The sequence below is a fragment of the Coregonus clupeaformis genome, chromosome 2 (assembly GCF_020615455.1).
Source record: "Coregonus clupeaformis isolate EN_2021a chromosome 2, ASM2061545v1, whole genome shotgun sequence".
Lineage (NCBI taxonomy): Eukaryota > Metazoa > Chordata > Actinopteri > Salmoniformes > Salmonidae > Coregonus > Coregonus clupeaformis.
The window spans coordinates 26,633,193-26,702,027 of record NC_059193.1 but is presented as its reverse complement, the minus strand read 5'-3'; the positions used below and the strand labels follow the sequence as shown (position 1 = coordinate 26,702,027).

At 44.2% G+C, this 68,835-nt stretch overlaps 1 protein-coding gene and 2 long non-coding RNA genes across 3 annotated transcripts in view; 2 read left to right on the top strand and 1 right to left on the bottom strand.

Annotated features, from left to right (window-relative positions):
- The window catches only part of LOC121532344 (tetraspanin-7-like), an 11,091-nt gene extending 6,619 nt beyond the window's left edge, over nucleotides 1–4,472 (top strand). Inside the window, exons 5-8 of the mRNA XM_041838270.2 lie at nucleotides 2,671–2,826; nucleotides 3,016–3,099; nucleotides 3,308–3,392; nucleotides 3,829–4,472. Of these exons, the coding sequence (XP_041694204.2) occupies nucleotides 2,671–2,826; nucleotides 3,016–3,099; nucleotides 3,308–3,376 (309 nt within the window). The 3' untranslated portion in view covers nucleotides 3,377–3,392; nucleotides 3,829–4,472. The remainder of the gene's footprint in view (nucleotides 1–2,670; nucleotides 2,827–3,015; nucleotides 3,100–3,307; nucleotides 3,393–3,828) is intronic.
- Nucleotides 4,473–39,145: 34,673 nt separating this feature from the next.
- On the bottom strand, nucleotides 39,146–39,808 carry LOC121536641. Its single transcript, XR_005994892.1, has 3 exons — nucleotides 39,786–39,808; nucleotides 39,487–39,555; nucleotides 39,146–39,339 (listed from the first exon to the last, which is right to left on the bottom strand). It is a non-coding gene; the product is annotated as an uncharacterized LOC121536641 (long non-coding RNA).
- A 1,724-nt stretch (nucleotides 39,809–41,532) lies between these two features.
- On the top strand, nucleotides 41,533–53,692 carry LOC121532341. Its single transcript, XR_006661994.1, has 5 exons — nucleotides 41,533–41,629; nucleotides 52,406–52,489; nucleotides 52,616–52,724; nucleotides 52,812–52,859; nucleotides 52,976–53,692. It is a non-coding gene; the product is annotated as an uncharacterized LOC121532341 (long non-coding RNA).
- The last annotated feature ends 15,143 nt before the right edge of the window (nucleotides 53,693–68,835 follow it).

Sequence of the window (68,835 nt, the reverse complement as noted above, 5' to 3'; positions counted from 1 at the left end):
AACTCTCCTGCCATTGTTGGGCTCAAGGGCTTTGACACCGCTCACTTCACACCTCAGTGCTAATTGATCTGATCTGTTCTGTCCTAGCAAGCTTGGTAGCCTTAACTTAGCATTCAGTCCTTTATAAAGTAAAATATATCATTGTAATTTATTTTTCTTCTTGGCTTTAAAGTAGCTTGTTATGTGATTTATTTAACAAACTATTTCAGTGTCTCTGTACGTCTCCCAAAAGGTTGTAAGTCTTTTGGGATTTAAGTAACGAACAGAGTCCCGGTCTGCATAGTCAGAGATTTATTCATTGGAAATTCTGCCATCACAATTTCAGAGTCCATCTTTTATACTCATACGTCATACAAAAAAATCCCTCCCCTCTGTAGGCGGGCTGTAGTTTTCCACTCTAAAACTGCTCTCCTGACCATCAGTTCACACACATATACTCACATGCATACATACACACACACTTTCTTATCATAGCCTACTCCCTGCATTCCTCAGTTATTGCCGTTCTCACAATATTCTGCACCATACTCATTAAAAAGCCTATCAGTTGCCTGTAGGCAGTTCTCCTTGTCCTTTGTTGTCTGGCCTAACTCTTACTCACATTGCTAAATAGTGGCTCAATGCCATAGCCTTTACTGGTCCTACACTCACACATTTCTAACACATTATACACAGTTTCAAGGCGTAATAATTAGTCATTAATAATTAATCTATCATAGCTTCAGACTAAACATTACTCACTCAGTTCCAGGTTGGATGGTGTTTTAAGGTTTATTGTGCTTCTTTTGCTGGTTGTTGGTTTGCCAGAGCATATTGCTGTATAGACCTTGGAAATAATAATATTTGGTAGTAGGAATCCTTCCAGGTAATTTTGTCCAAAATCAGGTTGTAGTTTGGAGTTTTGATTTGGAGTGAAGGTTATGTTGTGGAGGGTAGTATATAGCTACTGACCCTGGAACTGAGCCTGTATATAGCTACTGACCATGTAAATACAGTTGAAGTCAGAAGTTTACATACACTTAGGTTGGAGTCATTAAAACTCGTTTTTCAACCACTCCACAAATTTCTTGTTAACAAACTATAGTTTCAGTGCCTCTTTGCTTGACATCATGGGAAAATCAAAAGAAATCAGCCAAGACCTCAGAAAGAAAATGGTAGACCTCCACAAGTCTGGTTCATCCTTGGGAGCAATTTCCAAACGCCTCAAGGTACCACGTTTATCTGTACAAATAATAGAACGCAAGTATTAACACCATGGGACCACGCAGCCGTCATACCGCTCAGGAAGGAGACGCGTTCTGTCTCCTAGAGATGAACGTACTTTGGTGCGAAAAGTGTAAATCAATCCCAGAACAACAGCAAATAACCTTGTGAAGATGCTGGAGGAAACGGGTACAAAAGTATCTATCTCCACAGTAAAACGAGTCCTATATCGACATAACCTAAAAGGCCGCTCAGCAAGGAAGAAGCCACTGCTCCAAAACCGCCATAAAAAAGCCAGACTACGGTTTGCAACTGCACATTGGGACAAAGATTGTACTTTTTGGAGAAATGTCCTCTGGTCTGATGAAACAAATAAAGAACTGTTTGGCCATAATGACCGTTGTTATGTTTGGAGGAAAAAGGGGGATGCTTGCAAGCCGAAGAACACCATCCCAACCGTGAAGCACGGGGGTGGCAGCATCGTGCTTTGCTGCAGGAGGGACTGGTGCACTTCACAAAATAGATGGCATCATGAGGAAGGAAAATTATGTGGATATGTTGAAGCAACATCTCAAGACATCAGTCAGGAAGTTAAAGCTTGGTCGCAAATGGGTCTTCCAAATGGACAATGACCCCAAGCATACTTCCAAAGTTGTGGCAAAATGCCTTAAGGACAATAAAGTCAAGGTATTGGAGTGGCCATCACAAAGCCCTGACCTCAATCCTATAGAAAATGTGTGGGCAGAACTGAAAAAGCATGTGCGAGCAAGGAGGCCTACAAATCTGACTCAGTTACACCAGCGCTGTCAGGAGGAATGGGCCAAAATTCACCCAACGTATTGTGGGAAGCTTGTGGAAGGCTACCTGAAACAACATTTGACACAAGTAAAATAATTTAAAGGCAATGCTACCAAATACTAATTCAGTGTATGTAAACTTCTGACCCACTGGGAATGTGATGAAAGAAATAAAAGCAGAAATAAATCATTCTCTCTACTATTATTCTGACATTTCACATTCTTAAAATAAAGTGATGATCCTAACTGACCTAAAATGGAATTTGTACTAGGATTAAATGTCAGAAATTGTGAAAAACTGAGTTGAAATGGATTTGGCTAAGATATGTAAACTTCAGACTTCAACTGTAGCTACTGACCCTGAATATAGCTACTGACCCTGGAACTGAGTCTGTATAAAGCTACTAACCCTGGAGCTGACCCTGTATATAGCTTACTTACTTTCTCGTGTTCTTCTACTTTACTTTTTTATTTGAAAAAATATATAGTACTACTGATATTGATTACTGCATTGTTGGGAAAGAGCAAGCAAGAAAGTAATTTCATTGTACTTGTGCATGTGACATTGAAACTTGATTTGCCTACATGGCTAAGTCAACCATAGAATTAGGAATTAGAAGTCAACATTGTTATTTCCTCTTGATAATGAGTTAATGTGTGTTTTGTGCAGTTGCACTGCTGTGGAATGGAAAGTTACAAGGACTGGAACACGACACAGTACTTCAAAGACAATGGTATCCCTGCCAGCTGTTGCAAAGAGAATGATGTCTGCCCTGATGAGAAACTCAAGGACCTTGACAAGGCTCGCGACATAGTGTATGACACGGTAAGAGCACTGCCACATCATTATCAATCATATCACACAGAATTATGTCAGAGCTGTGTGTCTCTGGGTAGGTAAGTTCAGACCCTGCTTTGATTCATAGTTAGATGAATTGTTTGCAAGTCAGTATGCGTAATGAACAGTTATAACCTCTGTAATACGTTTATTTTTCTTCTGCTTAACATGTTTTAGGGCTGCTTCTCACTGGTGACCGATTTGATGGAGTCTAACCTGGGAATCATTGCAGGGATATCTTTTGGAATTGCATTCTTCCAGGTACATCCATTGAAGAGCCTTGATTTGACATTGGCCTGTAGGCATAATAATCTCTAGGGAAAAAATATACAATGTTATTACCATTAAAATGGATCTTGAAATGTTGTGAGATCAAGAAAATGCTAGATTTCACTTTTTTATACATGATGTGAATACATGTCAATTTTGTCTTCACATCCTAATTGAAACTGTTTAACTTTCTGCCTAGCTCATTGGGGTATTCTTGTCCTGCTGCTTGTCTCGATACATCACCAACAACCAGTACGAGATGGTCTAGCAGTGTCCTTCCTCAGGTAGTACCCGACATGGACTAGTACTGTGGGATCCCATGACTCATATTGCTGTTACATAGAAAGTAATGTCTTTAGAGTGCCCAAAATGTTAGTTATTGTCATACAGTACATGATACCCCTGTACTTGGTTTGGTCACTTAAGTTGCTGTGTTCCAGCTTCTTGATTCTCCCTCTACTGACAAGCATTTTCATGAAAGGAAATGCCCACCTCGGCACATCAGATATGGTATTCATTACCTAGGAAGGTGAACATGTAAATTCAAAACATGTTGAAATGTAGTACAGTGTATCAATATTATGCTCAACAGTTGAGTAAGACCAGTGGCTGAAATCCCCAACCTGATGTAACATTGATTATTGATGCACCAATAAAACTCATGGGAATGTTAGACTACAACGCATCTAACATGTCATTGGTCTTTTTTCTTCTTTGTAGGTCACTGACGGGAAGCTCATGACGCAAACTGACTCAAAGGGAACGCCCATAGTTTTAATCCTTCGTATATGCATAATGGTTCTGTCATTTCAGAATACACTCTCGCTGACACTCACTTTTCAATGGCAACCAGTCTGAAGGGAAAATGTTGTTGGACACCATAAGGGATCTATTTCTACCATTCTCCATCATCAATTTGATTAAGCTTTGTCTTGCTAAGACTAGTGGAATACAGTTTGTGCTTAAATGTTCATTTGGGATTCACAGACTTTATAAATGTAATATTTATCTTTTCATTCATGTCCGTTTGATGTTATTATACATGACATATGTATTTGGTGTGCTAAGCCAAAATATTCCTGTTTATGTTATCCTTGTCCATATTCATCATTCTCCATCATAAATGCTGCCCTCATTCTAGTTACATGGCATCTTGTGGTTAAAGTTATCTTACTGTAGCCTATTTTATTTCCATGATTGGCATTACAATATTAGAAGCTGGTAACTGATTAGTCCATCTGTAACACCACAGTAACTTGCACTGTAAAACCTCCAGCAATCCATCCATCTTTAGTCATTTAGCAGACGCTCTTATCCAGAGCGACTTACAGGAGCAATTAGGGTTAAGTGCCTTGCTCAAGGGCACATCGACAGATTTTTCACCTAGTCGGCTCGGGGATTAGAACCAGCGACCTTTCGGTTACTGGCACAACGCTCTTAACCACTAAGCTACCTTCCGCCCCTCTTTTGTGGAGACTGGGAGAAAAGTATTGGAAGTAGTCCTTGTGAAGTAGCATTTGAGGGTAGAGGGATGGATTGAATGCTGTGGACACTTAGTTAATAGAGAAGAGAAATTATACACCCCCATGATTCTCGTGGGAACGTAAAGGCGTTTTATAAGCCTTTCATGTGATTTACTGTAACTTTTGTGTGCAAGTGTTGTGTTCACGTTTTTTTTTTCAGATTAAAATAATTGTCAGTGTTAATGGTTGTTGATTTGTTGAAACTGCATGTAAAATACTTGAAAAAAATAAAGGTACCTAAACTCATCTTTATAGCAACTGGGTCGCATTGGAATTATACTGTTTTACAGGCCTACCTTGTTGTTTTTTTAAGGAAAAAGCGTTAACTGAATATACCCGGGGTGTATTCACTAGGAACCATACGGGTAGGGGCCTACCTGACCTTGTGAAATAGAAAGTCGTTTGCATTGCAAAATGTTTTCTGTTGTGACATTTTTGCTACATTGCACTAATTAATACACCCCTGTCCGCTGTGAACGCGCAGCTGCAATCTAATCTATTTGCCACGAGGGGCGAGATTCTCACCCAGAATTCACACCACAGAAAACGTAAAAAAATCTTCCTTCTGTCTTTGGCATGCGTGATGTGAAATGGGATCCAGTGACTATCCAATATGGACACAGTTACTGCATGAGCTGTGTTACATACTGCTGGAATGGAGAGGATCAAAACGGTATCTACAGCTGCCCTCAGTGTAGAAATACATTCACCCCAGGCCTGTGCTGATGAAAGATGTTATGATGGTGGGGGCTATTGAGAAACTAATGACCAGTCTCCCAAGTTTCTTCTCAAGTCGACTGTCACGAGGAGTGGGATTTCTGCGTTGGTAAAAACCAAAAAGTTGTATAGTCCTGCCTACCTTGTGTTGCCTCGTTTCGTGAAACTCATCTCAAGCACCACCATCAAGTTCCCATCCTTGATGAAGCATAGGTCTACCCTTGTCGACACCGGTCAAATTAAGAATAAAATCTGCCCTCATTACAATAAAGTACTTCAAATGTACTGTCAATGGGATCACTGCATCTGTTTTGTGAACCATGGGATCAACACCACGGACATACGGTTGGTTTAGCAGCAGCAGAGGGCTGAGCAACAGGTAACGATAGAACCAATTTGAGAAATGCTGAATCTTTAAATCATGACTTCCCTGTTATCTTGTTTTAAATGTTCCATTTTCTTCCAGTTTATTTTGTATTCAATGCCTTTTTGGGGGGTGAATATATGGCTACCGTAAAATGTGGTATGCTGACTTAGTGTTTGTCATGCAGAAAATGTTGAGGGAGATACAGAATACATGCCAATAGAGGGCACAGGAGAGAATGAAGTAAAATAACTGAGACCTGCCTTGGAGTGTCTCAAGGTGAGTATTCTGACCTGGGCCTGTATTCACAATTGTGTCTCAGAGTTGGAGTACTGCTCTAGGATCAGGTTCCCCCTGTTCACATAATCTTAGTCATTATGATCTTTAAGGGAAACCTGATCCTTATTTAGCACTCATTCTCTGAGACGCTTTGTGAATATGGGCCCTGCAGGAAACAGAATTTCAGAGCTCTGCAAGGCCCTTCTCTAGTCAGTCACTGAGAAGGTCGACGTTGGGTTTCCAGTCTAAATCAGTAAAAGCTTTGAGAACTGAAACCCTCTAACTCGATCTGTCTCGCCTACAATACAGTGCATATGTGGCAGCGAAGGATAGTGAGAAGATATTCACTGAGATGATCAGCTTTATAGAGAAAAGGTTAGCCAATGTGAAGAGAAACATCAGAGTGCAGGAGAAGGCTGAGTTGGGGATGGCTGAGGGATTCCTTGTGCAAATGGAGAAGGAGATATCTGAGCTGAGGAGAAATAATGCTGAGCTATCTTTTAGTGTGTTCTTATAAAACAGTCTATGGAACTGTGCTCCACTGCTCTCTCAAAAATCTTTGTTTTGTTTTGTAAACGTCACTCTTTTGTCCATCTTCAGTCTCCTTCATCCCTCTGTAGATTTCTTATATCTTTGTGCCTCTTCAGGATCTCAAGAGCTACCCATAAACATCCCAGTCAATCCACACATCTCCCTTGACAATGTGAAAAAATCTCTCTCAGAACTTGGGAATCGTCTCAAAGTCATCACTAATTGAGGAATTGGATAAGATGGCTAAAGATGGTAAATGTTTTTTCCGCCCCATTTCTTGAACCATCTTGCATCAATATTGTACTTTGGTATACAACTAGACTAAATCTGATTGATGCTTTTTAGTTTTTGTAACCCCTGGTCCTCTGTAACTCAGTTGGTAGAGCGTGGTGCTTGCAACGCCAGGATAGTAGGTTCGATTTCTAGGAACCCCCATACTTAAAATGGATGCATGCATGACTAAGTCGCTTGCTCAATAGCATATAAAACAGATCTTTGTTATGAGGTGTGCAGTTATAGTTGACTCTCCTTCTCCACGGTGACTAAGATTTTTTGGCACACACACCCAGTCTCCCTCAGATTAACTTTGTGCAATATTACACACCGATGAACTAACACACCTATAGGCACCAAGCTCTCCTTTAGTGACAGGTACACACATTGGCTAAACCAGCCAAGTCACCTGTGATATAAGTCAGTATTCCACGTCCATCCATGTCTGAGGACGTCAGGAGATGACGTGGAAACTGGTGACTAGGGACAACAGTGAGTGCTGTTACCTTCAAGTAGGTTTTGGTTTTGTGAGGGCGGGGATGGTGGATGGTGTGAGCATCTTCCCCTGATTCCAAAGGTTGCAAGTTCAAATCCAGTGATACCTTTATTTTTATTTTGGGGTTTTAAGCCTATCCCAAACCTTCACCCTTACCTTAAACTTAAACTTAACCTTAAACACTTCTAAATTTGACGTTAGGAACAACTTGGCCTTGCACGACTCCAACACCATCATTAAGTTTGCCGACAACACAACAGTGGTAGGCCTGATCACCGACAACGATGAGACGGCCTATAGGGAGGAGGTCAGAGATAACAACCTCTCCCTCAACGTGATCAAGACAAAGGAGATGATTGTGGACTACAGGAAAACAAGAGGACCGAGCACGCCCCCATTGTCATCGACAGGGCTGTAGTGGAGCAGGTTGAGAGCTTCAAGTTCCTTTGTGTTTTATTGGAATGCCAAGACGTTATCTTTCTCCCCGAACAGATTTCATCCAGCTGACACTGGATGCCGACACAGCAAATAGGCATCTCATTCTGTCTGGGGACAAGAAGGAAGTGTCATTCAGCTCATATGGTTCACCAAAGCCTTCCAGAGAGCTTTTCATCTCCTAAATCTCTGTGCAGAGAGGGTGTCCAAGGATGTTGTTACTGGGAGGCTAACTGGGAAGGCAGACATGGTTCTGTGGCTGTGTCGTACAAAGGCATTAATAGGGAGCATTGCTTGACTTCTGAAGCAATGCTCAGTCTTGGAGTTTGGAATACTTCAGGTCCAGCTACGAGTACTACAATGCAAATAGTCCGGGTAGCCATTTGATTAGCTGTTCAGGAATCTTATGGCTTGGGGGTAAAAGCCGTTAAGAAGCCTTTTGGACCTAGACTTGGCGCTCCGGTATTGCTTGCCATACGGTAGCAGAGAGAACAGTCTATGACTAGGGTGGCTGGAGACTTTGACCATTTTTAGGGCCTTCCTCTGACACCGCCTGGTAAAGTGGTCCTGATGGCAGGAAGCTTGGCCCCGGTGATGTCCTGGGCTGTGCGCACTACCCTCTGTAGTGCCTTGCGGTCGGAGGCCGAGCAGTTGCCATACCAGGCAGTGATGCAACCAGTCCAGGAAGCTCTCGATGGTGAAGCTGTAGAACTTTTTGAGGATCTGAGGACCCATGCCAAATCTTTTCAGTCTCCTGAGGGGGAATAGACTTTGTCGTGCCCTCTTCACGACTGCCTTAGTGTGTTTGGACCATGATAGTTTGTTGGTGATGTGGACACAAAGGAACTTGAAGCTCTCAACCTGCTCCACTACAGCCCCGTCGATGACAATGGGGGCGTGCTCGGTCCTCTTGTTTTCCTGTAGTCCACAATCATCTCCTTTGTCTTGATCACGTTGAGGGAGAGGTTGTTATCTCTGACCTCCTCCCTATAGGCCGTCTCATCGTTGTCGGTGATCAGGCCTACCACTGTTGTGTTGTCGGCAAACTTAATGATGGTGTTGGAGTCGTGCCTGGCCATGCAGTCATGGGTGAACAGGGAGTACAGGAGGGGACTGAGCATGCACCCCTGAGGGGCCCCCGTGTTGAAGATCAGCGTAGCAGATGTGTTGTTACCTACCCATACCACCTGGGGGCGGCCTGTCAGGAAGTCCAGGGTCTAATTGCAGAGGGAGGTGTTTATTCCTTGGGTCCTTAGCTTAGTGATGTGCTTTGAGGGCACTATGGTGTTGAACGCTGAGCTGTAGTCAATGAATAGCATTCTCACGTAGTGTTCCTCTTGTCCAGGTGGGAAAGGGCAGTGTGGAGTGCAATAGAGATTGCATCATCTGTGGATCTGTTGGGGCGGTATGCAAATTGGGGTGGGTCTAGGGTTTCTGGGATAATGGTGTTGATGTGAGCCATGACCAGCCTTTCAAAGCACTTCATGGCTACAGACGTCAGTGCTACAGGTCGGTGGTCATTTAGGCAGGTTATCTTAGTGTCCTTGGACACGGGGACTATGGTGGTCTGCTTGAAACATGTTGGTATTACAGACTCAGTCAGGGACATGTTGAAAATGTCAGTGAAGACACTTGCCAGGTGGTCTGCACATGCTCAGAGTACACGTCTTGGTAATCCGTAATCAGTGAAGACACTTGCCAGTTTTTTTCTCCTCTGGTTGCACATTTAACATGCTGGTAGAAATGAGGTAAAACGGATTTAAGTTCCTAGTCCCCGGCCACTAGGAGCGCCGCCTCTGGATGAGCGTTTTCCTGTTTGCTTATGGCATTATAAAGCACATTGAGTGCAGTCTTAGTGCCAGCATCGGTTTGTGGTGGTAAGTAGACAGCTACGAAAAATATAGATGAAAACTCTCTTGGTAAATAGTGTGGTCTACAGCTTATCATGAGATACTCTACCTCAGGTGAGCAAAACCTAGAGACTTCCATAATATTAGATTTCGTGACCAGCTGATGTTTACAAATATACACAGACCGCCACCCCTTGTCTTACCGGAGGCAGCTGTTCTATCTTGCCGATGCAGCGTATATCCCGCCAGCTGTATGTTATCCATGTCGTCGTTCAGCCACGACTCGGTGAAACATAAGATATTACCGTGTTTAATGTCCCGTTGGTAGGATATCCGTGATCTTAGTTAGTCTATTTTGTTGTCCAACGATTGTACGTTGGCTAGTAGGACTGATGGTAGAGGCAGATTACGCACTCGCCGTTGGATCCTTACAAGTCACCCCGACCTACGTCCCCGATATCTCCGTCTCTTTCTCATGTGAATGACGGGGATTTGGGCCTTGTCGTGTGTCTGAAGAAAATCGTTTGTGTCCGACTCGTCAAAGAAAAAAGTTTGTCCAGTACGAGTTGAGTAATAGCTGTCCTGATATCCAGAAGCTCTTTTTGGTCATAAGAGATGGTGGCAGAAACATCATGTACAAAATAAGTTACAAATAACGCGAAAAAACACAACCAATAGCACAACTGGTTAGGAGCCCGTAAAACGACAGCCATCTCCTCTGGCGCCAGTCGGTCGTTCATGGTGAGTGCAAGAACAAATGGGTGTATATAATTCATTCATAAGTCCAAAAATGTACACTGAGTGTACAAAACATTAAGGACACAATCCTAATTATCGCTGTGAAAAAACAAGGAGAAAATGGAACGTAGATGTAACATTGTAAAGTAGTTCCTGTGCTGAATGAAAAATACTATCTATGTCCTGTTTCCCAGAGAGACTGAAGGCTCGTGCTGTGTAAGAGTTATGTTAATGAAGGAAGAAGCACACAGCAAAGATGGAGTGTGAAAGGTACAGTATATTTGACTGTTTTGGGAAGGTAACCAGTGCAAATATTGCTTACACCAAAAATATATAGCAGATATTATGTTATTTTTTCATTTGGTTTTGTGTTGGGCATGTATCCTCATTTGTCACATTTTTTAAATAAATAAAGGTTGATTAATACACTACTATTGTATATTAATACGCTACTACTGTATATTAATACGTTACTACTATATATTAGTACGCTATTACTGTATATTAATACGCTAACACTGTATATTAATACGATAGTACTGTATATTAATACGCTACTACTGTATATTAATACGCTAATACTGTATATTGGTCACGACTTCCTCCGAGGCTGCCTCCTCTCCTTGTTCGGGCAGGCTTCTGCGTTCGTCGTCACCGGCCTTCTAGCCACTGCCGCTCCTCATCTCATCATTCCATTTGTTTTGTCTTGTTTATTACACACACCTGGTTCATATCCCCTCATCAGTACCTGTATAAATGTTCCCTCTGCGCCCTTGTCTTTGTGTGTGATTGTTTATTGTGAGGATAATGAAGCTTGGTGGAGCTCCTTGTATTTTGTATCGCCGGGTTAATTTTCCCCGTGTGCCTTGTTGGTTCCAGTGTGCCTGTTTTGCACACTGGACTGTTTTTACGCTTTACTGCGTAAACTCTGTATTCCGGAATAAATCCTGTTATTCTGCGATTTACCCTCCTGCGCCTGGAGTCGTGGCACGGGTCTGGGAGCATTCGACGATGCTAGCCAGCTTGGGAGAAGCGATGGATTGGGTTCTCCAGGTTGTCCAACGCCTGGAGAGGAGAGGAACCGATCTGTAGGGACCAGCTGGGCGACCGGATCCAACCACCCACACCCCGCACCCAGAGGGATCCATATATCCCGACCACAGGATTTCAACGGGAAAGCTGCTCTCTGCCAGGGATTCCTCCTACAACTGGAGCTATATTATTCGAACATCAGCCAGGCTCCATTGGAGCAGGAGAAGGTGTCCACCCTCGTCTCCTGTCTCTCAGGGAAAGCCCTGGAGTGGGCCAACGCGGCTCCGCCTTCACTCCAAACCGCGTTGGACAACTACGGGGAGTTCGCTCTTCGACCACCCGCCCGAAGGTAGAAAGGCGGGCAAGCCTTTTTTTCGGACTCTAGCGGCTGGATCCGGGTGGAACGAGCAAGGCCTCATCAACAACTTCTGGTGCCATCTACGAGATGATGTCCGAAGGGAGCTAGCCTGCCGGGACACCATGTTGTCCTTCAATCAACTGGTGGACATGGCCATCCGGTTGGACAACCTGCTGGCTGCTGGAGGATGTCCTGGAAGGGGCCTGCCCGTTCCATCCCCCCCAACCCGGATCATGAGATGATGGAGCTGGGTGGAGCGGCGATCCGGGAGAGTGGAGGACGACAGCGCCAGTGTCACTCTCGTGGCGCGAGAGGACATTCTCCTGCACACTGTCTTCGGCGTTCTTTTGGGTCTGGAGGCGGCAGGCAGGGCACTCTCGCGTCAACCCAGGTATCGAACATCCACACTCGTTCAGAGCCCTCTGCTACCCTACACATCCACTTTCCTGATTACACAGTAGTTCCCCAGAGTAAGGCACTGGTCGATTCAGGCGCAGCTGGGAACTTTATGGACAGGTCATTTGCACATAGTCTAGGCATTACATTGGTTCCCCTATCCATTCCACTCCCCATCAGAGCACTTGACAGTTGACCATTAGGGTCCGGGTTCGTTAGGGAAGTTACAGCATCAGTCACTATGGTTATGCACAAGACTCAACGAGGGCAAGTCACTTTTTTTTATTATTGAGTCTCCTGATTTCCATGTTGTGTTTGGTCTTCCCTGGTTAGCACTACACAACCCCACCTTTTCATGGCCGCAGAGGGTTCTCACAGGGTGGTCGTGAGAGTGTCAGGGTAGGTGTCTAGGTGTTTCCTTTGGTGCAACCACGGTGGAAAGTCCAGACACTACCTCCACCGTGCGCATTCCCCCCGAGTACCTCGATTTGGCGCACACGTTTTCCAAAACGCAGGCGACCAAATTACCATCTCATCGGGCGGGGGATTGTGCGATAAACCTCTGGGTAGACGCTGTGCCTCCCAAGAGTCATGTGTATCCCCTGTCGCAGGCTGAAACGGAGGCAATGGAGACATACAACTCCAAGTCCCTGCGCCAGGGGGTTCACACGTCCCTCCACTTCGCCCACCACCTCGAGTTGATTTTTTGTGAAGAAGAAAGACGGAGGTCTGCGCCCTTCCATTGATTACCGAGCACTGAACAAGTGGACAATACGTTATAGTTATCCTCTACCCCTCATTCCATCTGTGATTGAGTCAATGCATGGGGCGCGCTTCTTCACAAAATTAGATCTCCGGAGTACGTACAATCTGGTGCGTGTCCAAGAGGGGGACGAGTGGAAGACAGAATTCAGCACACCCTCGGGGCATTATGAATACCTGGTGATGCCTTATGGTTTCATGAATGCTCCAGCCGTCTTCCAGTCCTTTGTGAACAAGGTGTTTTGGGACATGCTTGGTCGCGGTGTAGTGGTCTACATCGAAGACATTCTGGTATATTCCACTACGCATGCCGAGCATGTGTCCCTGGTTCGCAAAATGCTCCCCTGACTGTTGGAACATTACCTTTATTCCAAGGCAGAAAAGTGTCTGTTTTTCCAACAGTCCGTCTCCTTCCTCGGATACCGCATTACCCCCTCAGGTGTGGAGATGGAGGGAGATCGCATTTCAGCCGTGCGTAATTGGCAAACTCCAACAACGGTTAAGGAGGTACGACGCTTTATTGGCTTTGCCAACTACTATCGGAGGTTTATCCGGGGCTTTGGCAAGGTCACAGCTCCCATCACATCTCTGTTGAAGGGTGGGCCGTCCCGGCTCCACTGGTCTGCTGAGGCTGACAGGGCCTTCAGTAACCTGAGGGTTCTGTTCACCTCAACCCCGGTACTGGCCCATCCTGATCCATCACTACCGTTTGTAGTGGAGGTGGATGCGGTCCGAGGTAGGGATAGGCGGTGTCCTATCTCAACGCTCGGGCACGCCACCCAAGCTCTGCCCCTGTGCCTTCTTCTCCAAGAAGCTCAGCCCAGCGGAGCAGAACTACGACGTTGGTGATCGGGAGCTGTTGGCTGTTGTCCGAGCCCTGACCGTGTGGTGGCACTGGCTTGAGAGGGCGAAACACCTTTTCCTCGTCTGGACGGACCACCGTAACCTGGAGTACATGCGGGCAGCAAGGAGGCTGAATCCTCGCCAGGCCAGGTGGGCCCTATTCTTCACCCAATTTGATTTTACACTATCTTACATCCCAGGTACGAAGAACGTGAAGGCAGATGCACTGTCACGGCTGTACGACACTGAGGAGAGGCCCATAGACAACACCCCCATAATCCCGGCATCCCGAATTGTGGAGCCGGTGGTATGGGTGATGGACGCGGACATAGAGCGGGCGTTAAGCACAGAGCCATCTCCACCTCAGTGTCCAGCTGGGCTGCAGTACGTGCCTTCTCTTGTCCGTGACCATCTGATCTATTGGGCACACACGTCCCCCTCCTCTGGTTACCCAGGTATCGGTCGTACAGTGTGCTGCCTGACCGGAAAGTACTGGTGGCCTACCTTGGCTAAGGACGTGAATGTGTATGTCTCCTCCTGCTCGGTGTGCGCCAGAGTAAGGCACCTAGGCACCTCCCAGCGGGTAAGTTACAGCCCTTACCAGTTCCACAACGGCCATGGTCCCACTTGTGTATTGACTTCCTTACTGATCTTCCCCTCTCTCAAGGTAACACCACCATCCTGGTCGTTGTGGACCACTTTTCCAAAGCCTGCCACCTCCTTCCTCTGCCTGGTCTCCCCACAGCCCTGCAGACTGCGGAGGCCCTGTTTACACACGTCTTCCGGCACTACAGGGTGCCAGAGGACATAGTGTCTGACCGGTCCCCAGTTCACATCCAGGGTCTGGAAGGCGTTCATGGAACGTCTGGGGGTCTCAGTCAGCCTGACCTCTGGCTTTCACCCCGAGTCTAATAGGCAGGTGGAATGGGTGAATCAGGATGTGGGTAGGTTCCTGCGGTCCTCCTGCCAGGACTGCCATTTCAATGTGTTTTAGGTTATCAGCCGGTTCTGGCACCGAGGCTCCTGCGGTGGAGGACTGGTTTCGGCATGCGGAGGAGACGTGGAATGCTGCTCACATCCACCTCCAACACGCCGTGCGTCGCCAGAAGGCCAATGCTGACCACCACCGCAGTGAGACCCGGTCTTTGTACCGGGTGATCGGGTCTGGCTCTCGACCCGGAATCTGCCCTTCTTCCTGCCCTGCCGGAAGCTGAGCCCGCAGTTTGTGGGGCCATTCAAAGTCCTGAGGAGAATAAACGAGGTTACTTATAGGTTATTACTCCCTCCAGATTACCGTATTAACCCCTCGTTCCATGTGTCTCTCCTCAGGCTGGTGGTGGCTGGTCCGCTCCTTGTTCAGGCAGGCTTCGGCGTTCGTCGTCACTGGCCTTCTAGCCACTGCCGCTCCTCATCTCATCATTCCATTTATTTTGTCTTGTTTATTACACACATCTTGTTCATATCCCCTCATCAGTACCTGTATAAGTGTACCCTCTGCCTCCTTGTCTTTGTGTGTGATAGTGAAGGATAGTGAAGCTCGGTGGAGCTCCTTGTATTTTGTGTCGCCAGGTTAATTTTCCCCGTGTGCCTTGTTGGTTCCAGTGTGCCTGTTTAGCGCACTGGACTGTTTTGACGCTTTACTGTGTCAAAACAGTCCAGTGCGCAAAACAGGCACACTGTATTCCGGAATAAATCCTGTTATTCTGTGATTTACCCTCCTGCGCCTGACTCCTTCAAATCACCCATCACAATATTAATACGCTACTACTGTATATTAATACACTACTACTGTATATTTATACACTACTACTGTATATTAATACACTAATACTGTATATGAATAAAGTAATACTGTATATTAATATGCTACTACTGTATATTAATAAGCTACTATGTTTTCTTTGTCCATAAACGCAAGACACCCTAGATCTATACTGAACAAAAATATAAATGCAACATGCAACAATTTCAAAGATTTTACTGAGTTACAGTTCATATCAGGAAATCAGTCAATTGAAATAAATAAATTAGGCCCTAATCTATGGATTTCACATGACTGGGAGTACAGATATGCATCTGTTGGTCACAGATACCTTAAAAAGTATTAGGGGTATGGAACAGAAAACCAGTCAGTATCTGGTGTGATCACAATTTGCCTCATGCAGCTCGATACCTCTCCTTTGCATAGAGTTGATCAGGCTGTCGATTGTGGCCTGTGGAATGTTGTCCCACTCCTCTTCAATGGCTGTGTGAAGTTGCTGGATATTGGCGGGAACTGGAATACGCTGTCGTACACGTCAAACCAGAGTATCCCAAACGTGCTCAATGGGTGACGTCTGATGAGTATGCAGGCCATGGAAGAACTGGGACATTTTCAGCTTCCAGGAATTGTGTACGGATCCTTATGACATGGGGCCAAGCATTTTCATGCTGAAACATGAGGTGATGGCAGCGGATGAATGGCACGACAATGGGCCTCAGGATCTCGTTACAGTATACAGTGAGGGAAAAAGTATTTGATCCCCTGCTGATTTTGTACGTTTGCCCACTGACAAAGACATGATCAGTCTATAATTTTAATAGTAGGTTTATTTGAACAGTGAGAGACAGAATAACAACAAAAAAATCCACTGTTCAAAAATGTTATAAATTGATTTGCATTTTAATGAGGGAAATAAGTATTTGACCCCTCTGCAAAACATGACTTAGTACTTGGTAGCAAAACCCTTGTTGGCAATCACAGAGGTCAGACGTTTCTTGTAGTTGGCCACCAGGTTTTCACACATCTCAGGAGGGATCTTGTCCCACTCCTCTTTGCAGATCTTCTCCAAGTAATTAAGGTTTCGAGGCTGACGTTTGGCAACTTGAACATTCAGCTCCCTCCACAGATTTTCTATGGGATTAAGGTCTGGAGACTGGCTAGGCCACTCCAAGACCTTAATGTGCTTCTTCTTGAGCCACTCCTTTGTTGCCTTGGCCGTGTGTTTTGGGTCATTGTCATGCTGGAATACCCATCCACGACCCATTTTCAATGCCCTGGCTGAGGGAAGGAGGTTCTCACCCAAGATTTGACGGTACATGTCCCCGTCCATCGTCTCTTTGATGCGGTGAAGTTGTCCTGTCCCCTTAGCAGAAAAACACCCCCAAAGCATAATGTTTCCACCTCCATGTTTGACGGTGGGGATGGTGTTCTTGGGGTCATAGGCAGCATTCCTCCTCCTCCAAACACGGCGAGTTGAGTTGATGCCAAAGAGCTTGATTTTGGTCTCATCTGACCACAACACTTTCACCCAGTTCTCCTCTGAATCATTCAGATGTTCATTGGCAAACTTCAGACGGACCTGTATATGTGCTTTCTTGAGCAGGGGGACCTTGCGGGCACTGCAGGATTTCAGTCCTTCACGGCGTAGTGTGTTACCAATTGTTTTCTTGGTGACTATAGTCCCATCTGCCTTGAGATCATTGACAAGATCCTTCCGTGTAGTTCTTGGCTGATTCCTCACCATTCTCATGATCATTGCAACTCCACGAGGTGAGATCTTGCATGGAGCCCCAGGCCGAGGGAGATTGACAGTTATTTTGTGTTTCTTCCATTTGCGAATAATCGCACCGACTGTTGTCACCTTCTCACCAAGCTGCTTGGCGATGGTCTTGTAGCCCATTCCAGCCTTGTGTAGGTCTACAATCTTGTCCCTGACATCCTCGGAGAGCTCTTTGGTCTTGGCCATGGTGGAGAGTTTGGAATCTGATTGATTGATTGCTTCTGTGGACAGGTGTCTTTTATACAGGTAACAAACTGAGATTAGGAGCACTCCCTTTAAGAGTGTGCTCCTAATCTCAGCTCGTTACCAGTATAAAAGACACCTGGGAGCCAGAAATCTTTCTGATTGAGAGGGGGTCAAATACTTATTTCCCTCATTAAAATGCAAATCAATTTATAACATTTTTGACATGCGTTTTTCTGGATTTTGTTGTTGTTCTTCTGTCTCTCACTGTTCAAATAAACCTACCATTAAAATTATAGACTGATCATTTCTTTGTCAGTGGGCAAACACACAAAATCAGCAGGGGATCAAATACTTTTTTCCCTCACTGTATCTGTGCATTCAAATTGCTTTTGATATAATGCAATTGTGTTCATTGTCCTTAGCTTATGCCTGCCAATATCATATCCCCACCGCCACCATGGGGCACACTGTTCACAACGTTGACATCAGCAAACCGCTCTCCCACACGACGCCATACACGTGGTCTGCGGTTGTGAGGCCGGTTGAACGTACTGCCAAATTCTCTAAAAACAGGGACTCCCAAGTGGCGCAATGGTCTAAGGAACTGCATCGCAGTGCTAGCTGTGCCTCTAGAGATCCTGGTTCGAGTCCAGGCTCTGTCGTAGCCAGCCGCGACCGGGAGACCCATGGGGCAGCGCACAGTTGTCCAGGGTAGGGGAGGGTTTGGCCGGCAGGGAGGTCCTTGTCCTATCACGCTGTAGCGACCCCTGTGGCGGGCCGGGCGCAGTGCACGCTGACTCGGTCGCCAGGTGTACGGTGTTTCCTCTGACACATTGGTGCGGCTGGCTTCCGGGTTAAGCGGGCGCTGTGTCAAGAAGCAGTGCGGCTCGGTTGGTTGTGTTTCGGAGGACGCACGACTCTCGACCTTCGCCTCTCCCGTGTCCGTACGGGGGTCGCAGCGATGGGACTGTAACTACTACCAATTGGATACTGATAAAGAAATGTGTGAGTAAGATATGACTAAAATGTCACACCCTCAGTAAAACTAATAATGTATGACTATTAGTAGACTAGAGCTTAGAGAGTTAATCAAATGTGCTTATATAAGATGCATATTTGCCCAGCAATAGAGTATTTGTGTCTTATAGTTAGGCAAGCAGAAGTGCAAACGTTGAAACCAATAACAGGAAACCGGTTTCAAAAACAGATGTCCCCACACAGGGAGGGGGAGTGAGAGGCTTGCAGAATATTGTGAGAACAGCGATAACTATGTATGGGAATAGAGAAAAAAATGCAGCCTGCCCGAGCAAGGAGTAGGCTATGATAAGAACGTGTGTGTGTGAAGTGTGTGTATAAAAAGACTGTGTGCCCATTTTGTGGCAGAGCGCTCTCTGAATAAATACTGATCATTGCAGAAAGGGGTCTTTGTTTAATTAATTATTTAACTTAATTTACAACCTCTGGGAATTATTCAAAGATTTGAGAAGTAGTTGACTTCAACCATTGAGATGACAAAATTCTCGTATACAACTTGGTCCTTCGAGCCGGATATCAATATCAATTTTCTGTCGTTCCGGGGGACACCGAAAACCGTGCACGGGCGGATAATATATCAGTATATACAAAGACCTGACCTCTGAGATTGAGGGTTATTTCAGGCCGGTGGTGAACTGGTTTACGACAGAAACGGTGACGATATCTAACCAAAATTGAGTCCCAGCTGCAAGAATTAGGTCAGTAATTTCTATTCATGGATTTTGGGGGAGAATGATCTGAACTTGCAATAAAATAGAAATACTGCTGTAATTCTTGTAAAGGGCAGAGAATGATTACCAAAATCCAGTAAGACTTGCCATCATGTTTTTAGACGTTTATCTAGAGAAAACCCAATGTGCCAGTATTCTAGATAAATATAAGATGCGAGTGGTATAGCACAGGAAGGAAGTGGGTCCGCAATTGACTCAAGGTAATAGGCCTACCAATATAAACTAGGTAATATTGAGATTGTACAAGATACAGTCTTTACAATATAACCAGGAAGGAAGGAAGTCAACTTCTGCGTTTTTAGACGTTTATCTAGAGAAAACCCAATGCGCCAGTATTCTAGATAAATATAAAACGGGGGTGAAACTTCAAGGAGGGAAATAACTATTATCGTATGAGATAGATACATTAAACAAGTCAAAAGTCATAAACAACTGGAGATTTGCCGTAACTCTATCCGTTTCATGAAACTGGAGCCTTACAAACTCCGGGTTACCGATTAGTGTTAACTAATAATCATATAAGGTTGTATACGTGAGAGACCTAATGATCCATCGAAAGTCGCGATAATTATTTGTTTCAAGGAAGGGACTAAAATAGGTCGCGTGAGAAATAATGGTTGTCCCATCTGTTTCATGAAACTGGGGTCTTAAAACACTCTGGGTTACGGGTTGAATAATTTAAATGGTTAATTACAAAAGTTGATCATAACATTTGCTCAAAAGTCACACCTAATAATAAGTCCAAAGGAGAGTAATTCTTGAGTGAATTATTACTAGATTATAAGGACAACGGGGGGATTTCTTATTTTTCCATCATGGGAAGTAAATCCTCAAAGGAGGTCCCGGAGTTAACCGGGGATGAAAGATCATGGAACTAGGTGGAGAGAGAGGTATGGATTCGAGGTGCGTTTGGACGCAGACAAGCTCGAATCCATCGTAAAACAGATGCACAAGGTGTGTAAAGGCAGAGAGAGAGCGAGTGGAAGGGCTAGATATGGCCAGGGTGTGGCTCTCTGAGGCTCGGAAGAGAGAGGAGGGTGAGAGACAGAAAAAGGAAGTTAAAGAGAAAGAAGTAGAAAGTAAGAAAGGAAGGTCTAAGACAGAACCCACAGCTCCCCCTGTAGAACGGTCTGGATCCAGATTATACCCCTCCTTGGCAGATCAGGCCTGGAGGGAAAATCCAGACGATGAAGTAGTGGTGGTGAGGGGAAGGGTGCCACAGCAGGCTGCCGCTTTGGAGCCTCCACCCCCTTACCAGAACCAAGGGGAAGCTGAGGGAGGTCAGGGAGGAGGTGAGAATAAAGAAAAGGAAGAAAGTACAGTTGAGGTTCTTAAGAAACTTTTGGAACAACAGCAGCAAACCTAATTGGAATTGCAGAAATTATAGAGAGAGAGAGAGAGAGAGAGAGAGAGAGAGAGAGAGAGAGAGAGAGAGAGAGAGAGAGAGAGAGAGAGAGAGAGAGAGAGAGAGAGAGAGAGAGAGAGAGAGAGAGAGAGAGAGAGAGAGAGAGAGAGAGAGAGAGAGAGAGAGAGAGAGAGAGAGAGAGAGACGGAAAGAGAGAGAGAGAGAGAGAGAGAGACGGAAAGAGAAGGCTAAGAAAGTAACTAGAGTACTAGAGTACAACAGGGGGGTCAAGGGACCGAAGGGTGGAAGACCCAAGTCCCTGAGGAGACTTGAACCCCACAACAAAAGTCCAGTTGGGAGAGAAGAACAGGAGGATTCAGAGCTGAGCTCAGGAGGGAGTCAGTATGAGTCAGGAGATGAGGAAGTGGGGGGGGCAGTACCCAATGATAGCCTTACCTAATCCATTGGCAGGGAATGATGGAGCCCCAGCAACCTTAGATGTATACAGGCCATGGATACAGAGGGACGTGGCCCAAGTGGTAGAAGGAATGACCCACCCCAAAACAGGAATAGAAAGGTTTAGAAGGGATCTGGAAGGCTTGGCAGCAACTTTTAAGTTGAACACTGGGGAAATTGAGAGAGCAGTCAGACAGATGGTGGGAAAGGACTGGGCTGCCGTTAGAGGCCAGTGGGTTCCAAGGGATGCCCAGAGGGCACTTTTGCCATGGGCTGATCACGGAGAGTATGTTGGAAAAATAACTGAATTGTGTAATAGCCTCAGCGAACATTACCATCGTCACGCAGACTTCTCTAAAGTACATGAGTGTAAACAAGAGGATAGTGAGACTGTCAGCCAATACTTAGAGAGGCTTAAGGATTTGTTCAATGCAAACAGTGGCATACCCGAGCCAGACCAGGCACAGGGGAATGATACGCCCTACCATCAGCAATTAATAGAGAACAAGCCACAACCATCGAGATTGCAGATAGTGGTAGGAAAGGATTGGGCAGCTGTGAAGGGAGACTGGACCCCAGGAAGGGGGGGCAGAGTTATTTTACAGTGGGCCGTAGACGGAGATTATCGAGAGAAAAATAGCCTTTTTAAGCGGAATGAGGCCTGAATTGTCTCAAACAATAAAAAAAAGACCCTGATTGGCTGGGGCACAGCAACACTGATTGAGGTTGAAAGGTATGCCGTTCACCATGAGCAGAACGGGAGAGAAAAGAGGAGTAAGAGAGACCTGTGTATGTGTGACCTGATAATCAAGAAAACAGAAGATAACCACATGAGCTAAACCCAGGTGTGAAATAGTTACAAGAGGAAACAAAAGGCTGTTGTGTGAGCTTGCAGAATATTGTGAGAACGCGATAACTCTGAGCAAGGAGTAGGCTACGATAAGAACTTGTGTGTGTGTGTGTGTGTGTGTGTGTGTTAGTATAAAAAGACTGTGCACCCATTTGAAGTAGAGCTCTCATGAATAAAGACTGATCATTGCAGAAATGGTACTTTGTTTAATTCATGATTAAACTAGATATTTACAACCTCTGGGAATTATTCAAAGCTTTAGAAGTAGTTGACTTCAACCATTGAGATAGCAAAATTCTCGTGACAGTATCTCATGCCAACTCTCGGGGAGATAGGAGGCCAGAACAAAGGGGCAGTGTCCTGGAAATCACAGTCTGTTTTTTTGTCGGTTCTGCTGGGAGTATGTTTGATGAAGGGGATTTGTGTTGAATGAGAGGCTAGAGATTTCATAAAATAATATAAGTAATATGGTTAAAGATGTAAGTTATTATATTGTACAATAATATTGTACTCCTGAGTGGCGCAGTGGTCTAAGGCACTGCATCGCAGTGCTAACTGTGCCACTAGAGATCCTGGTTCGAATCCAGGCTCTGTCGCAGCCGGCCGCGACCGGGAGACTCATGGGCGGCGCACAATTGGCCCAGCGTCGTCCAGGGTAGGGGAGGGAATGGCCGGCAGGGATTTTTTTTTGAAAAAAATATGTATTCACTAACTGTAAGTCGCTCTGGATAAGAGCGTCTGCTAAATGACTAAAATGTAAATGTACAAAGCCAATTTAGGGTTTCCATTAAGCTAATTATCAGAGTGGAGCCTAGGTGTAGTAAGTGAAGGAATGTCATTTTGTATCAGATGATAAGACGACAAACTATTGAAATTGTGATAGTAGTGGGATTTACAGTATTTGTCATTTTAATCGCATAGAGTGAATAAATCTGGCTTTATGAGTGTAATTCATTTGCTGGTATGTGTTGCTGGAACGGATACTACAGAGTATCTGATTTGGTGATGTAGAAGGGAAGGTTTGAAACGATTGCGTGGTAGTCATTTTTTTGCATTGCCTAAGGGTTTGCTATATAAACGATTGAGAATGGTGGCACAATGTCAATCACTACATTGAATATTAATACTATGGAAATAGATTACGGATTGGGGGTTTCATAAGAGGTGGCTATAATTTTAGTTGATAACAGAGGTAATAGGATGTATTTTACGACGCCTAGTGAAGCGAATGTCTTATATTCATGGGAAATGAAGTAAGAGAACTCAGAGAATAATAGGATTATTAAACAAACACTAAGAATAATGAAACAGTGCTGGAAGGAAGCAGAGTATGTAAGATAACATTGACTGACTGGTCTAATTGATAAGTTTATACGAAAGAGATTGTCCTAGCACCACATAGCGGTTAGTATAACAGAGTAGTTTAAGTTGCATCTCTGGGAATACAGTGGGGAGAACAAGTATTTGATACACTGCCGATTTTGCAGGTTTTCCTACTTACAAAGCATGTAGAGGTCTGTAATTTTTTATCATAGGTACACTTCAACTGTGAGAGACGGAATCTAAAACAAAAATCCAGAAAATCACATTGTATGATTTTTAAGTAATTAATTTGCATTTTATTGCATGACATAAGTATTTGATACATCAGAAAAGCAGAACTTAATATTTGGTACAGAAACCTTTGTTTGCAATTACAGAGATCATACGTTTCCTGTAGGTCTTGACCAGGTTTGCACACACTGCAGCAGGGATTTTGGCCCACTCCTCCATACAGACCTTCTCCAGATCCTTCAGGTTTTGGGGCTGTCGCTGGGCAATATGGACTTTCAGCTCCCTCCAAAGATTTTCTATTGGGTTCAGGTCTGGAGACTGGCTAGGCCACTCCAGGACCTTGAGATGCTTCTTACGGAGCCACTCCTTAGTTGCCCTGGCTGTGTGTTTCGGGTCGTTGTCATGCTGGAAGACCCAGCCACAACCCATCTTCAATGCTCTTACTGAGGGAAGGAGGTTGTTGGCCAAGATCTCGCGATACATGGCCCCATCCATCCTCCCCTCAATACGGTGCAGTCGTCCTGTCCCCTTTGCAGAAAAGCATCCCCAAAGAATTATGTTTCCACCTCCATGCTTCACGGTTGGGATGGTGTTCTTGGGGTTGTACTCATCCTTCTTCTTCCTCCAAACATGGCGAGTGGAGTTTAGATCAAAAAGCTCTATTTTTGTCTCATCAGATCACATGACCTTCTCCCATTCCTCATCTGGATCATCCAGATGGTCATTGGCAAACTTCAGACGGGCCTGGACATGCGCTGGCTTGAGCAGGGGGACCTTGCGTGCGCTGCAGGATTTTAATCCATGACGGCGTAGTGTGTTACTAATGGTTTTCTTTGAGACTGTGGTCCCAGCTCTCTTCAGGTCATTGACCAGGTCCTGCCGTGTAGTTCTGGGCTGATCCCTCACCTTCCTCATGATCATTGATGCCCCACGAGGTGAGATCTTGCATGTAGCCCCAGACCGAGGGTGATTGACCGTCATCTTGAACTTTTTCCATTTTCTAATAATTGCGCCAACAGTTGTTGCCTTCTCACCAAGCTGCTTGCCTATTGTCCTGTAGCCCATCCCAGCCTTGTGCAGGTCTACAATTTTATCCCTGATGTCCTTACACAGCTCTCTGGTCTTGGCCATTGTGGAGAGGTTGGAGTCTGTTTGATTGAGTGTGTGGACAGGTGTCTTTTATACAGGTAACGAGTTCAAACAGGTGCAGTTAATACAGGTAATGAGTGGAGAACAGGAGGGCTTCTTAAAGAAAAACTAACAGGTCTGTGAGAGCCGGAATTCTTACTGGTTGGTAGGTGATCAAATACTTATGTCATGCAATAAAATGCAAAATAATTACTTTAAAATCATACAATGTGATTTTCTGAATTTTTGTTTTAGATTCCGTCTCTCACAGTTGAAGTGTACCTAAGATAAAAATTACAGACCTCTACATGCTTTGTAAGTAGGAAAACCTGCAAAATCGGTAGTGTATCAAATACTTGTTCTCCCCACTGTAGATGTTTTGTTTGTTTTGACTATAACTTCAAAATAATTTGTCATCTGTTAAAGGAACATCAGCAATAGAGGATAGAGATTGTACAGGGTTTCCTGTGTGAAAAAAAAGTAATAGAAATTGGGTGATGAGAAATGTTGAATTGCATTGTTTAAGCAAGAATGGTATTAAATTCATGCTTTCTAGTTATGTGTATGCAAATATGTTATTCGATTTTGGTGGTGTGTGGATAGAATTTACTAATGCCAGGATTTAGTAAACGAAGCAGAGGGTAATGTGAAGCGGATGTCTGAATAGTTTGTTTATACAACAGTGAGTTATGCAGACAGTTCACGTTGAACAATGGGAGATCGTTTTTACTATTAGGCTGATGGCGTAGTAAAATTTTTTCGTAGGTTCTGGATTTATTAAACAATAGGTTTATATTTTAATAAATTAATGCAACAGGTTTAAATCAGTAGATTACCGGAAAGTGGTTATGGGTTTGTTATTTATAGGTTTAGTGAATTTAATGAAACGTGGAGTTATCCGATGTGTTCTTTTCCCAGGATTGATGGAAATCCCCTACAGTATATGTTAAGGGACAGTAGGAGACAACGTATCAATTTTTTTTTAAATAGATGCCTGGGACAAAATATCACTGCTTACTTACACAAAGTAAGGGATTATATTGGCAAATGAGTGAAATATGACATTAAGAAGGGTGACAGGAACAACATACGGGGAAACAGATATTTCCTATGTTCTTGATTACATTTTACATTTGAGTCATTTAGCAGACGCTCTTATCCAGAGCGACTTACATTTAGTGAGTGCATACATTTTCACACTGTAAAGAAGACAGGATAAAGAATTGAACATGTGGAAAAAGAAAGGGGCAATCCTACGAGATAATGTCTGGCATAAGGATAAATTATTAATTTGATTAAAGTCACTGTTTTGATATGCGGAAATATTGACACATGGGCAAAGCCATTTGTCAACAGGGGGGATGGTAGAGCAGGTTAGGAAACAATTTGTGGCCTATGGTATAACGAATTACAAAAAACAAAAACAAAAAATGTGTTACAGATGTGTCATCTGTGCACAGAATAATCACCAAGGTAGACAGAGAGCACCCCAGGGGGAATATCCCCTGGCAAAATATCCAGTCCAGCAATTGGAAATTGATTTTATAGAGTTATCACGGAGTGAAGGGAAGAAACTGGGTACAATGCCTACCTATAGTGTTGATGACCATTAGAGTAACCCCAGAGAAAGATGGGTTATCCCCCTTCGAGAAGGTATTTGGGAGACCATACAGAATGCCTGAGTTAGGCAGACTGGAACAAGCAGACATAGAGGCAGAAGATACATTAGCAGAACATATGAGGAGATTGTTCATTAACCAAACACGTATGTCAAAGATTTTGTGCCCCACAGGAGAACTAAAGGAGAAGGTAACCCACTCTATCCAACCAAGGGATTGGGTGTGGATCCAATCCCTAAAGAAAAAGGACTGGAAGCAGCCCCGTTGGGAAGGTCCATATCAGGTCCTGTTGGTGACAGCCTTCACTGTAAGAATTGCGGAAAGATCCACCTGGGTGCATGTCACACACTGCAAAAAGGTAAACCCAGCCACACCTGACGAACAAACACAGAGTTAGGGAAAGAACCGATCACCACTAGGGCTCGGGGGTTGGCTCCTTAACAAAGATTCCCTTACCCTGTCTGATCATCCCTGTGTGAGTTCGATAGAAGATAAAGCAATGGGTTGGCCTCTGGCGTCTGACATGTTCGCAGGACGAGGGTGGGGATTTACATGTTTCCTGACGGTAGGTGGCTGTCTGATTGTGGGAGCCATATTCCTAGCACACCCAAACCCTCCTGACCCGCCAGAAGTAGTAGTTAACCTAACTCAATTTAGGAAGGTAATGACCGGGGAAAGCGAAAGCAGGCAGAAAAGACAGCTTGACGTAGGGAAAGGGGAAGTACTAGTGACTGTAGGAAAGGACATCACCTTTGAGGTCTTCGCGGACCAGTTGGGGTCTCTCGAGCCAAGGCTGGCTGGTAGTGTTATAAAGGACGGGAGATATATATGTATGTCACCATGTACATCCTGGGACCATGTAGTTGCTCATACCGAGAGGGGGGGAAATGTGAATCTCCATACACAGTCCCGACAGGTGAAATATCCTCTTCAACTGGGGCACCCTATTGAGTAAACATTTCTGAGGGAGGGAGTGAGACTGGGGCCGTGGTGAAGATAGTGCAAACTATAGATCTGAAGGAGGTATTAGAGGTGGAGACTGGTTATAAGGACCCGAATCGATGGTTGGAATGGATACAGTATACAGCAAGAACTATGTCCAAGGAGGACTGTTACGCCTGTGGAACAGCTAAACCTAGGTTAACCACTACTCCGTTCCCTTTGACAGGCTTTAACTCTCCGTCAGGTTTATCCTGCATGGTTAAATTGTTCAAGCCACTTGGGAATGTGGTGAATGAGTCTTGTGTTAACTTGCACTATCTGTACCCCCCAGTATCGAAGTCTCACCGACCTAGGTTACCCCCGTATGAGGTCTCGGTGGAGGATTATTATTGTTTTTCTAGGACGGACAAAACAGGGTACGAGGTAGGATACCTCAGCTCCTGTTCCCATACAGAGAATGTTACATCTAAGGAGTCTATGACTAATCTCTCTTTTGCATTGCAGCCCGAGGATTTTAGGGATCAAAACCAGGCCAGCGCTGACATCTGGTAGTTGTGTGGTGGTAACAGACTGTGGCCCAAACTACATGCGAATTGGACTGGAACCTGTGCGTTAGCTCAGCTGGTAATGCCTTTCACTCTCATCAAACAATCTAACATGTTAGAGACTGGTGGGTTGTCGCGTAAAAAGCGAGACCTCCTTCCGGGATCCTTTAATGAGAGGATATATATCGATGGGATAGGAGTACCTCGAGGGGTTCCAGACGAATTCAAAGCTAGAAATCAGAGCGCAGCTGGATTTGAGTCAAGTCTTTTCTGGTGGTCAACAATTAATAAATTACATCTACTACAACCAACAGAGATTTATTAACCACACTTGTGATGCAAGAAAGGGATTAGCTGAGCAGACAGCGGCAACGAGCTTAATGGCATGGCAGAATAGAATAGCTTTAGATATGCTTTTGGCTGAGAAGGGTGGGGTTTGTGTCATGTTTGGATCTATGTGCTGTACTTTCATCCCCAATAACACAGCGCCCAATGGGTCAGGGACCAAGGCTCTTCAGGGACTCACCACGCTAGCGAATGAATTGACTGAGAACTCTGGTATCAATAACTCACTAACCGGTTGGTTTGATAACATGTTTGGAAAATGGAAAACTATTGTAGCGACTGTGTTGGGGGCGGCTTTGGCTGGGATGTTCATGCTGGTGTTATGTGGATGTTGCCTAATCCCGTGTGTGAGAGGTCTTGTGTTTAGGTCTCTGGAGACTGCGGTGACCCAACAGATGGTGAGGTATGGACCCATTCCAGACTCAGACCAATGGAATGAACGCTACATGTCTCCCGCTATGGTGGAGGATGCAGAAGATTTCAACCCGGATGAACCTGAATTGAATGAGACAATTTTTGATGTTTAGTATGCTATCTTTTCAATGAAGGTAAGAGTGAACATCCTAACAAGGACAGTTATGGTTGGAAGTAAAATTTGATAGCATGCAAGACAAATTGTATTTTTATTGTGTGATTCATACGAGTGATTCATTTTATATGCAAAACAAGTTGTGTGCCTTGTTGTGTGTTTCATTTTACAAGAATGTATTTTAAATGTGTGTGTGAAATTTAGTCAAAGGGTGGATTGATAAAGAAATGTGTGAGTAAGATATGACTAAAATGTCACACCCTCAGTTAAACTAATAATGTATGACTATTAGTAGACTAGAGCTTAGAGAGTTAATCAAATGTGCTTATATAAGATGCATATTTGCCCAGCAATAGAGTATTTGTGTCTTATAGTTAGGCAAGCAGAAGTGCAAACGTTGAAACCAATAACAGGAGACCGGTTTCAAAAACAGATGTCCCCACACAGGGAGGGGGAGTAAGAGGCTTGCAGAATATTGTGAGAACAGCGATAACTATGTATAAGAATAGAGAGAAAAAATGCAGCCTGCCCGAGCAAGGAGTAGGCTATGATAAGAACATGTGTGTGTGTGTGTGTGTGTGTGTGTGTGTGTGTGTGTGTGTGTGTGTGTGTGTGTGTGTGTGTGTATGTGTGTGTGACATGTGTGTATAAAAAGACTGTGCACCCATTTTGTGGCAGAGCGCTCTCTGAATAAATACTGATCATTGCAGAAAGGGGTCTTTGTTTAATTCAATATTTAACTAGAGATTTACAACCTCTGGGAATTATTCAAAGATTTAAGAAGTAGTTGACTTCAACCATTGAGATGACAAAATTCTCGTGACAGATACCACGAAATTGGGGACAAAAAGGGGATAAAATACACCAAAAAAATTAAATAAAAACATACAGTGAGGGAAAAAAGTATTTGATCCCCTGCTGATTTTGTACGTTTGCCCACTGACAAAGAAATGATCAGTCTATAATTTTAATGGTAGGTTTATTTGAACAGTGAGAGACAGAAGAACAACAAAAAAATCCAGAAAAACGCATGTCAAAAATGTTATAAATTGATTTGCATTTTAATGAGGGAAATAAGTATTTGACCCCCTCTCAATCAGAAAGATTTCTGGCTCCCAGGTGTCTTTTATACAGGTAACGAGCTGAGATTAGGAGCACACTCTTAAAGGGAGTGCTCCTAATCTCAGTTTGTTACCTGTATAAAAGACACCTGTCCACAGAAGCAATCAATCAATCAGATTCCAAAGTCTCCACCATGGCCAAGACCAAGGAGCTCTCCAAGGATGTCAGGGACAAGATTGTAGACCTACACAAGGCTGGAATGGGCTACAAGACCATTGCCAAGCAGCTTGGTGAGAAGGTGACAACAGTTGGTGCGATTATTCGCAAATGGAAGAAACACAAAGAACTGTCAATCTCCCTCGGCCTGGGGATCCATGAAAGATCTCACCTTGTGGAGTTGCAATGATCATGAGAACGGTGAGGAATCAGCCCAGAACTACACGGGAGGATCTTGTCAATGATCTCAAGGCGTGGTCCTCTGTAGCTCAGCTGGTAGAGCACGGCGCTTGAAACGCCAAGGTAGTGGGTTCGATCCCCGGGACCACCCGTACACAAAAAAAAAATGTATGCACGCATGACTGTAAGTCGCTTTGGATAAAAGCGTCTGCTAAATGGCATATTATTATTATTATTATTAAGGCAGCTGGGACCATAGTCACCAAGAAAACAATTGGTAACACACTACGTCGTGAAGGACTGAAATCCTGCAGCGTCCGCAAGGTCACCCTGCTCAAGAAAGCACATATACAGGCCTGTCTGAAGTTTGCCAATGAACATCTGAATGATTCAGAGGAGAACTGGGTGAAAGTGTTGTGGTCAGATGAGACCAAAATGGAGCTCTTTGGCATCAACTCAACTCGCCGTGTTTGGAGGAGGAGGAATGCTGCCTATGATTCCAAGAACACCATCCCCACCGTCAAACATGGAGGTGGAAACATTATGCTTTGGGGGTGTTTTTCTGCTAAGGGGACAGGACAACTTCACCGCATCAAAGGGACGATGGATGGGGCCATGTACTGTCAACTCTTGGGTGAGAACCTCCTTCCCTCAGCCAGGGCATTGAAAATGGGTTGTGGATGGGTATTCCAGCATGACAATGACCCAAAACACACGGCCAAGGCAACAAAGGAGTGACTCAAGAAGAAGCACATTAAGGTCCTGGAGTGGCCTAGCCAGTCTCCAGACCTTAATCCCATAGAAAATCTGTGGAGGGAGCTGAAGGTTTGAGTTGCCAAACGTCAGGCTCGAAACCTTAATGACTTGGAGAAGATCTGCAAAGAGGAGTGGGACAAAATGCCTCCTGAGATGTGTGCAAACCTGGTGGCCAACTACAAGAAACGTCTGACCTCTGTGATTGCCAACAAGGGTTTTGCCACCAAGTACTAAGTCATGTTTCGCAGAGGGGTCAAATACTTATTTCCCTCATTAAAATGCATATCAATTTCAAAAAATTTTGACATGCGTTTTTTTTACATGCTTTTTTCCCTCACTGTATAACAAAAACAAAATTCTCTAAAAACGACGTTGGTGTCACGATCGTCGTAGGAAGTAGACCAAGGCGCAGCGTGATGAACGAACATGTTTATTTATCTATAGTGATAAATACAGACATTGAACAAAACAACAAACGACTCGTGAAGTCCACGGTACAAAACACAAAACCAACTGGAACAAAAACCCACCAACACAAAGGGAAAAACAGACAGTTTAAATATGGCTCCCAATCAGAGACAACCAGCCACAGCTGACAATCGTTGCCTCTGATTGGGAGTCACTCAGGCAAACATAGAAATCAACAAACTAGAACTCCCAACATAGAATCAAAACACATAGAATGAACACACCCTGGCTCAACATATAGAGTCCCAGAGCCAGGGTGTGACAGTACCCCCCCCTAAAGGCGCGGACTGCGACCGCGCCTCAAACTGAACAAAACAGGGGAGGGCTGGGTGGGCATTCCTCCTCGGCGGCGGTTCTGGCTCCGGGCTTGCCCACCACCCTCCAATAAACCCCCCATAGCGCCCCTGGTCCGGTCTGGCCCCGCTGGCTGGAGCAGAACTGGACGTAGCAGGAGCGGTTAGCTTCAGCTCCGTAGTGGAGCAGTTGACCGGTACCTGATTAGGCACCGGTGACCCAGGCACGGGTTGTGCCGGACTGACGACGCGCACCCCTGGCTTGATGCGTGAGGCAGGAAAGGACCGGACCTGGCTGACGATGCGCACCCCTGGCTTGGTGCGAGTAGCAGGAACGGGCTGGACCAGGCTGACGACTCGCACCCCTGGCTTGGTGCGAGTAGCAGGAACGGGCTGGACCAGGCTGACGACTCGCACCCCTGGCTTGGTGCGAGTAGCAGGAACGGGCTGGACCAGGCTGACGACTCGCACCCCTGGCTTGGTGCGAGTGGCAGGAACAGGCTGGACCAGGCTGACGACTCGCACCCCTGGCTTGGTGCGAGTGGCAGGAACAGGCCGGGCCGGGCTGGCGACGCGCACCGTAGACTTGGTGCGAGTGGCAGGAACAGGCCGGGCCGGGCTGGCGACGCGCACCGTAGACTTGGTGCGAGTGGCAGGAACAGGCCGGGCCGGGCTGGCGACGCGCACCGTAGACTTGGTGCGAGTGGCAGGAACAGGCTGGGCCGGGCTGGCGACGCACACCGTAGGCTTGGTGCGAGAGGCAGGAACAGGCCGGGCCGGGCTGGCGTGCGCACCATAGGCTTGGTGCGAGGAGCAGGAACAGGCCGGACCGGGCTGGCGATGCGCACCATAGGCTTGGTGCGAGGAGCAGGAACAGGCCGGACCGGGCTGTGGAGACGGATAGGAGACCTGGAGTGAAGAGCGGCCACAACCCGTCCTGGCTGAATGCCTACCTTCACACACTCGGTGTGAGGCATCCGCACAGGACGCACAGGGCTGTGTACCCGTACTGGCATAACAGCACGTGACACTGGCGCAGGATATCCGGGACCGCGGAGAGGCATTGGAGACCACGAGCGTTGAGCCGGCACACTCCGTCCTGGCTGCATACCCACCTTCGCACGACACGGGCGGGGTGCTCGCACAGGACGTACAGGACTATGCCGGACCACTCATGGCACAGAACGCCGCTCCGCATACCGCGGAACCTGCCCAGTCCCATGCTGCCATGCCTGAGTACGGGAAGTTGGTTCCGCTCTCCATCCAGGCTCCGCCAACCTGCCTTCTGGCACCCCAAACCCGGTGGCCTCCTCTCCAAATCGCCCTGTGGCAGCCTCCTGCTGCCCAGTCGCCCATGCCGTGTGCCCCCCCCTAAAAATTTTTTGGGGTTGCCTCTCGTCCGTCCGACGAAGACACTGCTGACGCCGCTGCTCCTCTCTCGCCAGGGCCTTAATCCTAGCCCATGGCCCTTTGCCCCCGAGCATGTCCTCCCAGGACCACGATTTGCCCACCTGGGCCATCGCCAGCCTCTCCATCTCCTTTCCCGGCGCTTCCTCCCATGTCCAGTCTGCCTGCTCCTGGACACGCTGCTTGGTCCTTGTATGGTGGGTTCTTCTGTCACGATCGTCGTAGGAAGTAGACCAAGGCGCAGCGTGATGAACGAACATGTTTATTTATCTATAGTGATAAATACAGACATTAAACAAAACAACAAACGACTCGTGAAGTCCACGGTACAAAACACAAAACCAACTGGAACAAAAACCCACCAACACAAAGGGAAAAACAGACAGTTTAAATATGGCTCCCAATCAGAGACAACCAGCCACAGCTGACACTCGTTGCCTCTGATTGGGAGTCACTCAGGCAAACATAGAAATCAACAAACTAGAACTCCCAACATAGAATCAAAACACATAGAATGAACACACCCTGGCTCAACATATAGAGTCCCAGAGCCAGGGTGTGACAGTACCCCCCCCTAAAGGCGCGGACTGCGACCGCGCCTCAAACTGAACAAAACAGGGAGGGCTGGGTGGGCATTCCTCCTCGGCGGCGGTTCTGGCTCCGGGCTTGCCCACCACCCTCCAATAAACCCCCCATAGCGCCCCTGGTCCGGTCTGGCCCCGCTGGCTGGAGCAGAACTGGACGTAGCAGGAGCGGTTAGCTTCAGCTCCGTAGTGGAGCAGTTGACCGGTACCTGATTAGGCACCGGTGACCCAGGCACGGGTTGTGCCGGACTGACGACGCGCACCCCGGCTTGATGCGTGAGGCAGGAAAGGACCGGACCTGGCTGACGATCGCACCCTCGGCTTGGTGCGAGTAGCAGGAACGGGCTGGACCAGGCTGACGACTCGCACCCCTGGCTTGGTGCGAGTAGCAGGAACGGGCTGGACCAGGCTGACGACTCGCACCCCTGGCTTGGTGCGAGTAGCAGGAACGGGCTGGACCAGGCTGACGACTCGCACCCCTGGCTTGGTGCGAGTGGCAGGAACAGGCTGGACCAGGCTGACGACTCGCACCCCTGGCTTGGTGCGAGTGGCAGGAACAGGCCGGGCCGGGCTGGCGACGCGCACCGTAGACTTGGTGCGAGTGGCAGGAACAGGCCGGGCCGGGCTGGCGACGCGCACCGTAGACTTGGTGCGAGTGGCAGGAACAGGCCGGGCCGGGCTGGCGACGCGCACCGTAGACTTGGTGCGAGTGGCAGGAACAGGCTGGGCCGGGCTGGCGACGCACACCGTAGGCTTGGTGCGAGAGGCAGGAACAGGCCGGGCCGGGCTGGCGATGCGCACCATAGGCTTGGTGCGAGGAGCAGGAACAGGCCGGACCGGGCTGGCGATGCGCACCATAGGCTTGGTGCGAGGAGCAGGAACAGGCCGGACCGGGCTGTGGAGACGGATAGGAGACCTGGAGTGAAGAGCGGCCACAACCCGTCCTGGCTGAATGCCTACCTTCACACACTCGGTGTGAGGCATCCGCACAGGACGCACAGGGCTGTGTACCCGTACTGGCATAACAGCACGTGACACTGGCGCAGGATATCCGGGACCGCGGAGAGGCATTGGAGACCACGAGCGTTGAGCCGGCACACTCCGTCCTGGCTGCATACCCACCTTCGCACGACACGGGCGGGGTGCTCGCACAGGACGTACAGGACTATGCCGGACCACTCATGGCACAGAACGCCGCTCCGCATACCGCGGAACCTGCCCAGTCCCATGCTGCCATGCCTGAGTACGGGAAGTTGGTTCCGCTCTCCATCCAGGCTCCGCCAACCTGCCTTCTGGCACCCCAAACCCGGTGGCCTCCTCTCCAAATCGCCCTGTGGCAGCCTCCTGCTGCCCAGTCGCCCATGCCGTGTGCCCCCCTAAAAATTTTTTGGGGGTTGCCTCTCGTCCGTCCGACGAAGACACTGCTGACGCCGCTGCTCCTCTCTCGCCAGGGCCTTAATCCTAGCCCATGGCCCTTTGCCCCCGAGCATGTCCTCCCAGGACCACGATTTGCCCACCTGGGCCATCGCCAGCCTCTCCATCTCCTTTCCCGGCGCTTCCTCCCATGTCCAGTCTGCCTGCTCCTGGACACGCTGCTTGGTCCTTGTATGGTGGGTTCTTCTGTCACGATCGTCGTAGGGAAGTAGACCAAGGCGCAGCGTGTTGAACGAACATGTTTATTTATCTATAGTGATAAATACAGACATTAAACAAAACAACAAACGACTCGTGAAGTCCACGGTACAAAACACAAAACCAACTGGAACAAAAACCCACCAACACAAAGGGAAAAACAGACAGTTTAAATATGGCTCCCAATCAGAGACAACCAGCCACAGCTGACACTCGTTGCCTCTGATTGGGAGTCACTCAGGCAAACATAGAAATCAACAAACTAGAACTCCCAACATAGAATCAAAACACATAGAATGAACACACCCTGGCTCAACATATAGAGTCCCAGAGCCAGGGTGTGGCAGTTGGAGGCAGCTTATGGTAGAGAAATGAACATTCAATTCTCTGGCAACAGCTCTGGTGGACATTCCTGCAGTCAGCATGCCAATTGTATGCTCCCTCAAAACATTGTTACAAAACCGTACATTTTAGAGTGGCCTTTTATTGTCCCCAGCACAAGGTGCAACTGTGTAATGATCATGCTGTCTAATCAGCTTCTTGACATGCCACACCTGTCAGGTGGAATGATTATATTGGCAAAGGAGAAATGCTCACTAACAGGGATGTAAACAAATTTATGCACAACATTTGAGAGAAATAAGCTTTTTGTGCATATGGAACATTTCTGGGATCTTTTATTTTAGCTCATGAAACATGGGACCAACACATAACATGTTGCGTTTATATTTGTGTTCAGTGTATGTATTGGTATTTGATATGACGTGTTTATACAGGGTTTTAGGAATGAGGTCAATCCATTAGTATAGGTCACTCTTGGTGCCACAGAGTCTGGACGCCAGGAAGTCTAGGGAGTCCACTGGTGTTTATCTTAGAATGATTGATAGATGGAATATCCTGCCTGGGGTGAAAGGTGATACCACCAGGGTGGGGAGTGTCCACTTATTAAATACATTTAATCAACTCTCCATCCAATTATTTAACTATCTTCTTGCATCCTGAATTCCTTGATACCCGAGAAACTCATCATATCAGTATTTCTATCTCAGCCATGTGAACTCATGTCTTGTTACTGTTTGTGTTCCATACCCATATTTTTTGCACACTTGTGGTTATAGTGTGTATATGGTGTGTAGATCTGAAATGGTCAGCAGTAAAAAATAAAAAAGATCAGCACACTCAGAATAGAATGTCAACCCCATTTTCTAATGCAAAGGGAACTGAAAGCATGCATAGTTAATGAACAGAGTTGTCATCTCTTCATTGTGAGTCTTTTATCAGGTTAACTTCTAATTAAAATGTAATCAGTTCCCTGAAAGAGGGCTGAATGTGAACACATTGTGTGCTTAGGGTCTCTCTTTCACTTCTGTTTTGACTGTATCCCCCAAGCTACAGTACAAGTACATTGTTTGAGGGAGGCTTATTCAGAGCAACTACAATATCTTGGTGATTTATGTGATGGCTTTGCAGCATATTAAATATATTGGGCCGTTCCATATGAATTCAATCCCTTTCTGACCACACCCCTTTTGATTTGAACAAAACCTTCCATAAATGTTTGCCCATAGTGGTCAGAAAGATACTTTTTGGACCTGAATGCCAAAACATTCAGGAGATAGAGGTGCTCAAAGTTGACCCATTTTGCATACCCCATGCCACCATAAGACATGTCTTCATCGCTGAATAACATAAAGAGTTGAGTTTGATATCATTTGAAAGCATTCAAACAGGGTTGTCAAACTATTACTTAATTCTAGATTTTTTAAGATCCTTGATGATAACCTGCTCTAGCGCGCTCAGGACCTCAGACTGGGGCGAAGGTTCACCTTCCAACAGGACAACGACCCTAAGCACACAGCCAAGACAACGCAGGAGTGGCTTCGGGATAAGTTTCTGAATGTCCTTGAGTGGCCCAGCCAGAGCCTGGACTTGAACCTGATCGAACATCTCCGGAGAGACCTGAAAATAGCTGTGCAGCAACGCTCCCCATCCAACCTGACAGAGCTTGAGAGGAGAGAGGATCTGCAAAGAGGAATGGGAGAAATCCCCCAAATACAGGTGTGCCAAGCTTGTAGCTTCATACCCAAGAAGACTCGAGGCTGTAATCGCTGCCAAAGGTGCTTCAACAAAGTACTAATTAAAGGGTCTGTAAATGTGATATTTCCGTTTTTTTAATTTTAATAAATTTGTAAACATTTCTAAAAACCTGTTTTTGCTTTGTCATTATGGGGTATTGTGTGTAGATTGATTAGGGGAAAAAACAATTTAATCAATTTTAGAATAAGGCTGTAACGTGACAAAATGGGGAAAAATTCAAGGGGTCTGAATACTTTTCAGAATGCTCTGTATGTCTATGGGTCTTGCAAAGAATACGTTTAATATACTGTACCTTCACAAGCCTACGTCACTGGGTATTTCAGTGCTGTCAAGTGATCCAACACTAGCAAAACCCAGTCAAGCCATCCGTGCTTCATTTTCCTCCTGAATTGGGGTGTGTTAATTCACAACACTTTACGGTATACTGTTTTTTTCTGGTAGGGTTTGTTTCAGGTTCCCACTTTCACTTTTGTTTTGACTGTATCCCCCAATGCACAGTACAATATACAGTAAGTGCATGGTTTGAGGAAGGCTTATTCAGATAAACTATTGTCAGACAACCTGAATGTATCTTCGAATCCAGGCCAGGATCAAGGTAATTGACAATATTTTCAACTTTTACTTATTTTATTAAAGTAGTGACACATGAAAATCTATACAAGGTGATGGGGACACATGAAAATCTATACATGGTGATGGGGATTTATGTGATGGTTTTGCAGCATATTTAATCTATTGGGCCGTTCCATATTAATTAAATCCCTTTCTGACCGCACCTCTTTGGATTTGAACGAAACCTTTCATAAATGTTTGCCCATAGTAGAAGTGGTCAGAAAGATACTTTTTGGACCTGAATGCCAAAACATTCAGGAGATAGAGGTGCTCAAAGTTGACCCATTTTGCATACCCCATGCCACCATGAGACATGTCTGGAAATCAACACACTAATAAAAATGTAAATAGCAATATATATATATATATATATATATATATAAACATATATTTTTATTTTATTAATTTTTTTACCTCACGTCAAAATCTAACCTATATCTAGTACACTGATAAAACTCACCCTACTTATATCAGATATACGTTAGAATTGCAAATAAACAAGTAACACAAAAGTTATATCGTTTATCGGTGAAGAGAAAGTCTCAATTTCGATAGTAATGGATTACCTCCTGTTTGAAGTCAAAGGCAATTGTTGGACATGTTGGTGACATTGTTATGGGAAATGCATGCAGCTCTAGGGGTATGGATGTGTCAGGCCTGAACCTGGTATTGAAGTCTGATATCAGGGAGCCGGTGTACTTTCGGGGGGATGGCTCTGAAAAGTGCACAGTGGATGAGTGGGAGGATATGGTCATGGTGTACATGCGTAAGAGGGGCGTTTCTGTGATGGACCAAGCAGATAAGGTTATGGGTAGGCTTATGGGAAGGGCCCGTGATGTTGTTAAAGTGGGCATACGCAGCAATCCCTCCGTTGATTTATCCAAAGGCCCGAGTCCCATCTTTGACATACTGAAACAACATTTTAGTGACACTGCTTTTTCAAGCATGCCCCTCGCTGACTTTTATGCCACATTACCTCTGACTGATGAACAACCATTCGACTATTGGCTCAGACTGAACAGGGCTATGGAGGTTGCTGAAGATTGTCTAAAGAGACAGAAAAAAAGTGTTGAAGACCCATCTCATGAGCTCACAGTCATGTTCATCAGACATTGCCCTAAAGCCGAACTGTCGCTTATCTTTAAGTGCAAACCATTACAGCAGTGGACCGCTGCAGATGTTCATGAGAGGTTGGATGAATACAGGAGGGAGCAGAGGTACTCTCACTTATCTAAGGTGACCCCAGCCATCGCAACAATGAAGCATGAAGTTGGTGCTGTCATGCCAATCACCATGCCTGCTGTGTGGCGAAATGCGATATTGCCATAAACTGCACCAGCAACGTCTTATCTGATTCTTCAACGGCAACCACGGCGAAGTTCTGAGATGGAAATCCAGCGAAGGATGATCCGATCCAGAAGAACGGTCACGGCACCACTGTAACAGTACTCTTCTTGCGTTGTGTACAATCAATCATCAACACGAACTCCATCTTGTAACACCAGTCATGGAGCTTTATTCTCATAGGAACAGCACAAAATTGCACGTCATGCAATGCACGGCTCGCCATCCAACTCTGCACTCACGCACGCTGGTTTGGTGCTTGTTCACTGGGCATGTAGTTACGAAAATAATACAATTACAATATAATATCTTTAACAATGTACCTGATAGGAACAGCACAAAATTGCACGTCATGCAATGCACGGCTCACCATCCAACTCTGCACTCACGCACTGTACAAAACATACAAACCACCCACCAGACACAGTAAGTTGCTAGCTAGTATTAGCTGGAATTCTCTACAACAAAATGCACAACAAATATTCACCAAAAAACACTGCATCTTATGTGTGATGTTCGAATAACATTTACAAACAAATTGATATAAATTATACATTTACATCATCACTTGGGAGTATAAAAATCACTTTTGACATACAGTGCTTTGCGATCAACAACTTACCGCTGGTTTGGTGCTTGTTCACTGGGACGATTCTAACTGAAACATCCTCCCTCGTAAGCAAGCTACGCCAACCAGCCAATAAGATGCCATGTTGAGTAGGCGAAGGCAAGACAAAACCAAAAACCCATTGGCTTAACAATAAAGTGGCAAGGGGAATCACCAATATAACCCTGTTACATAATTGTAAAATACAACTCTATCCCAGGAGTAAGTATTCAGAAGACTGAGGCAAGGTTTTCTTTAACTTTTTATTCTTTAAAATGTAATAATTATTTTGATCCTGACAAACATCCCAGTCCCTGCTGGTGACAAGCATGCCGGTGACGAGCATAATATTCAGTTAGTGCGTACTCAAGTCTTTTAGATCAATATGTATCTTTGGTATCTGTCTAAAGTGTCAATGGTCAGCTCTGTTCTACAGTGCTCATTGGAATAGACAGTATTTTAGAACCAATGCTGTGATGCTTTAGTCACACCATAACTCCATCACCAAAAGCAATCCCCTCCAAAGATAATACTCCAATAGGAATGCCTCTTTAACCCATCTCATCAGACTGAAGAATGTCCACACCAAGGGATGATTTGAAAAGACATGGAAGAAGTGATGACTGATTGCTGGCAAATGCATTAGTACAGATTGAATAGACGGAAGCCACTCCTCAGTAAAAGGCACATGACAGCCCGCTTGGAGTTTGCCAAAAGGCACCTAAAGAATCCCAGACCATGAGAAACAAGATTCTCTGGTCTGATGAAACCAAGATTGAACTCTTTGGCCTGAATGCCAAGCGTCACGTCAGGAGGAAACCTGGCACCATCCCTATGGTGAAGCATGGCAGTGGCAGCATCATGCTGTGGAGATGTTTTTCAGCGCGAGACTAGTCAGGATTGAGGCAAAGATGAATGAAGCAAAGTACAGAGAGATCCTTGATGATAACCTGCTCTAGCGCGATCAGGACCTCAGACTGGGGCGAAGGTTCACCTTCCAACAGGACAACGACCCTAAGCACACATCCAAGACAACGCAGGAGTGGCTTCGGGACAAGTCTCTGAATGTCCTTGAGTGGCCCAGCCAGAGCCTGGACTTGAACCTGATTGAACATCTCCAGAGAGACCTGAAAATAGCTGTGCAGCAACGCTCCCCATCCAACCTGACAGAGCTTGAGAGGAGAGAGGATCTGCAAAGAGGAATGGGAGAAATCCCCCAAATACAGGTGTGCCAAGCTTGTAGCTTCATACCCAAGAAGACTCGAGGCTGTAATCGCTGCCAAAGGTGCTTCAACAAAGTACTAATTAAAGGGTCTGTAAATGTGATATTTCCGTTTTTTTATTTTAATAAATTTGTAAACATTTCTAAAAACCTGTTTTTGCTTTGTCATTATGGGGTATTGTGTGTAGATTGATTAGGGGAAAAAACAATTTAATCAATTTTAGAATAAGGCTGTAACGTGACAAAATGTGGAAATATTCAAGGGGTCTGAATACTTTTCAGAATGCTCTGTATGTCTATGGGTCTTGCAAAGAATACGTTTAATATACTGTACCTTCACAAGCCTACGTCACTGGGTATTTCAGTGCTGTCAAGTGATCCAACACTAGCAAAACCCAGTCAAGCCATCCGTGCTTCATTTTCCTCCTGAATTGGGGTGTGTTAATTCACAACACTTTATGGTATCCTGTTTTTTTCTGGTAGGGTTTGTTTCAGGTTCCCACTTTCACTTTTGTTTTGACTGTATCCCCCAATGCACAGTACAATATACAGTAAGTGCATGGTTTGAGGAAGGCTTATTCAGATAAACTATTGTCAGACAACCTGAATGTATCTTCGAATCCAGGCCAGGATCAAGGTAATTGACAATATTTTCAACTTTTACTTATTTTATTAAATTAGTGACACATGAAAATCTATACAAGGTGATGGGGATTCCATATTAATTAAATCCCTTTCTGACCGCACCTCTTTTGATTTGAACGAAACCTTTCATAAATGTTTGCCCATAGTAGAAGTGGTCAGAAATATACTTTTTGGACCTGAATGCCAAAACATTCAGGAGATAGAGGTGCTCAAAGTTGACCCATTTTGCATAACCCATGCCACCATAAGACATGTCTTCATCGCTGAATAACATAAAGAGTTGAGTTTGATATAATTTGAAAGCATTCAAACAGGGTTGTCAAACTATTACTTAATTCTAGATTTTTTAAATGTTATTTAAAAAAAAAACTTTAATGTCAATGATCTAAAAACGTGTGAACTCAGATTTGTGTGTTTTTCAGATGTTGTAGTTTACACACTATTTTACATAATCGGAGGTGTTTGTGTTGTGCCCGTCATTGGTTGAGACACAGCATGCTATTGAATACAGGGTGGGTGTCATTTCAATAATGTCACGATCGTTTATAGACGGGACGGACCAAGGCGCAGCGTGATATGCGTACATGTTTATTAAATATCAAACACAACGACAAAATAACAAACAAAACGAAACGTGAAGTCCAAGGCAGCACAACCCAACATACCTTAACACGGAACAAGATCCCACAACCCACTAGTGCCAATGGGCTGCCTAAGTATGGTCCCCAATCAGAGACAACGAGCGACAGCTGCCTCTGATTGGGAACCACACAGGCCAACATAGATCTATACATACTAGACTGTACAACATGGACAAACACAGCAAGGAAAATACACACCCTGACTCAACATACAAGCGTCCTCTGAGTCAGGGCGTGACAGTACCCCCCAAAGGTGCGGACTCCGACCACACAACATAAACATAACAGGGTAGGGGCCGGGTGGGCATTCCGCCTCGGAGGCGGATCCGGCTCAGGGCGTGACGACCACTTACAGTGGGGAAAAAAATTATTTAGTCAGCCACCAATTGTACAAGTTCTCCCACTTAAAAAGATGAGAGAGGCCTGTAATTTTCATCATGGGTACACGTCAACTATGACAGACAAAATGAGAAAAGAAAATCCAGAAAATCACATTGTAGGATTTTTAATGAATTTATTTGCAAATTATGGTGGAAAATAAGTATTTGGTCAATAACAAAAGTTTCTCAATACTTTGTTATATACCCTTTGTTGGCAATGACACAGGTCAAACATTTTCTGTAAGTCTTCACAAGGTTTTCACACACTGTTGCTGGTATTTTGGCCCATTCCTCCATGCAGATCTCCTCTAGAGCAGTGATGTTTTGGGGCTGTCGCTGGGCAACACAGACTTTCAACTCCCTCCAAAGATTTTCTATGGGGTTGAGATCTGGAGACTGGCTAGGCCACTCCAGGACCTTGAAATACTTCTTACGAAGCCACTCCTTCGTTGCCCGGGCGGTGTGTTTGGGATCATTGTCATGCTGAAAGACCCAGCCACGTTTCATCTTCAATGCCCTTGCTGATGGAAGGAGGTTTTCACTCAAAATCTCACGATACATGGCCCCTTTCATTCTTTCCTTTACACGGATCAGTCGTCCTGGTCCCTTTGCAGAAAAACAGCCCCAAAGCATGATGTTTCCACCCCCATGCTTCACAGTAGGTATGGTGTTCTTTGGATGCAACTCAGCATTCTTTGTCCTCCAAACACGACGAGTTGAGTTTATACCAAAAAGTCCTGAGTGGCGCAGTGGTCTAAGGCACTGCATCGCAGTGCTAACTGTGCCACTAGAGATCCTGGTTAGAATCCAGGCTCTGTCGCAGCCGGCCGCGACCGGGAGACTCATGGGCGGCGCACAATTGGCCCAGCGTTGTCCAGGGTAGGGGAGGGAATGGCCGGCAGGGATGTAGCTCAGTTGATAGAGCATGGCGTTTGCAACGCCAGGGTTGTGGGTTCGATTCCCCCGGGGGGACAGTATAAAAAAATATGTATTCACTAACTGTAAGTCGCTCTGGATAAGAGCGTCTGCTAAATGACTAATAAAAATAAAATAAATTCTCCCAATCCTCTTCTGGATCATCCAAATGCACTCTAGCAAACTTCAGACGGGCCTGGACATGTACTGGCTTAAGCAGGGGGACACGTCTGGCACTGCAGGATTTGAGTCCCTGGCGGCGTAGTGTGTTACTGATGGTAGGCTTTGTTACTTTGGTCCCAGCTCTCTGCAGGTCATTCACTAGGTCCCCCTGTGTGGTTCTGGGATTTTTGCTCACCGTTCTTGTGATCATTTTGACCCCACGGGGTGAGATCTTGCGTGGAGCCCCAGATCGAGGGAGATTATCAGTGGTCTTGTATGTCTTCCATTTCCTAATAATTGCTCCCACAGTTGATTTCTTCAAACAAGCTGCTTACCTATTGCAGATTCAGTCTTCCCAGCCTGGTGCAGGTCTACAATTTTGTTTCTGGTGTCCTTTGACAGCTCTTTGGTCTTGGCCATGGTGGAGTTTGGAGTGTGACTGTTTGAGGTTGTGGACAGGTGTCTTTTATACTGATAACAAGTTCAAACAGGTGCCATTAATACAGGTAACAACTGGAGGACAGAGGAGCCTCTTAAAGAAGAAGTTGCAGGTCTGTGAGAGCCAGAAATCTTGCTTGTTTGTAGGTGACCAAATACTTATTTTCCACCATAATTTTCAAATAAATTCATAAAAATCCTACAATGTGATTTTCTGGAGAAAAAAAATCTCAATTTGTCTGTCATAGTTGACGTGTACCTATGATGAAAATTACAGGCCTCTCTCATCTTTTTAAGTGGGAGAACTTGCACAATTGGTGGCTGACTAAATACTTTTTTTCCCCACTGTACTCTCCGCCCCCCTGTTGCGCCCCTGGTCTGGTCTGGACCTCGGCGCGCTGCTTCCCTTCTCCTTCCTCCCACGAAGTACCTAGCCCTGTCTGGACCCTGGTGTGGGAGACCCCAAACCTGGAGAGGGGCTGACGTCTGGGTCTGGACTGGAGCCGCTGACCGGAGAACAGGCACGGGCCGTGCCGGACTGGAAACACGCACCATTGGCTTGGTGCGGGGAGCAGGAACGGGCCGGACCGGGCTGGCGACGCGCACCACTGGCTTGGTGCGGGGAGCAGGAACGGGCCGTACCGGACTGGCGACGCGCACCACTGGCCTGGTGCGGGGAGCAGGAACAGGCCGGGCCAGGCTGGCGACACGCACCACTGGCTTGGTGCGAGGGGCAGGAACAGGCCGGGCTGGCGGCACGCACCACTGGCTTGGTGCGAGGGGCAGGAACAGGCCGGGCCGGGCTGGCGACGCGCACCACTGGCCTGGTGCGGAGAGCAGGAACAGGCCGGGCCGGGCTGGCGAAGCGCACCACTGGCTTGGTGCGAGGGGCAGGAACAGGCCGGGCCGGGCTGGCGACGCGCACCACTGGCTTGGTGCGGAGAGCAGGAACAGGCCGGGCCGGGCTGGCGAAGCGCACCACTGGCTTGGTGCGAGGGGCAGGAACAGGCCGGGCCGGGCTGGCGACGCGCACCACTGGCTTGGTGCGAGGGGCAGGAACAGGCCGGGCCGGGCTGGCGACGCGCACCACTAGCTTGGTGCGAGGGACAGGAACAGGCCGGACCGGGCTGGCTAAGCGCACCACTGACTTGGTGCGAGGGGCAGGAACAGGCCGGGCCGGGCTGGCGACGCACACCACCGGCTTGGTGCAAGGGACAGGAACAGGCCGGACCGGGCTGGTGACGCGCACCACTGGCTTGGTGCGAGGGGCAGGAACGGGTCGGGCCGTACTGGGAACACGCACCACTGGCTTAGTGCGGGAAGCAGGAACGTGCCGGACCGGACTGGCGACACGCACCACTTCCTTCTGCTGCCTAACCAGCTCCTCTCGCCGTGCCTCTACACTTTCCTTCTCCCTTATAGCCTCCTCTAGCGCCTCCCTCTGACCGAATAACTCCTGCTCCCTCTGAACCAATAGCCCCCGTAGCATGGTGGCCTCCTCTCCTAACCTGCAGATCCGCCCTGTCGCGGCCTCCTGCTGCCTCGTCGTCCACACCGTGTGCCCCCCCAAAATGGTTTCTTGGGGTTGCCTCTCGGGTCTCCGTCGTCGGCACTCTTCTTCCCGTGAGGACTCCTCCGGGAGCCCCCACGAGTTAGGGAACAGAAACTCGTCGTCGTCGTCATCCTCCGACTCCTCAGTATAATACTGTTCCCACTCCTCTTCCCATGGTCGTAGGGACCCAATCTGAAAACCGACCGTGTGCAGTGGTCGGGCTATTCTCTCTCGCTCCCCGACCACCCCTTTACCCCCCAAAAAAGATGTTATTGGGGCTGTCTCTCGGGCTTCCTCCTCGACCGGCGTCCTCTGCGTTGCCGTTGCTCCTCTCCTGCCTGGGTATCTACCTTCGCCCATGGCCCTTTCCCCGCGAATATCTCTTCCCATGACCACAATTTGCCCACCTGGGACATGGCTATTCGCTCCTCCTGGGAACGCTGCTTGGTCCTCGTTTGGTGGGATCTTCTGTCACGATCGTTTATAGACGGGACGGACCAAGGCGCAGCGTGATATGCGTACATGTTTATTAAATATCAAACACAACGACAAAATAACAAACAAAACGAAACGTGAAGTCCAAGGCAGCACAACACAACATACCTTAACACGGAACAAGATCCCACAACCCACTAGTGCCAATAGGCTGCCTAAGTATGGTCCCCAATCAGAGACAACGAGCGACAGCTGCCTCTGATTGGGAACCACACAGGCCAACATAGATCTATACATACTAGACTGTACAACATGGACAAACACAGCAAGGAAAATACACACCCTGACTCAACATACAAGCGTCCTCTGAGTCAGGGCGTGACAAATAATCGCAATAGAATGGACCTAACCCTTCAGACCACTTTAATTTAGCTGGTACACCATTGACATTTAAATTGAATTGAAATTTCAACTTCCAATTACCACCAGAAAGATGGCCGTTGAATGTCAACTTCAATGGGAATGTCTTTGCTATTACAGTGCCTAGTGAAAGTATGCTGCTTAAAACAAGCAACAATAAATATTACATTGTTTTCCTACAGATGTACACAACCTACTTCACATTTCCAAAGTGAAAGAAGAATTCTAGAAAAATGTCCAAATTAATAAAAATGCAGTCTTGATTACGTATGTGTTCACACCCCAAAGTTAATACTTGGTGGAAACACCTTTGGCAGCCATTATAGCTGTGAATGATTTAGAATAAGATTCTACGAACTTTGCAAAACTCTTAAGGCAACATATATCCATTGTTTTTGTCAAAATTGCTCAAGCTCAGTAAATTTGGTTGGGAGTATTGATGGACAGCATTATTCAAACTTTGTCATGATTGAGACTATAGACCATTCAGGAACACTCACCACCTCTCAGTAGCGGTGCATGGGTAAAATCATCAGGGAAGCCAAGCCAGAAAGAAATGCCATATTACAACCTGTGATAATTATGTTGTTTGCTCCATAACCTTTTAGTTAATATGCCTTGCGACCGTGATATAGAGAAGAAGAAGACACAGTGGCAGATTCAATTCAACAACACCTTTGTTTTATCACAAAACCAGAGAGAAACCTCTGTCCATTGAAGTCCACAAAGCATATTACATGTAACAAACAGTTACATGACCTACAGCATGGTGAACCAAGTTAATGTTTATGACATTTCTGAACTACTAAATAACTATTGATTTAGAACCACAGAGAGTTACCGCAAGTCGCAAAGAAAACAGGAGCTGCCTCCACTATTCCAGCACCATTTCAACTTCAACATTTCAACATCAATCAAATCACCTATGCTTAATCTAATATCTAATAATCTAATAATCTAATACCTAAAAGATACCAAAAACTATTTAGTTCAATCAATGTAACTTAAATATGATTTGGCTGTCAATGGTTCTGATTTCTGTGTGTGCGTTCGTGCAAGTAGAAAAAACATGTTAACTCACCATACTTGTAGAGAAACGCCAATGCGATCCTCCTCTTTTTCATGTTGACGAAACGGTCTATGACTCCATCATACAGCTTTTAGTTTTAGTTGTCTTTCTTTTTTGGTGAGCTAGGACCATTCACAGCTGAGCTCACCCAGTTCAGCTCAATGCTGATTGCCTATTATTTTATATTTGTTTTAGCAAGTGAGGCCAAATGCTCGCTGGCTTCACTTGCATTCAATGCTACGGGCGGCAACAATATTCAATCTTTTTGACCAGACAGCCTCAGATAGATGGGCTACACATACAGAGACAGAGGGGGCGCTGTTTCGCTCGCTCGGATGCTTTCTCCGGTGAGTTACATTCAGCCTCTTGCGAATTGAAGGAAAATTATGAAACACAGAGAGACAAAAGATTATTTAAGAAATATACAGTACCAGTCAAAAGTTTGGACACACCTACTCATTCCAGGGTTTTTCTTTATTTGTACTATTTTCTACATTGTAGAATAATAGTGAAGACATCAAAACTATGAAATAACACATATGGAATCATGTAGTAACCAAAAAAGTGTTAAACAAATCAAAATATATTTTATATTTGAGTTTCTTCAAAGTAGCCACCCTTTGCCTTGATGACAGCTTTGCACACTCTTGGCATTCTCTCAACCAGTTTCATGAGGTAGTCACCTGGAATGCATTTCAATTAACAGGTGTGCCTTGTTAAAAGTTAATTTGTGGAATTCCTTTCCTTCTTAATGCGTTTGAGCCAATCAGTTGTGTTGTGACAAGGTAGGGGTGGTATACAGAAGATAGCACTATTTGGTAAAAGACCAAGTCCATATTATGGCAAGAACAGCTCAAATAAGCAAAGAGAAACGACAGTGCATCATTACTTTAATAGTTTTGATGTCTTCACTATTATTTTACAATGTAGAAAATAGTAAAAATCAAGAAAAATCCTGGAAAGAGTAGGTGTGTCCAAACTTTTGACTGGTACTGTATATTGTAAAAAAATTCTGGGGAAGCCTGGCTTCCTTTGGCATCCATGAATACATGCCATTGCTACCTCTTAGAAAGTCATTATGGTGTGTCTTTGACATTAAAATGTGTTTAATTGTCCTGCTGAAAAATACAACTCTATCCCAGGGGTTAGTATTCAGAAGACTGAGGCAAGGTTTCCTCTAACTTTTTATCTGGGCTTTGCTCCTTTCATGTTCATATTTTGATCCTGACAAACTCTCCAGTCCCTGCCGGTGACGAGCATAGCCATACCCATTCCTGAGTGGTCCCAATCTCAGTCCTGATGTAATTTTGCTTGAAAATCAGAGACAATGTTTGAATATTGCTGTCCATCAATGACTACTAACCAAATTGAATGAGCTTGAGCAATTTTGACAAAAACAATGGATAAATATTTCTCTAAGAATCTTACTCAAAATTATTTACAGCTGTAATGGCTGCCAAAGGTGTTTCCACTTAGTATTAACTCTGGGGTGTGAAAACATATGCAAAAACAGACATATTTTATTTATTTGCTATTAAAAAAAGGGGAAACTGAAAGGGGAAATCAGATTTTCAACATTTTGATGCCATATATACAGTTGAAGTTGGAAGTTTACATACACTAAGGTTGGAGTCATAAAAACGTGTTTTTTAACGACTCCACAAATGTCTTGTTAACAAACTATAGTTTTGGCAAGTCGGTTAGGACATCTACTTTGTGCATGACACAAGTAATTTTTCCAACTTTTGTTTACAGACAGATTATTTCACTTATAATTCACTGTATCACAATTCCAGTGGGTCAGAAGTTTACATACACTAAGTTGACTGTGCCTTTAAACAGCTTGGAAAATTCCAGAAAATGATGGCTTTAGAAGCTTCTGATAGGCTAATTGACATAATTTGAGTCAATTGGAGGTGTACCTGTGGATGGTATTTTATCCCCCTTTTTATATAATAATAATAATAATAATAATAATAACCCTTTTTCATGGTATCCGTCTGGTCACGGGAGAGATGAAGGTCCTCCGAAACACAACCAACCGAGCAGTCTAGAGTAGAATTTTGTACTCACATGAAAACAATAATGCCATTATTAATTGCATTGTGGTGGTGTAGGCTAGTCTAGGTAGGATAATTGCATTGTCCCTATAAAATATCAATAGGGGAGCTGTTCTTTCGTGCGAAATGAAGCACCTGGCCTCTCCGCTGCCTATCAGCTATTCCTATTTGTTCTTGTGGATTCATATTTGAAAATTGATGCAGCTTTGAATGCTTTTATGTGTGGTATGATTGTTAGTTAGCCTATTGCAGATCTGGACAAACGATCCACCTACCACTGTTGTCACTGTGAATGGTGGATAGAGAACAGGATAGACCGTTAGACTGGTAGACTATATTGTCACTATGAATCAAATCAAATTGTATTTGCCACATTCACTGAATACAACAGGTGTATACCTTACAGTGAAATGCTTACTTACAAGCCCTTAACCAACAATGCAGTTTTAAGAAAAATAAGTGTTAAGTAAAAAATAGATAAGTAAAAAAATAAAAATAATAATAATTAAAGAGCAGCAGTAAAATAAAATAACAGTAGGGAGGCTAAATACAGGGGGTACCGGTACAGAGTCAATGTGCGGGGGCACAGGTTAGTCGAGGTAATTGAGGTAATATGTACATGTATGTAGAGTTAAAGTGACTGTGCATAGATAATAAACAGAGAGTAGCAGCAGCGTAAAAGAGGGGGTGGGGTGGGGGGACAATGCAAATAGTCAGGGTAGCCATGATTAGCTGTTCAGGAGTCTTATGGCTTGGGGGTAGAAGCTGTTAAGAAGCCTTTTGGACCTAGACTTGGTGCTTCGATACCGCTTGCCATACGGTAGCAGAGAGAACAGTCTATGACTAGGGTGGCTGGAGTCTTTGACCATTTTTAGGGCCCCCAGTGATGTACTGGGCTGTACGCATTATCCTCTGTAGTGCCTTGCGGTCGGAGGCTGAGCAGTTGCCATACCAGGCAGTGATGCAACCAGTCAGGATACTCTCGATGGTGCAGCTATATAACTTTTTGAGGATCTGAGGACCCATGCCAAATCTTTTCAGTCTCCTGAGGGGGAATAGACTTTGTCGTGCCCTCTTCACGACTGTCTTGGTGTGTTTGGACCATTATAGTTTGTTGGTTATGTGGACACCAAGGAACTTGAAGCTCTCAACCGGTTCCACTACAGCCCCATTGATGAGAATGGGGTGTGCTCAGTCCTCTTTTCCCCCCTGTAGTCCACAATCATCTCCTTTGTCTTGATCACACTGAGGGAGAGGTTGTTATCCTGGCACCACACGGCCAGGTCTCTGACCTCCCTATAGGCTGTCTCATCGTTGTCGGTGATCAGGCCTACCACTGTTGTGTCGTCGTCGATGGTGTTGGAGTCGTGCCTGGCCATGCAGTCATGGGTGAACAGGGAGTACAGGAGGGGACTGAGCATGCACCCATGTACTTTTTACTCTGTACATTTTCCCTGACACCCATAAGTACTTGTTACATTTTGAATGCTTAGCAGGACAGGAAATTGTCGAATTCACGCACTTATCAAGAGAACATCCCTGTTCATCCCTACTGCTTCTGATCTGGCGAACTCACTAAACACACATGCTTCATTTGTAAATGATGTCTGAGTGTTGGAGTGTGCCCCTGGCTATTGCTTAATATAAGGAATTTGAAATTATTTATACTTTTACTTTTGATACCTAAGTATATTTGAGCAATTACATTTAATTTTGATACTTAAGTATGTTTAAAACCAAATACTTTAAGACTTTTACTGAAGTAGTATTTTACTGGGTGACTAACTTTCACTTGAGTCATTTTCTATTATGGTATCTTTACTTTTACTCAAGTATGACAATTGGGTCGTTTTTCCACCACTGTGCGTAAATTGTAGCTGTATATCACCTAGTCAAAACTGCAAAATAGCTAAACTTTTAGCTACTTTCTGACCACTTCCACCATGGGCAAACATCTATGGAAGATTTCGTTCAAATCAAAAGGGGTGCAGTCAGAAAATGATTTAAATCATATAGGACGACCCTATTCTTAAAAAACAATTTAGTGACCATATGAGATAAAATGATAATAATGGTGACTGGTTTACTTGACTGATCGTTTACTGAAAATGTAAATGTATATGGTATTTTCCTATACAGTCCCTAGGCTGTTGTTGATTGGCACAGGCAGTTTTCCCTTTTCTTTCATAGCTTTTTCGAATAAAAGGTGAACAACTATAACATTGATATTTTGGATACTTTTACTCAATTGTTTTCTTTTTATATTCAAAAATATGGGAACTTCTGATGACTGTAAACATCTTTGATATTAAGCATCTCAATCAGATTGCATGAAGGGGAAGGAGTTCCCATAGGTCGTTTGGCAACCCGTTACTCTACTCAGAGAAACAAGGTTACATCCGTAATCCAAACGTTTTGTTTAACTTTATCATTTGACTTTGCAACCAAAACTGAAGACAAAGACAGAAAGGTGGTGTATGTGACGGGACTGGACTTGTGTTTCAGATGTTATTCACACTTCAGAAACTATGTGTTATTTAATGTTTTAGGGGATTTCCCACATAAACCAAAAGTTAAACCAATGTTCTAAGGGATATCTGTGGGCTACAGTGAAAATGATTGCTTTGAGTTTAACAAATTGTGATCTCAAAAAGGTGTATTCGACCTATATGTTTCACTGTCAAATGTTTTGGCAGGAGTTGTAATGGCGGGACAAGGATTTCAAGGTGCACTGAGGGTCATGCTCCTTGTGGGTTTCCTTGGACTAACAAAAGAGTTTGGTAAGAAGTGCTGTTTTCACAATACAATGCAAATTTTAAAGTGGGTATCCTTTAGTGTAGTTTTTTTTGTATTCCACATTTTTAAAGAATGTGTAAAATATTAACAATATTAACTGCTTCCCGTAGAACTTCAGGACAAAGACTGGGACAATTTGAGGTCTGATGTGGCTGCTCTGCACAGATTGAAAGGATTACCTGATCAAATGACACGTAGGAACACAGGAGCAGACACCACGTGAGTTTAATTTTGCCATGATGTCTCTTTCAAACCTCTCTTAGCCATTGTTGAATGAGATGTTCAATATTGTGTATCTCTGTTTAGAGCGATAACAATGCACGGGACCAGGACAAAGAGATTCAGCAATTACAGGTAACATATCCACTCAGAGAAGTGACTAAATGTATTATTGTCCAGTCAGACTATTGAAAGGGGAATAACATAACAGCAAATGATTTAGGTAGTACCCATCTATTGTATTTCCTCAGGTCATATCTGGAGAAAAAGCCCATGGCTTTATTTGATGGTTTTAGGGGATGTGACAATTTTACAACATGCGTCATTCAAATGGACCAGGTAAGAAAGTTTCTGTTATGCTGCATGTATGAATAGTTATTTATGAGCTATAATTGTAAATCTGGTACAGACATGTACAGTTACAGTAGCATATCTTTATTAATAGTTATTCCATTCATTTAATTTAAAGGGGCAAACTGGGATTGGTAGGCTACATCAATTTTTTGACTTTCAAACGAATAATATATAGGCTAATCACTATAGCGGCACACCCCGCCGTACGGGCGGTAAATCATTAGATCTGATTAATTCAATCTTTGATGACTGTAACCATGAAAGGGGTTCACAGGATGAAAGAAAGGACTCAAGATCAGTTGGATAACAAAGCAAGCATTCTATCATGTAGGAACTACCTTCCTTTAGGTGCAATCATGATTGTAAATACAAAATCTGGAGTGAATCTGACGTATGGTTCATGAGGAGAAGATGATTTTGAGCATTAGCGTTAAATATGCAAAGAATGAGTTCTTAATAGTTTCCTTGTTTTTTGAGATATCAAAACTGTTAGATTCTAAATAACCAGAGTAAAAACCTACGGACAACTAGTAAAGCTCAAACCAAGTTTATTTACTCACTGGGTCACACATCTGCATAAGACATGTTCCCACCAGCACAAGTATATACAGTTGAAGTCGGAAGTTTACATACACTTAGGTTGGAGTCATTAAAACTAGTTTTTCAACCACTCCACAAATTTCTTGTTAACAAACTATAGTTTTGGCAAGTCGGTTAGGACATCTACTTTGTGCATGACACAAGTAATTTTTCCAACAATTGTTTACAGACAGATTATTTCACTTATAATTCACTGTATCACAATTCCAGTGGGTCAGAAGTTTACATACACTAAGTTGACTGTGCCTTTAAACAGCTTGGAAAATTCCAGAAAATGATGTCATGGCTTTAGAAGCTTCTGATATGCTATTTGTCATCATTTGAGTCAATTAGAGGTGTACCTGTGGATGTATTTCAAGGCCTACCTTCAAACTCAGTGCCTCTTTGCTTGACATCATGGGAAAATCAAAAGAAATCAGCCAAGACCTCAGAAAAAAAATTGTAGACCTCCACACGTCTGGTTCATCCTTGGGAGCAATTTCCAAACGACTGAAGGTACCACGTTAATCTGTACAAACAATAGTACGCAAGTATAAACACCATGGGACCACGCAGCCGTCATACCGCTCAGGAAGGAGCCGCGTTCTGTCTCCTAGAGATGAACGTACTTTGGTGCGAATAGTGCAAATCAATCCCAGAACAACAGCAAAGGACCTTGTGAAGATGCTGGAGGAAAAGTATCTATATCCACAGTAAAACAAGTCCTATATCGACATAACCTGAAAGGCCGCCCAGCAAGGAAGAAGCCACTGCTCCAAAACCGCCATAAAAAAGCCAGACTACGGTTTGCAATTGCACATGGGGACAAAGATCGTACTTTTTGTAGAAATGTCCTCTGGTCTGATGAAATAAAAATAGAACTGTTTGGCCATAATGACCATCGTTATGTTTGGAGAAAAAAGGGGGTTGCTTGCAAGCCGAAGAACACCATCCCAACCGTGAAGCACGGGGGTGGCAGCATCATGCTGTGGGGGTGCTTTGCTGCAGGAGGGACTGGTGCACTTCACAAAATAGATGGCATCATGAGGAAGGACAATTATGTGGATATATTGAAGCAACATATCAAGACATCAGTCAGGAAGTTAAAGCTTGGTCGCAAATGGGTCTTCCAAATGGACAATGACCCCAAGCATACTTCCAAAGTTGTGGCAAAATGGCTTAAGGACAACAAAGTCAAGGTATTGGAGTGGCCATCACAAAGCCCTGACCTCAATCCTATAGAACATTTGTAGGCAGAACTGAACAAGCATGTGCGAGCAAGGAGGCCTACAAACCTGACTCAGTTACACCAGCTCTGTCAAGAGGAATGGGCCAAAATTCACCCAACTTATTGTGGGAAGCTTGTGGAAGGCTACCCGAAACGTTTGACTCAAGTTAAACAATTTAAAGGCAATGCTACCAAATACTAATTGAGTGTATGTAAACTTCTGACCCACTGGGAATGTGATGAAAGTAAAAATAAATCATTTTCTCTACTATTATTCTGACATTTCACATTCTTAAAATAAAGTGGTGATCCTAACTGACCTGAGACAGGGAATTTTACTAGGATTAAATGTCAGGAATTGTGAAAAACTGAGTTTAAATGTATTTGGCTAAGGTGTATGTAAACTTCCGACTTCAACTGTATACCCCACTTTAGGTGGAGTCTCCTCCTTTTCTCTAAACATTACATCTTTGTTGCTAGGCAGGAAGTTACAGTGGGGGAAAAAAGTATTTAGTCAGCCACCAATTGTGCAAGTTATCCCACTTAAAAAGATGAGAGAGGCCTGTAATTTTCATCATAGGTACACGTCAACTATGACAGACAGAATGAGATTTTTTTTCTCCAGAAAATCACATTGTAGGATTTTTAATGAATTTATTTGCAAATTATGGTGGAAAATAAGTATTTGGTCAATAACAAACGTTTCTCAATACTTTGTTATATACCCTTTGTTGGCAATGACACAGGTCAAACGTTTTCTGTAAGTCTTCACAAGGTTTTCACACACTGTTGCTGGTATTTTGGCCCATTCCTCCATGCAGATCTCCTCTAGAGCAGTGATGTTTTGGGGCTGTCGCTGGGCAACACGGACTTTCAACTCCCCTCCAAAGATTTTCTATGGGGTTGAGATCTGGAGACTGGCTAGGCCACTCCAGGACCTTGAAATGCTTCTTACGAAGCCACTCCTTCGTTGCCCGGGCGGTGTGTTTGGGATCATTGTCATGCTGAAAGACCCAGCCACGTTTCATCTTCAATGTCCTTGCTGATGGAAGGAGGTTTTCACTCAAAATCTCACGATACATGGCCCCATTCATTCTTTCCTTTACACGGATCAGTCGTCCTGGTCCCTTTGCAGAAAAACAGCCCCAAAGCATGATGTTTCCACCCCCATGCTTCACAGTAGGTATGGTGTTCTTTGGATGCAACTCAGCATTCTTTGTACTCCAAACACGACGAGTTGAGTTTTTACCAAAAAGTTATATTTTGGTTTCATCTGACCATATGACATTCTCCCAATCCTCTTCTGGATCATCCAAATGCACTCTAGCAAACTTCAGACGGACCTGGACATGTACTGGCTTAAGCAGGGGGACACGTCTGGCACTGCAGGATTTGAGTCCCTGGCGGTGTACTTTTTTCCCCCACTGTAATAGATAGCTTATTATAATGCTTAATTCTACCACATGCTCTATATACTTTCTCCCATCCCCACGTACGTCTACGTGTTTGGGCGTGCAAGTCAACACCTATAATTTTATCCAATCCCTCGTAATAAATTACACTCCCATAAAATTCATTCTAATATATTCACATCTACCAAACCATTCATGTTTCTAATGATTCTTTATTGCCACAAATCAATTAATCACAATCTAGTCTCAGCGGAACGAACAACAAATTACCCAAATCCTTCCTCTCAGTCATAGAATCCTCCCAGAATCGTATATGCTGGTCACTATTCACTGATCTTACAAAATTCTATGACAGACATTGTTGTGGACTACAGGAAGAAAAAAAGAGGACTGAGCACGCCCCCATTCTCATCGACGGGGCTGTTGTGGAACAGGTTGAGAGCTTCAAGTTCCTTGGTGTCCACATCACCAACTAACTATCATGGTCCAAACACACCAAGACAGTCGTGAAGAGGGCACGACAAAGCCTATTCCCCCTCAGGAGACTGAAAATATTTGCCATGGATCCTCAGATCCTCAAAAAATTATACAGCTGCACCATCGAGAGCATCCTGACTGGTTGCATCACCGCCTGGTATGGCAACTGCTTGGCCTCCGACCGCAAGGCACTACAGAGGGTAGTGCGTACGGCCCAGTACATCACTGGGGCCAAGCTTCCTCCCATCCAGGACCTCTATACCAGGCGGTGTCAGAGGAAGGCCCTCAAAATTGTCAAAGACTCCAGCCACCCTAGTCATAGACTGTTCTCTCTGCTACCGCACGGCAAGCGGTACCGGAGTGCCAAGTCTAGGTCCAAAAGACTTCTCAACAGCTTCTACCCCCAAGCCATAAGACTCCTGAACAGCTAATCATGGCTACACGGACTATTTGCACTGCCCCACCACCCCATCCTTTTACGCTGCTGTTACTCTGTTAATTATTTATGCATAGTCACTTTAACTCTACCCACATGTACATATTACTTCAACTACCTCAACTAGCCGGTGCCTCCGCACATTGACTCTGCACCGGTACCCCCCTGTATATATAGCCTCCCTACTGTTATTTTATTTTACTTCTGCTCTTTTTTTCTCAACACTTTTTTTGTTGTTGTTTTATTTTTACTTTTTTGTTAAAAATGAATGCACTGTTGGTTAAGGGCTGTAAGTAAGCATTTCACTGTAATGTCTGCACCTGTTGTATTCGGCGCATGTGGCCAATAAAATTAGATTTGATTTGATTTGAAATAATAGATAGCTTATTATAATGCTTAATTCTACCACTTGCTCTATGTACTTTCTCCCATCCCCACGTACGTCTACGTGTTTGGGCGTGCAAGTCAACACCTATAATTTTATCCAATCCCTCGTAATAAATTACACTCCCATAAAATTCATTATATTCTAATATATTCACATCTACCAAACCATTAATGTTTCTATTGATTCTTTATTGCCACAAATCAATTAATCACAATCTAGTCTCAGCGGAACGAACAACAAATTACCCAAATCCTTCCTCTTAGTCATAGAATCCTCCCAGAATCGTATATGCTGGTCACTATTCACTGATCTTACAAAATTCTATGACAGGCATTGTTGTACGAAACTCCAAGATATCATTTACAAGAAAAGCTTATTATTCCAACGTATATATAATTATCATACACACCTCTATATCTCATCATTCAAACTTCAGAGTGCCACTCATTTACACCATTTACACCACTCTCATTTCATATTTACACAATGTTGTTCTCAAACGCGCTTAATTACTATTTGTATAACCTACAGGAATATTTTATTCTATCAAAGGGCCCAAATTTGGAATGTTAACCCTATCCCAGTTATTATTTTACTGTAGTCAATTTATCATAATACTACATCACCTCTAAAGTTTCTAAATATAATGTCAGAAACATACCCTAAAAGATTGATCAAAATACAATGCATAGACGTCATATGATCACACCGGTACACGTGACCTGTTCCTCCAACAGGATTCCTCATGCCCCTCCTAGTAATGTGAATTTTCCACTCAGTTGGTAAACGTATATCCACATCCATATTCTTATTTGTCCTAATGCGAGATTAGGCATGCCCTTTCTCCACCAGGCAGAAGCTTCAAACGACCTCAAATATATTTCCTTTCCTTACAGAAAGGCTATTTACTTGCAGGATTTCTTATTATTCTCACTCACACAGATGAGCAGCCACTTGTGCCCAAATGAATCAGACAGTTTAATGACTCACAGTAGCCCAAGCAAACCACTCATCCACATGAGATGATCAGACCTATTCTATCTAACACATTCTCTATATTTTGAAGCCTTAGTGACTGTTTAACCCGTTCACCTATTCAGGATGATCTAACTTTTTACCTGATCGACCCTTTCTGATTCACTTCCCCGACACAAGAAAGACGATTTTATACAGGATTTCTATTTATTTAGCCCCCTAGGTGATACACTTCCTCGACACACCTGGACTTCTACTACGCTTTCCTAAGCGACCTGTAAATTCTGCCCTTTTTTTTTTTTTTTTTTGATACACTTCCTCGACACAGAAAATAAGCGGTATTGCACAGGATTTCGCCTACCTAAGCAGACCTAAAAAACGATTCACTTCCTCGACACGTTTTAAAGCGGTATTCGCAGGACTTTCTAACATGTTATTGTCTGATCGCTCAACCAGATGGACAACCGCCCGTGGACAAAGTGATCAGCAAGATGAATCAAGTGAATCGACCGAATCGAACAGACGCATCAGATGAGCAGCCGAGTGACCCCGATGATTGAATGCACGAATTGAGCAATCGAATCAAACAGATCCATCAGACTGTCCAGATGAGCAACCTGAATGAGACACATGAATCATCCAACTTGATCACAACCAATCAAATCACAATGGATCAAACAAAATGACCAGCAGGACGAACAATTGAATCAAATGAATTGAACAAACGGTTCAGACGAATAACCGAGTGACATCGACATGTATTCTTAAATTCAAAAGCTCCCAGTCTCTAATTTTCTGGTTCTTAAATTTGGAGAGAACTACTTGGTATTTCTGCAGCTGATGCCATGCCCTGGATCAAACCACACAAACGTTATACTATATAAATAAGAACTTGGCTTACCTATTAAAAGCGGCCGCTTTTGATTGTATGGTCCGTCCAAGCCGTTTCATAACTGCAGATGTACACCGTCTCTGGCCCCTGTTTTTAACTCCTGGCTGGCTCGCCAAATATGTCGTAGAAATATTTGACTCAAAAGTAGTCAACTCAAAAATATCTCTCAAGAAACTGGAGCCTGTGAATCCAAAAATTTGACTTTTATTATCTAATAACGAAAGCCGAGCAGTTCCATGGAACGGCTGTCTTCCTTTGGCTTAGAGCTCCCTTTTATACACACACACAAATGCACAAACATACTTACATGGCATATTCAGTTACCCCCTTATGGCAAATTCCTAACTTATTTTAGTTCTGCACCACCCTTCTTTTCCAACGTCCAGCTGTCACACAATGTCCACTCCAAAAGGTAATGAATGCTTTTTTCTATATGAAGCCTCTCATTCTATCATTCTATTGGCTGCGTGGCTTAGGCCCCTTCTTAAAAAAGAACTAAGGTAATGCATACAATGTGTCCATAATAAGCACATGGGCCACAGTTTGAGAGCCCCTGTGAAAGAGCACATTAATTTAAACATAGTCATATACCACAAGGCTCATTAAAGCATGCATCTGGATTATAAAATATTAAACATGTTTATTATATTTTACCTTTGGCATCTCCCTACATTTGCCTTAATGATACATAAAATAATTCTATACGATCTGAGACATTCGCAGGCCAGGTGCCCTCAGCATGCACCGTCTGCAGCTGGATGCTTCTCAAAAATACAGGAAAATTACACAATTGTGGACCAACTTAACCCACTTAACCCCAAAATGTATCCATATTTTCATCATCATTGTAAAGCCCTAGTTATTTTGTAACTTTGACAAAAGTAATTTCTGAAGATTATTATTTATTTCATGTGATTACTGTTTAATTTACGTCTGTCCCTCATTTTAAGGTCAACCCTGATATGTGAACTGAACTCTCATTATAATATGGTGAAAGTATTCCTTTTAAAATATTTTTTTTGAAAAGAAACACAACATCTAATAGTCAAATCATAGAGTAAAAGCGAGAGAGCTGGTTCTACTCTTTTTGGCACCTACCTCCAGAGTGCCCCCCACCCCCAAAAGTACATGGCCGTTTAGGCCAGATTGTTCTTCAAGACGTTAAAACGTTCATAGATGACCAGAAGGATAACAAAATAACCACAGTGGTTATAGAGGGTGTAACAGTTCAACACCTCAGGAGTGAATGTCAGTTGGCTTTTCATAGCCGAGCATTCAGAGGTCGAGACAGCAGTTCCGGGAGAGAGGTAGAGATAATAGCCTTGTGAAGCTTATATTCAACTGCCCCTCCCTATTGCACACAACAAGCTTCCATTTATGTCTGATTTAAGATGAAATCATTTACCCTGTTACCGTCAACCCTGTTACTTTATTTGTCACTTAGTTCATAGGCACTACTATAGGTTGGTTGTTTAGCAACAAAACTAACGCGTGTGCAACTAAGGCAAAACAGACGGGGTTGGCTTAGATTGTTGACAACATGTAAACTACAGTGCCTTCGGAAAGTATTCAGAAGCCTTGACTTTTTCCACATTTTGTTATGTTACAGCCTTATTCTAAAATAGATTAAATAATTTTTTTCTTTCTCAGCAGTCTACACACAACACCCCATAATGACAAAGCGAAAACAGTTTTTTTGAAATGTTTGCAAATTTATAAAAAATCCAAAACAGAAATACCTTATGTACGTAAGTATTCAGACCTTTTCCTATGAGACTCAAACTTGAGCTCAGGTGCAACCTGTTTCTATGGATCATCCTTGAGATGTTTCTACAACTTGATTGGAGTCCACCTGCGGTAAATTTAATTGATTGGACATGAATTCGGAAAGTATTCAGACCCCTTGACTTTTACACATTTTGTTAAATTACAGCCTTATTCTAAAATTGATGAAATTGTTTTTTTCCCCACATCAATCTTTGCTGATAAAAAAATAAATAAATGGAAATATCATATTTACATAAGTATTTAGACCCTTTACTCAGTACTTTTCACTATTCCTGACAATTAATCCTAGTAAAAATTCCCTGTCTTAAGTCAGTTAGGATCACTACTTTATTTTAAGAATGTGAAATGTCAGAATAATAGTAGAGAGAATGATTTATTTCAGCTTACATTTTTTTCATCACATTCCCAGTGGGTCAGAAGTTTACATACACTCAATTAGTATTTGGTAGCATTGCCTTTAAATGGTTTAACTTGGGTCAAACGTTTCAAATCAAATCAAATCAAATTTTATTTGCCACATGTGCCAAATACAACAGGTGTAGACATTACAGTGAAATGCTTACTTACAAGCCCTTAACCAACAATGCAGTTTTTTAAATAAAAATGTAAAATAAAAAAGTGTTAATTAATAAAAAATAAAAGCACATCGCTAAAGAGCAGCAGTAAAATAAAATAACAGTAGGGAGGCTATATACAGGGGGGTACCAGTACAGAGTCAATGTGCGGGGGCACAAGCTTTCCACAATAAGTTGGGTGAATTTTGGCCCATTCCTCCTGACAGAGCTGGTGTAACTGAGTCAGGTTTGTAGGCCTCCTTTCTCGCACACGCTTTTTCAGTTCTGCCCACACATTTTCTATAGGATTGAGGTCAGGGCTTTGTGATAGCCACTCCAATACCTTGACTTTGTTGTCCTTAAGCCATTTTGCCACAACTTTGGATGTATGCTTGGGGTCATTGTCCATTTGGAAGACCCATTTCCGACCAAGCTTTAACTTCCTGACTGATGTCTTGAGATGTTGCTTCAATATATCCACATAATTTTCCTTCCTCATGATGCCATCTATTTGTGCACCAGTCCCTCCTGCAGCAAAGCACCCCCACAACATGATGCTGCCACCCCCGTGCTTCACGGTTGGGATGGTGTTCTTCGGCTTGCAAGGTACCCCCTTTTTCCTCCAAACAAAACAATGGTCATTATGGCCAAACAGTTCTATTTTTGTTTCATCAGACCAGACATTTCTCCAAAAAGTACAATCTTTGTCCCCATGTGCAGTTGCAAACCGTACTCAGGCTTTTTTATGGCGGTTTTGGAGCAGTGGCTTCTCACTTGCTGAGCGGCCTTTCAGGTTATGTCGATATAGGACTCGTTTTACTGTGGATATAGATACTTTTGTACCTGTTTCCTCCAGCATCTTCACAGGGTCCTTTGCTGTTGTTCTGGGATTGATTTGCACTTTTCGCACCAACGTACGTTCATCTCTAGGAGACAGAACGCGTCTCCTTCCTGAGCGGTATGACAGCTGCGTGGTCCCATGGTGTTTATACTTGCGTACTATTGTTTGTACAGATGAACGTGGTACCTTCAGGCATTTGGAAATTGCTCCCAAGGATGAACCAGATTTGTGGAGGTCTACAATTATTATTTTTTTGTCAAGCAAAGAGGCACTGAGTTTGAAGGTAGGCCTTGAAATACATCCACAGGTACACCTCCAATTGACTCAAATGATGTCAATTAGCCTATCAGAAGCTTCTAAAGCCATGACATCATTTTCTGGAATTTTCCAAGCTGTTTAAAGGCACAGTCAACTTAGTGTATGTAAACTTCTAACACACTGGAATTGTGATACAGTGAATTATAAGTGAAATAATCTGTCTATAAACAATTGTTGGAAAAATTACTTGTGTCATGCACAAAGTAGATGTCCTAACCGACTTGCCAAAACTATAGTTTGTTAACAAGAAATTAGTGGAGTGGTTGAAAAACGAGTTTTAATGACTCCAACCTAAGTGTACAGTGGGGAAAAAAAGTATTTAGTCAGCCACTAATTGTGCAACTTCTCCCACTTAAGAAGATGAGAGAGGCCTGTAATTTTCATCATAGGTACACGTCAACTATGACAGACAAATTGAGAAACATTTTTCCAGAAAATCCCATTGTAGGATTTTTAATGAATTTATTTGCAAATTATGGTGGAAAATAAGTATTTGGTCACCTACAAACAAGCAAGATTTCTGGCTCTCACAGACCTGTAACTTCTTCTTTAAGAGGCTCCTCTGTCCTCCACTCGTTACCTGTATTAATGGCACCTGTTTGAACTTGTTATCAGTATAAAAGACACCTGTCCACAACCTCAAACAGTCACACTCCAAACTCCACTATGGCCAAGACCAAAGAGCTGTCAAAGGACACCAGAAACACAATTGTAGACCTGCACCAGGCTGGGAAGACTGAATCTGCAATAGGTAAGCAGCTTGGTTTGAATAAATCAACTGTGGGAGCAATTATTAGGAAATGGAAGACATACAAGACCACTGATAATCTCCCTCGATCTGGGGCTCCACGCAAGATCTCACCCCGTGTGGTCAAAATGATCACAAGAACGGTGAGCAAAAATCACAGAACCACATGGGGGGACCTAGTGAATGACCTGCAGAGAGCTGGGACCAAAGTAACAAAGCCTACCATCAGTAACACACTACGCCGCCAGGGACTCAAATCCTGCAGTGCCAGACGTGTCCCCCTGCTTAAGCCAGTACATGTCCAGGCCCGTCTAAAGTTTGCTAGAGTGCATTTGGATGATCCAGAAGAGGATTGGGAGAATGTCATATGGTCAGATGAAACCAAAATATAACTTTTTGGTAAAAACTCAACTCGTCGTGTTTGGAGGACAAAGAATGCTGAGTTGGATCCAAAGAACACCATACCTACTGTGAAGCATGGGGGTGGAAACATCATGCTTTGGGGCTGTTTTTTTCTGAAAAGGGACCAGGGACGACTGATCCGTGTAAAGGAAAGAATGAATGGGGCCATGTATCGTGAGATTTTGAGTGAAAACCTCCTTCCATCAGCAAGGGCATTGAAGATGAAACGTGGCTGGGTCTTTCAGCATGACAATGATCCCAAACACACCGCCCGGGCAACGAAGGAGTGGCTTCGTAAGAAGCATTTCAAGGTCCTGGAGTGGCCTAGCCAGTCTCCAGATCTCAACCCCATAGAAAATCTTTGGAGGGAGTTGAAAGTCCGTGTTGCCCAGCGACAGCCCCAAAACATCACTGCTCTAGAGGAGATCTGCATGGAGGAATGGGCCAAAATACCAGCAACAGTGTGTGAAAACCTTGTGAAGACTTACAGAAAACGTTTGACCTGTGTCATTGCCAACAAAGGTATATAACAAAGTATTGAGAAACGTTTGTTATTGACCAAATACTTATTTTCCACCATAATTTGCAAATAAATTAATTAAAAATCCTACAATGTGATTTTCTGGATTTTCTTTTCTCATTTTGTCTGTCATAGTTGACGTGTACCTATGATGAAAATTACAGGCCTCTCTCATCTTTTTAAGTGGGAGAACTTGCACAATTGGTGGCTGACTAAATACTTTTTTTCCCCACTGTATGTAAACTTCCGACTTCAACTGTACGCATCAGCAACCACAACTAATGAAGTCACTGAAACCCTTAATAAAGAGTTGCAGTCTGTTTTGGAATGGGTGGCCACTAATAAACTGGTCCTGAACATCTCTAAAACTAAGATCATTGTATTTGGTACAAATAATTCCCTAAGTTTTAGACCTCAGCTGAATCTGCTAATGAATGGTGTGGCTGTTGAACAAGTTGAGGAGACTAAATTACTTGGCGTTACCTTAGATTGTAAACTATCATGGTCAAAACATATAGATTCAGTGGTTATAAAGATGGGGAGAGGTCTGTCCGTAATAAAGAGATGCTCTGCTTTTTTGACACTACACTCCAAAAAGCATGTTTTGCAGGCTCTAGTTTTGTCTAATCTTGATTATTGTCCAGTCGTGTGGTCCAGTGCTGCAAGGAAAGACCTAGTTAAGCTGCAGCTGGCCCAAAACAGAGCGGCACGTCTTGCTCTTCATTGTAATCAGAGGGCTGAAATAAATACTATGCATGCCAGTCTCTCTTGGCTAAGAGTTGAGGAGAGACTGACTGCATCACTTCTTCTTTTTATAAGAAACATTAATGTGTTGAAAATCCCAAATTGTTTGCATAGTCAACTTACATACAGCTCTGACACACGCACTTACCCCAGTAGACATGCCACCAGGGGTCTTTTCACAGTCCCCAAATCCAGAACAAATTCAAGAAAGAGTACAGATTATAAAGAGCCATTATTGCATGGAACTCCGTTCCATCTGATATTGCTCAAATAAACAGCAAACCTGGTTTCAAAAAACAGATAAAGCAACACCTCACAGCACAACGCCTCTCCCCTATTTGACCTAGATAGTTTATGTGTATGTATTGATATATAGGCTACATGTGCCTTTAAAAACAATGTATGTAGTTCTGTCCTTGAGCTGTTCTTGTCTATTAATGTACTGTATTATGTCATGTTTCATGTTTTGTGTGGATCCCAGGAAGAGTAGCTGCTGCTTTTACAACAGCTAATGGGGATCCTAATAAAATAGCTAATGGGTTTTGAGTTTCCACTTCCTCAGATGGTGATTAGGCCCAAATGAATTAGCCTATGTGATATTTGTACATAAAAAGATGTAAGCAAATTCATCTCTATTGAACAAAATAAATCTGCAATTCTGGAGTTAACCCTAACCCTAACCCAATTCTGAAGCCCTATTTTAACCCTAACCCTAACCCTAGCCCAATTCTGGAGCCCTATTTTGAAAGTAAAATTATAGCAACATTAGCCTTATGGTCAACCCAAAATGCATACCAATCACTGGTTTAGGTGTTGCACATCAACATATCTTCATTCCTGCTTGGACATGTTAGATGAAACAACTTATTTCTAGGATCATACTCAGTAGCACTGTGAATGACTTTATAACATTATTCCTCACTAGTAGCGCCCAGCCCTACAGGCAGTAAATCATTGGATCTAATTAATCATGAATGCAATTCAATGCAATTTAAACTTTGATGACTGTAACCATAGAAAAATAATGTAATAAATATGACTGAAATTACCACAGAATCTTTAACTCCATAACCCCTCTACAATAAGCTATTGTCAACTTCCTGTCTATTTGAAATGTGATTATTATTTTGCTCCCTGTCACACTATGTGTGGAACTATTGAATTCTCATATAAAAAATAATTTGGTTGCATATGCAACTGGGGCCATGTAAAGAACTTTTAGGCTACACATTTTGGACCTTGTGTGATAATATAACTGTGTGTGACCTGGCACAGTAAAATTATTTGGTTGCAAAAGTTACTGGCCTTCCCTAGGGATGCTGGCCCATGTTGACTCCAATGCTTCCCACAGTTGTGTCAAGTTGGCTGGATGTCCTTTGGGTGGTGCACCATTCTTGATACACACAGGAAAATGTTGAGAGTGAAAAACCCAGCAGCATGCGCCTGGCACCAACTACCATACCCCGTTCAAAGGCACTTAAATATTTTGTCTTGCCCATTCACCCTCTGAATGGCACACATACACAATCCGTGTCTCAATTGTCTCAAGGCTTAAAAATCGTTCTTTAACCTGTCTCCTCCCCTTCATCTACACTGATTTAATAATAACACCAATAAGGGATCATAGCTTTCACCTGGTAAGTCTATGTCATGGAAAGAGCAGTTGTTCTTAATGTTTGGTATACTTCGGAAAGTATTCAGACCCCTTGACTTTTTTCACATTTTGTTACGTTACAGCCTTATTCTAAAATTGATTAAATAAAACAATTTCCTCAGCAATCTACACACAATACCCCATAATGACAAAGCGAAAACAGGTTTTTAGAATGTCTGCAAATATTTTGAAAACAAAAAACTGAAATACCTTATTTACATAAGTATTCAGACCCTTTGCTATGAGACTCGAAATTGAGCTCAGGTGCATCCTGTTTCTATTGATCATCCTTGAGATGTTTCTACAACTTGATTGGAGTCCACCTGTGGTAAATTCAATCGATTGGACATGATTTGGAAAGGTACACACCTGTCTATATAAAGTCCCACAGTTGACAATGCATGTCAGAGCCATGAGGTTGAAGGAATTGTCCGTAGAGCTCCGAGACAGTATTGTGTCGAGGCACAGATCTGGGGAAGGGTACCAAAACATTTCTGCAGCAATGTAGGTACCCAAGAACACAGTGGCCTCCATCATTCTTAAATGGAAGAAGTTTGGAACCACCAAGACTCTTCCTAGAGCTGGCCACCTGCACCCCAGGAAGAGTAGCTGCTGCTTTTATAACAGCTAATGGGGATCCTAATAAAATACGAAAAACCAATTGCGCAATCGGGTGAGAAGGGCATTGGTCAGGGAGGTGACCAAGAACCCGATGGTCACTCTGACAGAGCTCTAGAGTTCCTCTGTGGAGATGGGAGAACCTTCCAGAAGGACAACCATCTCTGCAGCACTCCACCAATTAGGCCTTTATGGTGGAGTGGTCAGACGGAAGCCACTCCTCAGTAAAAGGCACATGACAGCCCGCTTGGAGGCACCTAAAGAAACAAGATTCTCTGGTCTGATGAAAGCAAGATTGAACTCTTTGGCCTGAATGCCAAGCATCACGTCTGGAGGAAACCTGGCACCATCCCTACGGTGAAGCATGGTGGTGGCATCATCATGCTGTGGGGATGTTTTTCAGCGGCAGGGACTGGGAGACTAGTCAGGATCGAGGGAAAGATGAACGGAGTAAAGTACAGAGAGATCCTTGATGAAAACCTGCTCCAGAGCACTCAGGACCTCAGACTGGGGCAAAGGTGCACCTTCCTACAGGACAATGACACTAAGCACACAGCCAAGACAACGCAGGAGTGGCTTCAGGACAAGTCTCTGAATGTCCTCGAGGAGCCCAGCCAGAGCACGGACTTGAACCCGATCGAACATCTCTGGAGAGACCTGAAAATAGCTGTGCAGCAACGCTCCCCATCCAACCTGTCAGAGCTTGAGAGGATCTGCAGAGAAGAATGGGAGAAACTCCCGAAATACAGGTGTGCCAAGCTTGTAGCGGCATACCCAAGAAGACTCGAGGCTGTAATCGCTACCAAAGGTAGATAATTCATTTGATGATACAGCAGTAGCAATACAAGAATATAACATCTATAGAAGAGACAGGAATGCTTATGGGGGAGGTGTTGCTGTATATATTCAGAGCCATATCCCTTTAATGCTTAGAAAATATCTTATGTCAAGTGTTATTGAAGTGTTGTGGTTGCAGGTTCACTTGCCACATCTAAAGCCTTTTGGGGTGTTGCTATAGGCCACCAAGTGCGAACAGTCAGTATCTAAATAATATGTGTGAAATGCTTGATAGTGTATGGGATGTAAACAGAGAGGTCTACTTTCTTGGGGACCTGAATATTGACTGGTTTTCATCAAGCTGTCCGCTCAAGTGGAAGCTTCTTACTGTAACCAGTGCCTGTAA